Raw genomic sequence first — 61,398 nt, 5'->3', positions numbered from 1 at the left:
TGACAATGTTTAAATCCAGGCTCAAAACGGTTCTGTTTATCTGTGCATATGACTGAAAGGTATTTATTCTGCACTCTTCTCTTTTAATGGTAATTTTATGATGATTATTTGTGATTATTTATGTTTTGATTTGTGTGATTTTAATGTCTTTCTTGTTCTGTAAAGCACTTTGAATTACCTTGTGTACGAATTGTAATATACAAATAAACTTGCCTTCCCTTGCCTTGCCTAGAGCTTCATTATGGGGAATGCAACCACAATTTTTCAACATCAAGGGAGACAAGTCATGTATTTCTATCAGTGTTACAATGACTTAAATCATTGAGTACATGTTTGGTGCCTCCTAAATAGGATGGGGGCATTTGACAGATTTACTTTCAAAAAGAGGTCAACATATTTGGGTAAAGGTTGTGTTATAGAGCCTCTCCCTGATACTAAAGGTCTAAGTGGAGGCTCAGATGCTTGTGAATATAAATGATAGGGGTAATTGGGGCAGGTGCCCATTAACTATCCAAGAGAGAGCAACGCCAAACCGTCCCATTGAGATCAATCTAGAACTGTTCTACTGTTCATTCTCAGCCACAAATATGTGAAATATAAGAACAACTGGTGTGTCCAAGAACCCGCCATTAGGAACAGCAGCAGCACCATCTGTGGGTGGACTAGGAAAATAGAGGAGGCAATCAAACATGACTCACACAGGAATTTACAAAAGATACACTGATTACATTTTATTTTGAAAAGGAAGAGAAAATTAATTGAAGGATTTTGTTACACACGTAAACAAAGGCTCTGATAACACACACACACACACACACACACAAAATCATGAATACAATGCACATCAAATCAGCTATTTGGATTTGAAAATACACAAAGAAGAACATGGAAATGTTAAAGCATCCATCTACAGAAAATAAATAAAACGTAGCTCTACTACATGCAACCAGTAACCAACCAAAGTATGTCAAGGGCAATATTCTAACAGGACAGTTTTTGAAACTCAAATGCACATGCTCTGATCGTGACAAGTTTGAGAAGCAAAGAAGAATTAAAGCCGCAAGCGGCATCGAACGGTCCTCGCGGGCAGTGCTTTGCACTTGGCTGACCCAGCACTCCCTAAGGGTGGCGCTAATGCGCCACTTGCCCCTGTTTCATTGCAGCGTTGGGCTGCACTTGTCATCAAACAAAGTTAAAAGACTTTGGAAGTGCTCATGCACAAAATGCAAAAACATGGATTTTTCCAGGCATCGCCATGGCAACACCGTACAAAATACAACATTGGCCCCTTGGACTTTTGTGACGGGAACGACCTGAAGAGTTACTGTGCCAAATTTCACAAAAATTTGGAAATTTTCCCATTAGGATAACATGGGCTCTTTCACACATTGCCATGGCAACCCATTGAAAGGTATGACATGGGTCTGATTGCATGGCCATAATAATGTTTTTTGTTTGGCATCACTTGAAGAATGTGTGTACCGAAGTTGACGTCGAAACGTCTCCCATTGATGCAATGTATTTTGACTTTTGCAGGGGGCGCTATCACAACATTTAATTTTTTTTTTTTTTTTTTTCGGAAGACCTGAACTCTGGGCAAAATTTGGTGAGTTTTTGAATATGTTCAGGGGGTAAAATTCCTGCTCAAAGAGCAGAAGAAGAAATAAAAATAATAATATTTTAGCAAAAACAATATATCCGATAACATTACAATGACATATTATACATTTTTTGAAAGCTCTTGACTTTCCCCACTTCACGTGAAGCGTGCAACTTTGTGAAAACTGACTGCAACAATGAATGCATCTGCCCATGCACTCATCGTTGTGGGAACAATAGGACCTATGCCCTGTAGGGGCTTGGGCCTAACAATTCCAAAATCCATAATGCAAATGTATGCATTTAGAAGTTGTAATTAGTAATAAACATACATAACATACATAATAATAAGAAATAAACATACATAAACCTACAAAAAAAAACAAAAAAAAACATTAAAGAGGGGGGATTTTACTTCTATGGGATCACCATGTTACTTTTTATTCTTTTGAAAATGGTATATTTGAGAATTGTCATGTGGGAACACAGATGATGTCGGCTTGTGGGCTGAGCATTGCACAGAATCTTACATCTAACCATAAGGAGGGTTTGAATAGGACACATTGACTCTTTTGACACTCACTAATAAAGTACCAAAGGTTGTGAGGTCATCTGTATAAACTCTCTAGTTGAAACAGAGCTGGAGGACATGTCAGAATTCTGTGGAACAATTTGGTATTTATCTGTTAGTTGGCAGATTTATTGACCTGGTTTATGGTTAATCTTTTATCACTGGGATTGTCCACATGAAATTGGTAGAAAGTTTAATGTCTAAACAATATAAATAAACAAAAGTGAAATTATAGCTCCAGAAACTTGTGCTATTCTCCAGCTCTGAAAGATGTGATTGTTGTCAGTTAAAAAGACTTCAAGGTTTGTGGAGCCAATCCCTAACACATAATTATAACGTTTAAAGTTTGTAGATTTCTATGTTGGATATTTATTTAAAAAAACACTGAATCTCCCTTAGAGCTCTATAGGCCCCTGTCCTCTATCTGAAATTAGGACATCATCAGCATATTTCACTTCCAATAAGCCAATCCAGAAAAGCTGATTATTTGTTTTTAGGTTCCACTAACTTGCCGATAACTTGCTTATTTGATGGCCTTTAAAAAATCTTACACTACATGAGTAGTGTGTTGTTTTATTGTGAGTTAAAACATGACACAGGAGGGTCCATCACTAATCACACCATCTTTTGTTAACACCATGTATTTGGTTCTTTTTGAGTTATTAATAATTTACTCAATTTGACATACTATAGTTATTTTTACTTTGCCTTCATAAACTAACAAGTCTATTTCCCATAATACATAATGTATATTTGTCACGATTTGAAATAGGACCCAAAAGCACCAAAATCACCCAAAAGACCCAACAAACTGGCGAGGAGTGTCTGTGGAGCTGCTCTTCCTATTGAACTTTTTATTTCCAATTGTTTTAGTCATAGTAACTGGCGACCACAATGAGAGGCTCGTGTGAGGCTTATTCTGCTTTCTGATTGGATAACTGTCTTGTTTTTGTAATTATGTATAAATCAGCGTAACAATATATATTATAAAAGCCATAATTAATTTGAACATGTTTACCTTGTATCTGGAGACACAAGTCATGTGTCAGTCTGACATACTGACCTTTAAAACTTGGCTATAAACAAATTATACATAGAGTTTTACCTGTGGGTTTATCCACTGACTTACAATTCTTTCTTTCACTTTCACATGGGGGACCCGACTCCTTGTGGTGGTCAATTAACAACAGAGCAAAGCCATTGTGGTGGACATTACAGTACCAAGTGATATGAAAAATAAACTAGAGAGAAAAGAGCTGGTGAAAGCATGAGTGGTGCTAGTGGTCTACAGAGTGCTCGGGGCAGTGACCCTCAAACTACAAGACTGGCTACAGCAGATGCCAGTACTAGGAACAGCAAAGATACTACACAGAACCCTCAAGCTCCCAGGCCACTCACAGAGGGTATATATTAATGTATAAATATATAAAACTACACTAAGTCTGATCTGTGCCTGAGGCATGTGATTATCCAAAATGGGCCTTCAGTAGATCTAAGAAAGACAAAAAAGAGGACAACAGAGAATCCGAACCTAGAAGAAAAGGTGTAACTATTCAGTGTAGGTCAGACCTAGTCAACAAACAAACACTATAAACAATAGGTGTCTTAGTTTCAGTGTAGTTTGCTCCTCCCTTCAGATAGCAACTATGTAAGGCAGTGTCTTCCAGTAATTCATCCTCCCCCTTCACTTCATCCTCCAGCATCCGGACTCCCCAGGAACCTACGCCAGGATCCTGTTTGTGGACTTCAGCTCTGCATTCAACACCATCCTCCCTGCTCTGCTCCAGGACAAGCTCGCTCAGCTCAACGTGCCTGACTCCACCTGCAGGTGGATCACTGACTTCCTAACAGACAGGAGACAGCGCGTGCCGCTGGGGAAGAATGTCTCGGACACTCGGACTGTCAGCACAGGATCTCCACAGGGCTGTGTACTTTCTCCCCTGCTCTTCTCCCTGTACACCAACTGCTGCACCTCCAGCCACGACTCTGTCAAACTGGTTAAGTTTGCGGATGACACCACCCTCATCGGACTCATCTCGGGCGACGATGAGTCTGCCTACAGGAGGGAGGTGGACCGGCTGGTGTCCTGGTGCAGCAGCAACAACCTGGAGCTCAATGCCCAGAAGACAGTGGAGATGACTGTGGACTTCAGGAAAGTCACAGCCCCCCTGCCTCCCCTCACCCTGACGGACTCCCCCATCACCACTGTGGACTCTTTCCGCTTCCTGGGCACCTGCATCACCCAGGATCTCAAGTGGGAGCCGACCATCAGCTCCCTCATCAAGAAAGCCCAGCAGAGGATGTTCCACCTGCGGCAGCTGAGGAAACTCAAGCTGCCAGTCCAGATGATGGTGCAGTTTTACACTTCCATCATTGAGTCCATCCTCACCTCCTCCATCACTGTGTGGTTCGCTGGGGCCACTGCCAGGGACAGACAGAGACTGCAGCGCATTGTGCGCTCTGCTGAGAAGGTGATTGGCTGCAGCCTTCCATCTATACAGGACCTGTACGTCTCCAGGACTCGGGGGCGAGCAGGCCGTATAGCAGCTGACATATGCTGACATATACAGCTGTTGTGTACAGTTTTGTATCATGTTTTTGAATATTTATGGAGAATTCATGTGTGGGAGCATAGATGATGTAGGCATGTGGGCTGAGCCTTGCACAGAGTCTTACAGCTAATCATAAGGAGGGTTCAAATGGGGCCCAGGAGAGATCGCTGAAATACTCAAACATGCATGAATGACATCTAAAAGGTCTTCAGGCTTATGTTTGATGAGGGAACAATGTTATGGTAGCATGGTAGAAAGTTTGAAAAAAATTATTTTGCATAATACTCCCTCTTTAAAATAATTACAACATGTTACAAAGTTAAATATATTTGGAGGAATGTGATGGAAGAAAGTGAATTTTAGATGTTCACTTATATATAATATTTTAACTTTCAGTGTTACTGAGTGCAGTGAGTGCAATAAGTGCAACAGTTCACCTACCACTAATACATTAACATGAGATATAGTCCATCTGTCCATTTTGTTTTTTCAGAATCATGGCTGGCAAACAACAGGACACAATTGATGCAGCAACATGAGTATTGGGATTTGTTCATTTATAACCTAATGGAGTCACATGACATCAGATATTTTCTTCAAAAAATGCCTCTCAACATAATGCAAGACAAGGCAAGTTTTTTTGTATAACAATTTGTACTCAAAGCAATTAAAAGTGCTATACAGATTAGCAAAGGCATTGAAATCACAGTACAAACAAATGAAAAGAGTGGCAATGGAGCTGCTCTTGTCGTGGGTGACACTGCTTTTCAGGTTGTATTATTTTGCATGGGGCTGCTTATCTTGACAAGAAATAAGTTCTATAGGGACTACACAGCTGTTTTAAAGCCTCCCAGAGTATTGGTAAATAGTTGACTTGTTGTTGCAAATAAACATTGAACATTTAACACAAATCAAACTACTTTATATCATATTTTAGCGGGGAAAAAAAAGTTTCCTAAATTCTCTATTGAAATTAATGTGATTCTCATTCATAGCCATGCAGCAAACAATATCTTAAAAAATCCTGATACTATTTACCACAGCTATCTTTGTTTTATTACTATACACACCACTGTGATAGAAATTTAAGTATAGTCATGTTGTGTATTTAAAAAGCATTTGATCTGTGTCAGTCTGCCAGACCCAGACCAGACATTAACATGTGTGAAGCTCTGTCTCCCTCCCACAAGAAACTCGCTGTTGTTCTACCTGTCTAAGTGTAAAAGTTCATTATCATATCGGTGTGAAACAAAGTCACTCTGCTTTGAAATGTATGTAGCATTGTCATTCTGGTATAAAATAGTCAGAGCTCAGATGCTCGGGGAGGTGGGTGGTTGGGTGGTTGAGACTTGAACTTAGAGGGAGAGGGGAACTGGGGGAGAGGCCGGGAGGCTACCGGTCTGTGTCCAGGGCAGGCCTGGGCCCTGTCCTGTCTGTATCTGCTGCAACAAACAATAAACCTTTTTTCCTGTATTGCAAAACTCACCGAGCTTCGTAAATGGATTACTTTTCATCTACAACTGTAATTTTTCCACAACACCACTGTGACCTGTACAGCAGAGCTGGACCTCACTGCAGACCTGCAAACTTATACACGCCCACATCTTCATATACAAAGCTGTACTGCCAAAACTTCCATAATATCTCACCTCCCTGATTCAGTCAAATTCTCATCATTACCATACCAGGTCTGAGAAGAGACTGACCTCAGCTGTGCCACAAATCTACACAGAGCAAGAGAAAGATGGTTTTAAATTCTATGCTGCTCATTTATGGAACACACTAATAAACCAACTCAAATGAAACAGTGCAATTCCTTTAACTTCACTTAAACACGCTATATCTGTCATCTTTTCAGACTGTTGTAATTGTTTTAACTGAAGCCTGTGGACCACAGGTTCAGTAAATATGTAAATGTACATTTTATTATCCATTTTATTATTGTAAATGTTTATGTTTTATCCGTGTACTCAGGACTCTCTTATAAATGACACGCAATGTCAATGAGAAATCCTTATAAGATAAAATAAATAAATAATTTGAAGTTTATTTACCTTTCTGGTGCCTCCAGCTCCTCAGAGCTGTGTTTAATATCATATAATGTACAGCATGTAATAGTATACAGTATACTGTGTGTGGCTGTATTTTATTTTATTATTTAATTTTTGAATTTGGGCCAAAATTGCTCCAAAAATGGTACATTGTAAAGCGCAGCTTTGAAGCCACTATTTGTACTAAGGTGGCCCTACCAGACTGTTGTGTGTTCACATTATATTGGTAGATGGTGCCTATGTTACTGCTGTCTGGCACAGCGCCAGTTTCCCACAGATGAATAACAGCAAACCATGTCTCTGCTTCTCATGATAATCAGTACTTTGGAATTTTTCACCCACTAGGCAAACTACAGTTACGCATTTCCTGTAACAAAAAAACCAACAAACAAAAAAAAAAAAAAACATTAACGAAGAAGTTGGGTTCCAGTTGGGTTCCAGAGCCCAAGCTGTGCGTGGAGGTGAGGCCGACTATATCTAGCCGGTAACGCTCAACCTCCCGCACAAGCTCAGGCTCCTTCCCCCCCAGCGAGGTGACATTCCATGTCCCCAGAGCTAGTCTCCATGTCCGGAGATCCGGTCGTCGAGGTCCCCGCCTTCGACTGCTGCCCGGATCTCTCCGCACCCGCCCCTCATGGCTCCTCCCGCAGGTGGTGGGTCCACGGGAGGACGGCTCCTCCTGAATCCGAACCTCGGATTCAGGAGGAGCAGTGTGGTTTTCGTCCTGGTCGTGGAACACTGGACCAGCTCTATACTCTCCATCGGGTCCTCGAGGGCTCATGGGAGTATGCCCAACCAGTCCACATGTGTTTTGTGGATCTGGAGAAGGCATTCGACCGTGTCCCTCGTGGTGTCCTTTGGGGGGTGCTCTGGGAGTATGGGGTCCGGGGCTCTTTGCAAAGGGCTGTCCGGTCCCTGTATGACCGGAGCAGGAGCTGTGTTCACATTGCCGGCAGTAAGTCAGACCTGTTCCCAGTGCATGTTGGACTCCGCCAGGGCTGCCCTTTGTCACCGGTTCTGTTCATTATATTTATGGACAGAATTTCTAGGCGCAGCCAGGGGCCGGAGGGGGCCTGGTTTGGGAACCACAGGATTTCATCTCTGCTGTTTGCAGATGATGTTGTCCTGATGGCTTCTTCGAGCCAGGACCTGCAGCAGGCACTGGGGCGGTTTGCAGCCGAGTGTGAAGCGGCTGGGATGAGAATCAGCTCCTCCAAATCCGAGGCCATGGTTCTCGACCGGAAAAAGGTGGTTTGCTCTCTCCGGGTGGGTGGTGAGTCTCTGCCCCAAGTGGAGGAGTTCAAGTATCTCGGGGTCTTGTTCACGAGTGAGGGAAGGATGGAGCGTGAGATTGACAGGCGGATCGGTGCAGCGTCTGCAGTGATGCGGTCGCTGTATCGGTCCGTTGTGGTAAAGAAGGAGCTGAGCCGGAAGGCGAAGCTCTCGATTTACCGGTCAATCTACGTTCCTACCCTCACCTATGGTCATGAGCTTTGGGTAATGACCGAAAGGACAAGATCGCGGATACAAGCGGCTGAAATGGGTTTCCTCCGCAGAGTGGCCGGGCGCACCCTTAGGGATAGGGTGAGGAGCTCGGTCACACGGGAGGAGCTCGGAGTAGAGCCGCTGCTCCTACACGTTGAGAGGAACCAGCTGAGGTGGCTCGGGCATCTGCTCAGGATGCCTCCTGGACGCCTCCCTAGGGAGGTGTTCTGGGCATGTCCCACCGGGAGGAGGCCCCGGGGAAGACCCAGGACACGCTGGAGGGACTATGTCTCTCGGCTGGCCTGGGAACGCCTTGGGGTCCCACCGGAGGAGCTGGAGGACGTGTCCGGGGTGAGGGAAGTCTGGGAGTCCCTGCTTAGACTGCTGCCCCCGCGACCCGGCCCCGGATAAGCGGAAGAAAATGGATGGATGGATGGACATTAACGAAATCGCAGGCGCTTAGTCGTCAAGGTTAACGAAATCACAGGCGCTTAGTCGTCAAGGATGGTCAAGTCAGTCAAGTCAGTTTGGATTTGTGATCACTACCTGCTTTGATTAGGCCTTCATTTTGGTTTTAAGAGAGCTCTTTAACATTTTGAGGAATTCGTGGAAGAATTCGGTTTCTTCTTTCTAATTACAATTGAGGAGGGTTTTTTGGTATCAGCTGGACTTTTCTTAGGACATGCATGTCATTAAACTCACTGCAATGATGAGGCAAAAAACACAAAATAAATACAAAATTTTTCAAAAAGGAAATATAAAGAAACAAAGAAATGTAGAAAACGAGTGGATCAGTTGAAACTGCATCCTGTCATTTTCTTGCTGACACGGTTTACAATGGTTTAGCTGTTACACACATATTTTCTTATGTCACATAATTCACACCACACAGTATGGTTGATCAGGTCTAAGGAGGCACAAATGCACAGTTCACTTCTTGTGTCACGCTCTGTACTTAACCATTTTCTTTCTTTTCTTTCAGATTTTTTTTTTCATTTTTTGTTTTGTTTTTCTTTTTCATTTTTTCTCTTTTTTCTTTACTGTTTCTTTTTCTTTTTTTTCACACTTAACATTGTGAGTGAATTAGAGCATACTGTTGACATTACGTAAATTTACATTTGTCTGCATTTTGCTGTCACATAATATCTTCATTCTTCTGAATTTACTCTCCCTCATGAAAAAAGTTCATCTGTCCTTACACTCAACTACACAGGGATTCTCACCCTTTTGCCTTTTACCAGTTAGTAACCCTAGATAGGAGTTTCACCTAGTGACTGTTCGCTAAATAGCAGGTACTTTCACCCATTTGACTGTTTACTAGCTAGTTACAACTAGGGGGGAATTTCACCCATGACTGTTTGATAGTTAACTGTAATGACTCCTAAACCTCACTCTGGAGAATACATTCAAGTATGTCCCAATACTAGATATTATACAAAGCAAAAAGTAGCACAACTAAACCCGTGCACCTTTAAAATGCAGAGAGCTTATGGTGTAGAGGGCACTCCCGTCTCCAATGTCCAGCTTGACAACAGATGAAACAAGGTTCATTGGAAAATCTTCTCTTGTTCTTTCGATGGGGTCTCCTCCCATATTTGCTCTGCTTATGTGTTGGCTGATGAGTTTGTAGTTGTCTATGTAACTGTGAATTCACTCTGTGATTTTCATGTTTTTGGGTCTTATTGTACATAGTCACTGCTGCCATATGCAGTTCTTTCTGAATTCTTTCTTGCTTCATTATTTTCTTTCTGTTTCAGTATTCAGTATTCAGTTTATTGTAGTCATTGTCACAAAAGAACAACAAAATTGTGTTTGGAGCATCCCATAAAGTGCAAATGAACAGTGTTTAGCTGTTTATATGCATGTGTGGCATGTCTTTTTAGTTCAGTTAGGCGAGCAGCATTCCAGCCAATGCAGGTTTTCTTCACAGCTGATGAAATGTCTGTTTTTAGTCCATTAATGAAATAATTACACAAATATGTTTCCCAAACATCACGAGTCACACCTATGTGATCAGGTCTTGTAAATCCACTGTGGGTGTTATATACTTCTGTTAAACGTGTGAGAAACTCTTCAGGGTCCTCAGTGTCTCTTTGTTTGCAGGATTGGATTTTGTCAGTATCGATAGAGGCAGGAATGGCTTTTGTGATAGCTGTGCAGATGTTATTCACAGCTTCTCTATACAAAGCATTGGAGTCATGTTTCCAATCAACATGACAGTTCAGTGTTTTTAAGTTGATAAGCTTTTTTGTGCCATTCAGTAGGTTTCATTTTCAGGATCAATACTCTCCTAGTTCACTCATAGTAGGTTTGAAATCTTGACAAAAAGTGATAAGTTCTTTAGCAAAAGTCTGACCTGATGCTGTAGGATTGGGCAGATGTTGGGATGCTGCAGATATTTCAGAAGAAATCCAAGGGCGGAAAAACTAATGTTGAACCTTGTGGACCAGAGACTTCAACCATTGGCAATGTGTACATTGTGTCTTCTTCAGCTCGGCTCACTTTGCTTGTTTCCATCTGTATTTTCACGTGTCCATTACTGTCCTGCGTTGTAGAGTTATTTGGTGAAGGATCAGACTGACAGGTTGGATGGGGGTTGTTCAGATCTGGATCAAACTTCAGTACAGTCAACTGTTGAGACAAAGAGTTCTGCGAGTGGGGCAGTTTCAGCTCACACATTTCAGTTGCATCTTCAAAGAGAAGAGACTTGTGCATAGTTTTTCTGATTTTGACTTCAGCTTCTACATTTTTAAACATTCCTTGTAATTTTCAATGTTTTCTCATTTTTTTAATCAAAAATGTTATTTTTTCTCTCATTTCGACTTCAATTTCACGTAATTTGTTTTCCAATGCGTGAACATTTTTTAAAATGATGCACCAAATTCTGAAGACTTCTTATCTCCATGTTTTCTTCTAATAAATTCAACGATGGGGCGTCCTGGAGGGGAATACTCCCTTGAAGTTTTGCTCCCCATTTTAGATGTTTTAGCACTCGTAACTTCCAGTAGTCCCAAAAGTGAGGAAATCAGGAGTGGTGGAGAGCCATTGTTGCTTGGATTGTATTAGCAGCATGTTGTTAGGGCATGGTACACACATGAGATTTTGGAGCCAAAAAGACTGAAAAGTTGTGAGATTAATCAAAAATGGTATAGGATCAGAACTATGGCTGCTGGGTATGTTTAGTTAAGCATTTTGCATTTCCAAAATACGTTCTCCTTTGATTTACCACTCTTTGTAGATGAAGATTTCCTTTTCAAATGGAAAGAAGTCTGTATTGGGAAAGCTCACCAAGTAGACCTTGTTCGAATCCAGCGGTGGTGATCCAATGTCCATCCATGTTCTTCTTTGAAAGATGTGTGCATCAGGACAAAAACCAAAAGGAAGACAAAATTCCATCTTCACTGTGTTCAGGACGACCACTCGTGGATCCCACTTCTGCCACCATTATTCTTGTGGAAAAAATTACAGTTGTAGATGAAAAGTAATCCATTTACGAAGCTCGGTGAGTTTTGCAATGTCACGTCATGTCATGTCTCAATTCACCAAAATGGCCTTAGAATCACCATTGGAAGTGTGTGTCGAAGGGCAGAATGTAATTTTCGGCGCGACAAGGCCTGTCCCATTTCAATGCACCCGACGAACGAGCAAAACAAAGGCCGTGTCCCAATTCGCCAAATGCACCCTTTGAAGGGTCGTCGTCGTCACAGCTGTTTCTTTCTGTTTAGATTGAATATCAATAAGCAAATATAACGTTTGAGGTGATTTTTTTACTCAATTGTAGCTACTTCATAACTTAAACAAAATATACCTTGTGAAAACGTAATAACAGAGACAGAGGTAACAATATCATTTTTACATTCATAGTCTATAAACCAGAGAACACTGATTAGTGGTACACTAATCCTACTAACCTACTAACATGAAAGTAAATGACACGTGCCCACGAGGGGCGCAGACCTATGGAATGTATGGAACTCATGAAGATTTTGTGCATGTCTCAGGACTCTCTTCTGTCCTTTCTGGAGAGTCTGTTGCTTCATTGTTCACATTACCTGTGTGCAACTCATTAAACTCTTCTGACTTTACGTTTCAGTCTCTTGGTCTTTGACACAATAGAAACAAACATTCTTACATTATTCTTATTGCAGTAATATTTTCTAATGATAATAATGTCTCTTATTGTCTAGCAATAACTGCACATTCCTTTATTCCATGTAACTCCCCTCCTTTTTAATCATCAAACACACTGTACAGATCTTTATTCAGATTTAACAGTTTCATGTCACACTGTTGTAGATGAGTGTGAGGAAGCTGGCCCGAGTGATCAAAATAGGAGGCAGACTCAAAAGAAGTCCCATTAAACACATTTATTACCCGTGCAGTGGTACACCGTGGACAAACAAAAATAATACATATGAACAAAAATTAACGGTGCTCAACAAAAAAACTAAGCAACCAAACTTAAGCAACTGAAACAAAAGCCATGTGTACTCTGGCTACACAGGTGTTCCCTATCTGGCTAATTGGCCAGACTAATATACTTCCCTGTACTGGCAGCCCCTCCCCCGGTCTACTCCATTTCTTGTCCAGGGGCGGTGGGAGTATCATAAACACTATATTGCATAAAAACAGCTCTCAGGCCCGAGTCCTTTATCAAAAGTGTTTAACTAAACAAAATATAAAAATCATAATACTATTAAAAAGGGACAAAGGCCCACTTTGTCACAATGAGGTAAACCAATATGAACATTTGAACGTGTATTGCGCAACGGACTCCATTTTCTTCTCTTTTTTGCGTAGCCGCGGTGCATGATGGGATATAGAAGTGCGTGAAGTGTGCACGGATGCACGCTTCGGTTACGTCCGATCAGCGCGTGCGGCTGGGGAAGAATGTCTCTGACACTCGGACTATCAGCACAGGATCTCCACAGGGCTGTGTACTTTCTCCCCTGCTCTTCTCCCTGTACACCAACTGCTGCACCTCCAGCCACGACTCCGTCAAACTGGTTAAGTTTGCGGATGACACCACCCTCATCGGACTCATCTCAGACAGCGATGAGTCTGCCTACAGGAGGGAGGTGGACCGGCTGGTGTCCTGGTGCAGCAGCAACAACCTGGAGCTCAACGCCCAGAAGACAGTGGAGATGATCGTGGACTTCAGGAAAGTCACAGCCCCCCTGCCTCCCCTCACCCTGACGGACTCCCCCATCACCACTGTGGACTCTTTCCGCTTCCTGGGCACCTGCATCACCCAGGATCTCAAGTGGGAGCCGACCATCAGCTCCCTCATCAAGAAAGCCCAGCAGAGGATGTTCCACCTGCGGCAGCTGAGGAAACGCAAGCTGCCAGTCCAGATGATGGTGCAGTTTTACACGGCCATCATTGAGTCCATCCTCACCTCCTCCATCACTGTGTGGTTCGCTGGGGCCACTGCCAGGGACAGACAGAGACTGCAGCGCATTGTGCGCTCTGCTGAGAAGGTGATTGGCTGCAGCCTTCCATCTATACAGGACCTGTACGTCTCCAGGACTCGGGGGCGAGCAGGCTGTATAGCAGCTGACACCTCTCACCCTGGACATGGACTATTTGAGCCACTTCCCTCTGGCAGGGGGCTACGGTCCATTGGGACCAGAACCTCTCGCCATAAGAACAGTTTCTTCCCCTCTACTGTTTGTCTCATGAACACTCTATAATATCTGCACTAAACTGGACACTTTATAACACCGGTCACTTTAATAAGCCACTTTGCACTGTTGTTCTGATGCTGCTATTGTACATATTTTTTCCCTTTAAGTATTTCATTTGATTTTTTTAAGCATATCTTTTTAACTTTGTGCATGCCCTTATTTGTATTTGTATTTGTATTTATTCAGTGTGTTTATGTTGCACTTTTTCACCGTATCAAGTTCCTAGTTTGTGAACTGTGTTCACAGACTATGGCAATAAAAGTCTTCTGATTCTGATTCTGATCTTCATGGAAACGGTGCAAAGGGAAGGGCAGGTTTGTCGGCCGCATTCAGTAGGGTGCGTTGAAATGGGACAGCCCTTGTCGCGCCGGAAATCACGTAACTGCCCTTCGATGCACACTTTGAATGATGATTCTAAGGCCAGTTTGGCGAATTGGGACATGGCCCCATTCTCGCCCGGAACTTCTGGGCCGGAAGTTTCAAACTACACTTTGGCCGTGTCCCAATTCGCCAAATGCACCTTTTGAAGGGTCCCTTCGAAGTACTCTTCAAAGTGTAGTTTGAAGGTTTCGGTCGAGAATCTGCCCTCCTCAGTGTAGCCGCCATCTTGCTGAAGTGGGACAGGCCCACACCACGGACCGCACTTCCACCGCTGTCTTTGAGCGTACGATACGTACATTACGTACGTTATTTTTAATTATTTATTATTTAATAGAAGAAAAGTCAAGATGTCGTCGTCACAGCCGTTTCTTTCTGTTTAGATTGAATATCAATAGGCAAATATAACGTTTGAGGTGATTTTTTTACTCAATTGTAGCTACTTCATAACTTAAACAAAATATACCTTGTGAAAATGTAATGACAGACACAGAGGTAACAATATCATTTCTACATTCATAGTCTATAAACCAGAGAACACTGATTAGTTGTACATATAGTGGGATATTGCAGTTTAATGGTTCGGTATTTTGGCCAGTGGCTACACCACTTTAATAACAGTAGAGGGCACTGTTTCCCTTCTATGCCGTGCCAGTTCTTTCCATCTGATTATTATAAGGTATTTTCTAGCAGTGCAGCGCTGCATCAAGCTAGTATCTTGATTTACTAACACGAAGGTAAATGACACGTGCCCACGAGGGGCGCAGACCTATGGAATGTACCGGAACACATGAAGATTTTGTGCACGTCTCAGGACTCTCTTCTGTCCTTTCCTCAGAGTCCGTTGCTTCATTGTTCACATTACCTGTGTGGATCATTAAACCCTTCTGACTTTACGTTTCAGTCTCTTGGTCTTCGACACTTACAATAGAAACGAGCATTCTTACATTATTCTTATTGCAATAATTTCTCATGATAATAATGTCTCTTATTGTCTAGCAATAACTCCACATTCCTTTATTCCATGTAACTCCCCTCCTTTTTAATCATCAAAAACACACGGCCTGTACTTATCTTTATGCAGATTTAAAAGTTTCATGTCACACTGTTGTAGATGAGGTAAACCAGTACGAACATTTGAACGTATATTGCGCAGTGGACTCCATTTTCTTCTCTTTTTTGCGCAGCTGCAGTGCATGATGGGATATAGAAGTGCGTGAAGTGTGCACGGATGCACGCTTCGGTTACGTCCGATCTCCATGGAAACGGTGCAAAGGGAAGGGCAGGTTTTCGGCCGCATTCAGTAGGGTGCGTTGAAATGGGACAGCCCTTGTCGCACCGGAAATTATATAACTGCCCTTCGAATCGCCCTTCCAATGGTGATTCTAAGGCCAGGTGGGCGAATTGGGACACGGCCCCTGAGGAGTACTTCGAAGGGTCCCTTCAAAAGGTGCATTTGGCGAATTGAGACACGGCCGTTGAGTGAAGACTCGCTAATGATTCTAAGTGTTTAACCCATTAACGTTCGGATGGCCCACCGATGGGCAAAGATCCGCGCGTAAATTACGCACGCGTAATTGCATAATTTAACGCACTGTTTTGCAGCAGTTTTGCGTTTTAAACATGACGAAACGGACAAAAGAAAGGAAGTAGTGCCCGAGGACACTGTGGATGTTTGTACAAGTTAAACTAGAGGCATCTCGGACCCGGAGCGGTTCGTGGAACCGAGTGAAGATCTCACGGTGGACTCAGGAGCAGAGGGACCTTATGATTTGATGGACTGGATGCTGTTCCTGATCGGTAAGCGTGGTTTATTCTGCTATTAACTTAATTGTGGGTCAAATGTGTATTATGTGTAATCATTAGTATTAGCTAATGCCAATCTGCGCCCCCGACCACCATGCATGACGCACACACCACTTGGTGAAGTGTCTTGCCTAAGGACACAATGATAGAACTAAGGATACAATGACAGAAGTTGGTCCGAGCGGGACTCAATCCTCCAACCTCTGTCACAGAATGACACACTGTCACATGTACAGTGTATTATTAGTTTTCAGTGTGTGTTTGTTTACATTTTGAAGTGTGTGTGTTTGTTTACTGTTTGTAGTGTGTGGTTTGTAAATATATATTTATTTTGACCCATACCACTTGTTCTGAATATATTTTATATACAAATATACATTTTATATTGGGTTTTGATATGATATATAAATGTACAGTAATAGAGCAGCTGGGTGTGCAGATACAGATTCCTCTCAGTGTGTATTGGTCATTGAATACTGTCACTAGTTTATGAGTTGTAAAAATCAAATGATCATGTCATATACTGAAAAAGAGTTAACGGACTGTCCCCCAGACCACAGTAGGACAATCTCAGTGCACAGCAAACGCTTCTCACAATGGCTTATACTCATAATACAAGTTTATAATAAAAATGTGAAGTGTGTTCTCAACATTGGAGTTTACAGTTGGCTTGGTTTGGTTGGAAGCTCATGTTTTGCCATAGTTAAAATTAAATATTTATACTCCCTATAACTCCCATTAACACACTACACAGGTCATGAGCAAGATTTTTGTCATTTTCATTGTATAAGTGGCTAAAGCACTTAATTAAAAGTCTTATAACAGAAATGTAAATGCGGCAATTTGATTCTTTTAATAAACCATTTAACTTGGATGGATGCGATGCAGCATGACCACAGTGCGCACGTCTGATGTCGCTCACAGTGGTCCATGGGTCCTCTCAGGGAGTTTGTGTGTTTGCTCAGACTCGTGAAAAATTAGAGGGAACATTGATCATGCCCAGAGTCAACAGAAAAGTGGCACTTGATTTTGTGTCGTCCAACAGAGAACAGGAATTGGACAGCAAGAAAGCAATACCCTGCTTCACCTCCATGTTGACCAAAGACTTCTACTTACCAGAATAGGTTTTAAAGGTGCACTATGTAACTTTACTGGTGGAGGTGTTATGGAGATGTTATTGCTGGAAAATATTTCACAGTGTGGCATTAAACTTATTCTTCTTCATGGAGACAGGTGATACCCAAAGGCAAAGCTACAGATCATATCTGTGGAGAGGAGTGAATGTACTTCCTCACATTATAGTGGAATTACTGCATCAATGCAATCATATAAAAGTATGTGTTTATTTTGATTTTCAAGGTGATCTAAAATACTGCAACACTACTGCTAAACAGCTAATTCTGTTTAATGAATGTGTGTTGTTTTTGTGTCTGGGGCTTTGTATTGTACCGAAAGCGAAACAGGGTGTCTTACTGCTGGGCTATAGACAGGATCATGGGTAGGTTTTGACTTTTGACTTGACTTTTCACTCACTTTTAAGAACAGGTTTTGATTAAATAATATCCTGAAGAAATTCTTTCCAGTATTTTATTTATTTAGTGCAAGACAGACAAACATGAGTAAAAAATCATACACAATAATAACAAGACATAGCAAAACATGACTTAACATCACATGGTTTGTAGACAAAACAGACGAGGATAACTGAACTAAATGCTATTTACAATTGAACATGACAAGTAACAAGTGTTGTCACAATACTAAAGTACTTCATTACAAAGGACAACACTCAATACTCAATGCTGATCCCAATAACACAATAATAATAAAAAACACTCTTTATTTAGATAATAGAATGTGATTATCAACATTAAACCGCAGTACTTTCTTTTATATTACCATGTGTTGTTGTATTGATGTAATACCTTAGTCGTCCAGGTAGGTTCCATAGTGGTCCATATACATTTACTAACCTATGTGGTCTTATATTGCTCCTGATACAGCTCAAGATCATTTCTGTCCTGTGAATGTGACTTCTTTTAGTATAGATACTTAGTATCTGATTTTCAGTACTTTAATAGAAAATATAGAGATTTGAAAAGGAAAAACATTGATGAAAGTAGTCCATGTTTTTTTCTTTATGTTTACTACTTTCTCCATTTTATATACATACAGAAGACATAAAAAATATGCAAGTCATCAAGATGACATGAGGCAAGGAAAGTTTTCTTGTACAGCACAATTCATACACGCATGAATTCAAAGAACTTTACAGAGTAAAAAATATTAAAATCACAATACAACAAATCAAAACATACTCAGAAATAATCATCATAATGATGATAAATAATGATAATGATAAATTAACCTTAAAGGAGAAGAATAAAGAATAATAATAAAAAAAAATAAAAGAGGAAAAATAAAAGAACAAATAGTGAGTCACTCAATAAAAGAAACAGCCATTATATCTACAAAGTAGTAGTGTGCGGTGACTTTTATGGGTAGCCATCAATATTCAATAACAATTTAATAATACAATAATGTACAAATTACATAACAAATGTGTATATTTACTTTCACTCACATATTACATGCATATATATTGAGCCATTATGGAGTCAAATTATAGAAGCAGAGACCTAAGGCTTATAAGTATTTGTACATATTGTGGAAGTCCCACTGGAGCCAAGATCCTGTGGGACTTCCAGATACAGACTGACAGAATGGTGATGGCGAACCAACCGGACACTGGGACATTGTGGTGGTGGATAAACAACAGAGCAAAGGTGTTGTGGTGGACATCGCAGTACCAAGTGATGGTAACATCAGGAAGAAAGAACATGAGAAACTAGAGAAATACCAGGGGCTCAGAGAAGAGCTGCAGAAGGCCTGGAAGGTGAAGGTATCAGTGGTGCCCGTGGTCATCGGAGAACTCAGGGCAGTGACCCCCAAACTGGAGGAGTGGCTACAGCAGATCCTAGGAAAAATATCAGACATCTCAGTCCAGAAAAGCACAGTACTAGGAACAGCAAAGATACTGCACAACCCTCAAGCTCCCACGCCTCTGGTAGAGGTCCCAAGCGTGGAAAAGAGCGGAGGAGATTTTATATATATATATATATATATATATATATATATATATATATATATATATATATATATATATATATATATATATATATATATATATATATATATATATATACCACGATACTAATACTAGGGCTTGTGTTAAATTCTGTAATATTTTGTCATGTATAATGTTTTCTTTAATTCATATTTTGGATCTAATTCATATCATTCATAAATCACGTTCTTCTGTTTAACCAACATATATATAGATAATGTCTTTTGCATAAAATTGTAATAACTTGTATGAACAAGTCATTGATTGCACTACATTTTTAAAACGCTAGAGGGAGTTCTATACCTGCTTTTTAATATGAATGAATCGTTTTTTTAAGAGGACACTTGTAAGGGAGTCTTCTTAAAAACCTTTTCTGCTAACAACAACAACAACAACAAAAAACTTTATTTATAAAGCGCTTTCATACAAGAAAAATGTAACACAAAGTGCTTTACAGTGCATTAAAATCAGTCCCACCCACCAAACCCACCCAACCACCCCACAGCTCAACAACCCAACCCCAACACATCAATAAACACAACCAGACAACCCCCCACCCCAACGCACACTCCCACCCCCCACCCCAACACATGTTAAAATACCTTTGGTTTCATTAAAATATGTTTAAGTGCCATAGGCTGGATAAAGATGAACCAGATGAGAGAGCGCCACCAGAGGAACCATCTGCACCAGGAGCAGGGTCACCCGCAGGCACAGGACACCAGCCCAGGGCCCAGAGAAGAGATGAGGTCAAGACCAAACCTCCAGGGCCCACAAGCCGGGGTCCAGGAGCCACAGCCAACCACAGCTCCCGGTGCAGAGGGCTCCTCAGAGGAAACACTGGCAAATCTAAAATTATTAAAAATAATAAAATAAGTCAAAGCTAAACAAGTAAATAAAACATAAGTAAAACATGGATATCAACATAAACACACTAGCCAGCCTAAATAAGCCTAAATAAATAGAGAAGTAAACTAAAGTGATAAATACTAATCAAAAGCTATGCTAAAAAGATGGGTCTTGAGCCTGCTTTTAAAAACCTGAATGTTCTCTGCGGCCCTGAGGTCCTCCGGCAGACTGTTCCATAGACGGGGGCCATAAAACTGGAAAGAGGCCTCTCCATGAGTGTGTGTCCTGACTTTGGGGATGACTAGGCACCTGCTGCCGGAGGAGCGCAGGGGCCGCGAGGGTTCATAGGCTAAAAGCAGTTCTGTAAGATAAGAAGGCCCAAGACCATTAAGACATTTAAAAACCAGTAAAAGAACTTTAAAATCGATCCTGAAACACACAGGGAGCCAATGCAGGGATTCTAAAACCGGTGTAATGTGGTCCCGCCCCCTGGTCTTAGTCAGGACACGTGCTGCTGAATTTTGTAATAATTGTAGACCTGAAATAGCCTTTTTGGGAAGACCAGAGAGCAGGGCATTACAGTAGTCTATACGACTGGTGACAAAAGCATGCATCAGTGTCTCTGTGTTGGCCCAAGAGAGAATGGGACGGACTCTGGCTATGTTCTTCAAATGGTAAAAAACAATTTTTGTGATGTTTTTAATGTGTGGAATAAAAGTCATCTCAGAGTCAAAAATAACGCCCAGGTTTCTTACTTGTGATGATGGATTAAAAGACTGTGACTGTAATTTGGGTAAAAGTTTCTCTCTCTGGGCCTCAGGACCGATGATTAAAACCTCAGTTTTGTCATGGTTAAACTGGAGGAAGTTTTCTGCCATCCAGGATGTCATGTCTAAAATACAGTTAAAAAGAGCATCCATTGGGCTGGTGTCATCAGGAGACATGGAGATGTAAAGCTGTGTATCAAGTGCTAAGTGCCTCTCCTTCAATACACCTGTCGCTCAGTCAGGTGTGAAGAGTCTACACAGAAACGAGTTACATGAATGAATCAGAATGGGTCATTTCTAAAGTAATATGCAAGAATAAATTACTGGTAGGCCTATGCCTTTCTGAAATAAGTTATATCACATTCAAATATGTAGAAAATGCAAATGTTCTTTATTTCTTTGCTTAGTTGTGTAATAGAAATCCACTGTTTTCCATGACAGGCGGATGTGCGCGCACACACACACACGCACCCCCCCCCCACACACACACACACCACTTAAAAATATAGGCTACTCTATACTACTAATAATTTTCACTTACAGTCAAATGTGTATTACTGGTTGAATTAGTTGCAGTGTCTGTATTGCATTTGTATATAGAGTCTGACATGCAGTGGTGGAAAGTAACAAAGTAAAATAAGTAAAGTACTGTACTTAAGTAAAACTTTAGCTCTCTGTACTTTACTTAAGTAAGTGGATACTTTTTACTTACTACATTGGTGAGCAGGTATCTGTACTTTCTACTCCACTACATTTTTGACAAGGACTGAAAAGTAAAAGTACTTTCCTTTATGATTTGAGAACTGCTGAAGTGGCTTATTAGTTTATTAGCATATTTAATTTGAGTTAATGCCCCAACTTTGAGCAAACCAAATACACAATAAAGCTAGAAAAATTAAGCAATCAATTGAATCACTTAAAACCAGCTAAATTATTTATCAAGATCAACATTTGATGCTTTAATAGATTTCAAAAGCTGCGCACGGGTACTTAAACATTTTTACTAGATTTTTTCATGTGACACTTTTACTTGAGTATTTTTTGCTCCTGTATCTGTACTTTTACTTAAGTAACAAAACTGAGTACTAGTCATGTTAAAAATGACCTAAAAACATTTTTTCATGTTGATTTGAGGGCATGTCATTTGACAAGTAAAATTATGTACCAATGGAACAAGCCTCTTCGTATTTAAAACAGGAAAATACATCTCATTGCATTTAATATACGACCCCCCCCCCCAAAAAAAAAAAACAAAACAAAAAAACAACAACAATAAAAAAACAAAAAACCCCAAAACAACTCCCAATAAGAAACTAAAGCTTATATTGCTTGAATGAAGATTTTTTTTTTCCTCATTGGTAGATTTGACCTGTCAAATCAAATCTATTTAAATCAAGTCACATGCAGGCTACTTAAATTGACCTAAACAGATAATACTTTTTGCAGATTATCAGCACAAGTGGATAGTACTAAGTATGCATTTATTCACTTACATTTAGTAACATTTTAAAGAAATTGTTCCTTTTCAAAGTACTTTATTGGCAGCATGCTTTTACTCTTACTTGAGTAATATTATTATTGAAGTAATAGTACTCTTACTTGAGTACATGTTTTGGTGACTCTTCTGACAGTGAGTCTACAAGTGACAAAAACTTTATATAGACAATATGAAATTATTTGAACGTTTGTTATTTGCACAGCTCCTTTTGATATTTTTTCTATTTTTGGAGTCTATTCTTTGAAACTAGCAGATTTTGTGCATTAATATTTTGTCGTTCCAATTTAATTAACTAATTACAAATCAGATGTTACACTTACTCGAGTTGCACTTTCCCAGGTTCCTTTTTACTCTTACTGGAGTAGGCCTCATTTCTTGGACTACTTTGTGCTTCTATTTCAGTAATGTTATTGTGTGTGTAACGTTACTCTTACTTGAGTACAATTGCTGACTACTCTACCCAGCTTTGTGTATCAGCTGCACGTGTTGGCGCCAGATATTTGCCAGATCTGCCCTTTGACCTTACGTGACCTGACGCTGCGTATTAATTTAACTCCACCAAGTTTTCTTCAAGATTTCTGTTATAATGCGTGGTTCGTTCCGCACTTTGATGTTGTATTTAAATGGTTCAGTTATGGATGCAGCCGTTGTATGGTTTTGACTTGCAAAGGTTGGTTTCTAGTTTCGTTTTAGGTCGGAGAAAAGCAGAAACAGCAGTGGACAGAAAAGCGAGGAGGGGGGAGACAGAGGAAGCGAAACTGAAATGTGCGCAAAGATCATCTATGGAGGACAGAGCACCAAGCAAAACAAACGCTCATACCAGGGCTGGAGAGTATATGGTGGAAAGTAACACTCAAGATACTGTAATAAAGAAGATGTTTTGGGGTAATTTGTTGCTTTTTCGAGTAGATTTTTAAACCTGTACTTGTAATCGAGTATAATAATTCCATGTTATTGTAAATTATAAGAGTACAAACAGCACAAGCCCCAAGATCCATATCCCAGTCTGATCTAACTGCTGTATCTGCTCCTCTCTGTACTCTCTACAAACACACAGAACAGACATACAACACTACTCTGATTGACTAGAGGTCAAAGAATATGCAGATTTCTTCGTAAAACTTACTTTCTTTTATTCAATTCAATTCATCTTTATTTCGGACTCATGGTCCATTCAAAATTTACTTTGATTGAATAAAAACATTTAATAAAAATGTATTAAGAATACACACACACGCACAAAATCAAAAAACTAAAAAGCTAGGTAGTGATTGCAATCTACTGAATATAACTTTTTTTCTGGTGGTCTGGCATGCTTGTCTTTATGAGCCTGTAGCATAAAAAACCCAAAAAACAAACAACATATATTCTATGAGGGCAAAAAGGTAATGTCACCAGTCCCAAGTTACAACCATGTGACATCTGTGGAGAGGCGAGCCCACAGTAAGGCTTTTCCTTGCAACAACTTCATTTTGTTTTATTTTCAACAAGCACCAAGTCAGCCCTCTTCTCTTCTGTTTACTCATCACTTCGCCGATCACACTTCGGCACTTTCCGGCTACTCTTCGGCTGTGTTCGGTTTTGTCCGTCAGAACTTCGGCTCTTTCCGGACCGCAGACAGTCGGGAGGGGGATTTCCATCGTGGGGCCTCACACACTTCCCTGATCCGTGCCGCTACTGCTGTTTTGCTTTCGCTCTGGACTTAGAAACAGAAAAAAACCGCCCATACACTTTCATTTTTACATTTAAAAACTACAAATAACCAAAGTTTGTCCAGTTTAGCGCGTAATCGGCGGAGTGGCAGCGGGATTTAGCCTCTCCGAAGCTAACAGGTAACAATTTCCGCGTTATTTTCGTCATAGATCTACTATTACAACACGACATAACGACCACAAGGCAAGCTTTATAAGTGAAAGTAAGGCTGTTACTGTCCTCGGCTCTTTTAGACATTTATTTTCACTTTTGAATTCGTTGTTTTGGTGTCGGGAGGCGGTGGCAATAACTTTGACCACTAGCATTGCCAAAAGAGTACTATAGTTCTGCTTTAGACCGAGCATTGGACGTGCACTTGACAGCTAACATACAGTACGTGACTAGCTTTACTGCTTGCAAGAAATATTTTGAATAGCTAGCTAAGCAAATTGTGCAAGAAATGGACTCTAAGGTAAGATCCCAAAATGTACTATCAAGTCAAGTCAAATCCATGTTTTAGCCCAGAAACTCATGCAATATAAACTGTATGACGGCTTATGTTATGCCCAGTGTGATTGCTTGCACATCTTTTTTCCTTTTATTACAAGATTTCAAGTTTATTTGCAAACTCTACTACACATTTTGAGCTAAAACCTGTTTATTAAACTCAAATGTAGAATTTCCTGGTTTTGTTGAAAAGGGGAATTTGAAATATAGTGGAGGAAGCTCTTGTTTGGCTTTGTTCAGGGAAGTGTTCAGATAAACATTGACAGATTAAGAGTAACTGCCAACAGTAACCTGGCCTGGACAATTACGTAACATACCTGTAGTTTGTTATAATTTATAGGGTTGTCAAAACAAGTATTGAAATTAGATACTCGTTTGAGCTAGTATAGATACTAAAAAAGCCAAATTCACAGGACATTACCTTTCCTGAATCGCTTTAGAATGATCTTGAGCTGCATCAGAACAAGTTTAAGACCACATAGTTTAGTATACACCCATAGACCACTATGCAACCTACCTGGACGACTGAGGGATTACACAGATACAAGACTGCACGGTAATATAAAAGAAAGTATGATTTAATGTTGAAAATCACATATTGTCTAAATGAAAAGTGTGGTGTTGTTTTTTTAAATTGTCATCGGTGTATCAGAATCAGTATTGAGTTTTCAGTCTATTACTTAGTATCAAAATTGAGTTTGAAATTTTAGTATTGTGCCAACACTATTAACTTATCCTGGCTTTAATACAGGAGGTTTTAAATATGCCTTTAAGCGAGAGGTGCAAACTCAACTGGAATGTTTTTGGTAGTAATTTATACATTATAATTTTCAAGTATGTAGTTTTATCTAGTGCTTTAAACTATAAGGGGAAAGTAAATATGTGTAAGATGTTTGCTTACTAATATGAATATGATTCTCATGTATGTATTTTTAGATAGTTTTTAGAGAATTCTGCAGGACAGTATTAAAGTTCATGGTTGCTAATGCAATTGAATAATTTCTAAGTATTATTTAAGTAAATCTAGCAAGGTAAAGTTAAAGTTCTGCTCTAACAGAGAGTAAGCCATTATGAGTCTGGCTCTATGTGGTAGCATAGGGATAGCTCATAGTAATCCACAGGTAGTAAAATCACTTGCAGTACTTAGTAATAGTAGCTGCAGTTGCATATTTTTTTTACATTTTATACTCATGATTTTTAACGGAGTTATGAATTATGTTTTGATGATAATAGCAAGGCAAGGCAAATTTATTTGTATAGCACAGTTAGTACACAAAGTAATTCAAAGTGCTTTACAGAATAAGAAAGACCTCAAAATCACAATACAAACAAATCAAAACATAAATAATCATCATATAATTAGCATTAAAATAGAAGAGTGCATAATGAAAGCCTCTCAGTCATATGCACAGCTAAACAGAACAGTAGCCATCTTGGTTTTAGACTAGACAATATTTAGTAGGCTAATTCTTTGGTAAAACTGTTGTCTCGCTTCTGCTATAACTCTTGGTTTCCTATTTAAATGAGGAAGTTAATTGTTTTCGATTTATGTTATGAGTTATGTTTTGTAAAATTTGTATCTGATCTATTTGAGCATCCAGTTTAGGAAACTAAACAGGAGAACATCAGCTACCATTTGTGTGAGTGCTATTGGGTCAGATCATTAAGTAAGATCACAAGTTGATAAATATATTTGCAAAAATTGACAAGCAAGCAGATTTTCAACCCTGTGAACATGAATGCAAGAAATGTTTTCACAAATGCTTATTTGTCAAATAATAATTTCTGTTCCTTGGTAACAGTTATGGAATTTACTAGTGTGATGTCACTATGTACAAGGAGGAAGTACAAATACAAATGTGAAAAAAATGCTAAACTTGGATAAAATGTGTATTTTTTTTTCATAATCTTTAACATTACTAACCTTATTTTTGTCTAACCAGTCATAGGCACTTTAATTTGTGCAAATGTTGTCGGCTTAATGTGTAACTAGTGAATGTCCTAAACTCAACTGTATTGGATTTATTTCATGTTCTTGTTGAGATGAGCCTGTTATCACCAAACAAAGGTCGGCCATGCTTTACAACTTAACCACATGTTTATCTTTACAACCACAGGCAGAATTAATCTGTTTTTCAAATGAGATGGTTTGTAAGATCTGTGCAGATGTTCAATTAATGTTTTTCTGTATTTATTTGATATGGACATATCAGTTACATTGGATGAACCACATACATTGTTTCTAATTGTCAACACCTGTTTATAGAACGCTTTTAAAAAAACAGTTTAAATGAGATAAAGGTGCATATCATTAAAGGGACTTTACTTCATTCCATTTACTTTCAAACCACAAGTCAAGAAGATGTTTTACTTTGAACTTTTAAACCCACCCACTTGGTCATTTCTGCCGCTGTGATATTCCACCATGACACAGAAACAACTCTCTGAGATAGTGTCATGCAGTTGGTTTCCCATGATTGTTAGCAACAATGTGCTTGATTAGATGAAAAAAGGTGACCCTGTCAGTTGTTTCTGTACTAGTTATACGTGAAAATGCTCTGTAAAATGAAGAGATGATATTTTGCGGTCTAAATTTCTTTATTTATTTAGCAGCTTTTACCACACTTTAATAACATGTAAACAATTCAATCCAAAAATCTAGACATGCTTTCATGCACCATTTTATTGATGATTTACATCAGATTTGGAGTTAGTTTCCAACTGTAGTCCAATCAGCAAGCAGGTGAATAAATATATTAAGAATATGTCAAATAATCCATCTATTTATATTCAAAAAACACAGTCTAATACAATTCTTGGCAAGCGGTCATGAGATAGGGCTGAACGATTTGTGAAAAAATATCTAATTTCAATTTTTCTAACAAGCATTGCCCTTGGTTTGCAGATTTAATAATAAGATTCTCTTTAAACTTCACAGTTATGTGTCCAGAAGAATTGAATACAAGAATCACATTTGAAGTGAATACAAGAATCACATTTCAGAACATGTTTGTACAGATCTAAACTACAGGGTTGCAATATTTATCAAAATGAGACAGAATATTTGGTTGTTGTTGAGGAAATTGTGGTACTTTAAAAATGCTATTTGTTAAGTGTATCTATTCAAATTGTGATTTTGATCAGATTAATTGTAGCGTCCTCTCCTCAGCTGTATTCATTTTTCTTTTGTCTCTGTCTAGAACACGATGCCAGTTGAACGGATGAGGATGAGGCCATGGCTGGAAGAGCAGATCGACTCCTGTCAGATTCCTGGACTCAAATGGGTTAATAAAGTCAGTATTAGTCTGTCATTAAAGGTCCTGTATTACACAAAATTGACTCCTGTGAGCTGTTAGCCATGTTACAATGCTGTTACCTCATCAAAAACGTACCTGGAGTTGTGTTTTATTTTATTCACACGTTTGATTAATCCTGCATTATTTGTCTTTCTACATCTCCAAAGCTCAAAATTCTCTGTTCCATCTCGTGATGTCATGAAGCACTGGTTTTTAAGTCAGCAACTACATTTTACCTTTTGCTCAGTAGGTATTGACTTACCAGGGCTTTAATCATCCATATGATTCTAATGAAGGTATATGCAGTTTTAAAACAAAGTGGAGCACTTCCCAAAACATCAGCTGAGGTTGAAGTGTTTGAGTAAATCCTTTATTATTGATCTATCTACGTCTCCAAAGCTCAAAATGCTCTGTTCCATCTTGTGATGGCATTAAGCTATTTGTATCCTAAATTGAACTGCTATATACTGCAATACATTAGCATAATCATAAATTGTTGCTGTTTCTAAAAATGTTTTTGTTTTACCTTTTCTTTAGTTGTGATTTTCACAATATCTTTTGGTGGACAGAGAAGTGAAGACAGTTCAAAGAGGCTAAAACAATAGCTCTATCTTCAAAGTTTGTCAATTCCAAGAATGGAAATTATCCAAATGATTCTAGTGAAGGTGTATGGAGTTTAAAAACATAGTGGAGTGCTTCCTGTGTTGCCACTTAATGATCACAAGATGCAACAGTGTTTTCAGTTTGAAAACACTGTCGCAAACATTAAATGTGCAGCATTTGTGTGTTAAGCATGTGTGAATAAAAAAAAAAACACAACTCCAGTTGTGTTTTTGATGAGATAACAACATTATAACATAGATATAAAATTAGCATAATGTAGGCCTTTTAATAGGGGTGGGACGTGACACAATTTTCACGTTTTGATGACAAGATGATACACAAGAGATTTTGACTAGGTACTCTCGGCTGATATTTGATACCGTTATTCCAGACCAGTATTTTTTGGCACTGTCCCATTCATGTGTGCCCTTTTATGAACAGACTGACACAAAATGGAAATAGAAGAGCATTATATGGCTTTGTGTTTACACAACACAACAAATTATTTATTTAATATCCCAGATAAATACATTTAGTTTTTTACAAAAATGCAAAAAATGTGTCATCTTTACTTCAACATGAGATACATTTATAGTCCTTGCTATGGATTTTAAAAGCTTTTATCGGCCACAGCAGCAGGCCAAGCATCAGATATTGGTATCGGCTCAAAAAAATCAGCATTTACCCATTACACATGACATATTACATATACAAATTTTAACATTAGTTATAGTAATTAGTTCACATCACAATTTTGGCCTCACCATTTTTTTGATTTACCTTATTTTGCTGTAATTGTAGGATTTCTTTTTGGATCTAAAGCTTCTCAAGAAATGTAACTGGCCACAGATGAAGAAAAATCTCACAAATCATTTTCATCATGTGTGCACAGTCTTGTGGTAGTTTTGTGGCATCAAATCTTGTCCCATCCCTGATAATTATTCATCTCTACTACTTGTGTTTTGCATGCATGACTGATCTAATTACGTATCTATTAGGGCTGAATTGCATAGTATTCTAGTTACCTAGCATTTTATTTTTTTCCTCAAATGTTGATGCTCCTGTGCCTGTGTGCCCTAATGCACCATAATGGGGCTTACATTGCATTATTAATACACTTGACGTCTGATGATGGATGATGTAGCCATAGCTCCAGTGTAGGGCTGAGTGATACGCCGTTTAGGGTTGTATTGTAAATCAGAAGACACTGAACATTATGTGCATACGGATACAGGACCAATAATTACAGAGATATTAACCTGAAAGCAGGTCAACAAATCTGCAATTTGACTATTAAACAGAAATTCCCCCATAGAATTACTACAATGGATGTTGTGATGTCCTGTGAACCCATCCTATTGGTCATGCTCTCAGTGAGTGACAACTGGATTTAGCCAATCCCATTGAAGTGTAAACATTCAGAACAAGAGGTTGACTTTATTAAACACACAATAATAAATCCAAAATTGTAATCTGGCTCCAAGAAAGTCTTGAATAACTTGTGATACGTTTTGGCATATCGTTTTTCTCTACTCCAGAGTGTAAACCATGTGCCTAAGCCAATATTGAATGCGCTTAAACATTTTCCTTGTCGTAACCATGGAACTTTAGTCTTCAAGTTGACAGCTGCAGTAAAAAAAAAATCACCTGCCTTCTTCTCACCTCTACACAATGCAGAGGACAAATAACTGTACAGGGTCGAAGAAATAACCTTTAATGTTCTACATTTTTCAGGAGAAGCGAATATTCCAGATCCCCTGGATGCATGCGGCTCGACATGGCTGGGATTTGGAAAAAGACGCTCCTCTGTTCATGAGATGGGCCATTCACACAGGTACCGTTATGCATACAGCCTATATGACCGTGCCAATCCAGGCTTGAAACAACTGGATTTCGCCTTTGAGACTGACAACCCAAATAACAGTCTCATGTGAGGCTCATTCTGCTTCTGCCTGGATAATTGTCTTGAGATCCAAAACACCAAATTATTACAAAAAAACTTAGCCATCATGTTCAATATTTTAAATCAACATTAAAATCAGTAAAAGCTTTATGAGTTGAACATGTCTACCTCGTATCTGGGGACACAGATAGGTGATACGTTCATGAAATACATTATCAAAATCTTACATGCAGTTTGAGGAGGAAATGCTATGGTAAAAATCAGTCTTCATTTCAGTGCACATTGTGCTGGAACATTTGACTGAAGACTGAAATATGAGCTGCTAAACTGTTATTACACATTTCAGAATGCCACAGAGTTAGCAGGTTATAAGACCTTCTGGAGACAAGATATTACATTATCTAGAGCAGTTGTTCCCAAACCCCCCCCCCCCTACATGAACCAGAGACCTGCCGGACCACCTCTATCTAAAACTGCACCCCCCACAAATACATCACATGATAAAAAATAATAGCTAAAAAGCATTTAATTAATACAGATATTAATTTCAGGTGTTTATGCTCCCATATAATTTTGGGGGTATTTTCACAATACAGATAATGGCTTTGATGGCAAAGCCTTCCCCAATTTTGCAGAACAGTTTCACTTTCACTCCTCTTCGGTTTCTTTCTCTTCTGTTTTATTTCTTCAAAAACACAACACTCTCACATCACCTTAGAAACAAAACTCTAACTGAATACACAACCACTCTGCTCAAATGGAATTATTGCACTTACTCGGAAAATGAAAGCTGGGGGGCAGGCTCATTTCAGGCACCTGTTTTTCTACTTCAGTAGATTAGAGCTGTTGTCATGGCATTGATTATCTCCTGTTTATCTCCATGGAGACAAGCAGGAGATGCCGTCAGACAAAGTTACAGGTCAGATCTGTGGAGAGGCGATCCCACTCACAGCATAAATGCATTTTTTTTTCAAAGTATTAACATTTTTGCAATAAAAATCAGCTGCAAAATAAAGTGCAGTGTAATGTCATATTATATAACATTCCAGGTAATGCAATAACCGCTCCATGGAGATAAACCCATCACCAGCAAAGTTACATAGTGCACCTTTAACTTTGCCCATAGGGTTAAATAGGGCATTATCCTCCATCGAACAATGGAATAACACACACAAAAATATATATAACTATTAAAGGGCTTGTACCTGACTTATTTCCCATGTATCTGAGCAAAATCTGTCTTGCCCCGGTACAGATATATTGTATAAGCAGCTCTTGAGGTCAAAATGAATCTGCTGTGTCCTGTCTCCACATAACTATAAAGTGTTTTATTGTCCAATAATCAGGAAGTGTATAGTTAGCATGCTACTTGTTGTTAGCTTTCTCGTGACTATACTCGTGACTATGCTCTGGTCTACGAAAAGTAAATAATTTGGGTGATCAAAATGTATAAGATAAGTGAGGAATAACTTTGGACCACTGCAAAGCGTTTTATCACATTTTTAAGGACATAAAAATCAGGTAGCGTTAGGCTGGGGGATATGACAATAAAAATTGTGAGTGCATCCATGCGATGATATATATTTTTAGCGATATTGTCAGATCATGATTTACAAGTTTTCAGTTTAATTTAGCTATATGATCTAACCAAGACACTTCCTCTCCCCCACTTCTTCTGTGGCCAGACAGAAGGACTTAGTATTTTTATATTATTTAAGAAGTAAACTAAGTTCAAATGAATTGTGGTGAAATGGAAACTGATCTGGCTCCAAGAAGCATATCATCCACCCCTAACTACAACCCCTTAAGTTCATACAAAAACTGCACTATAAATTAAAATACAAGCCTTTTGAGTGCTTGCATCTCTTGTTGTTTTTTCCAGGTAAATATCGCCCCGGAATGGACCGTCCCGACCCAAAAACGTGGAAAGCAAATTTCCGCTGTGCCATGAACAGTTTACCAGACATTGAGGAGGTGAAGGACAAGAGCATCAAGAAGGGAACCAATGCTTTTAGAGTTTACAAAATGTTAACGTCTTCAGAACGAAACATGAGAAAAGGTGAGGGAACCAACATTTATGTTAAGTGTAAAAATTATGAAAGCAAGAAATGATGTATTTTGTCTTGACACTTTGATTTAATGCTACTGTCCATGTTATTAAAATATATTTTTGTATGTCTTTTAGAGTTCTTATAATACAGATTATAATTATCATAACTTTTTTTTTGACTAGTCAGGATTATTTGATTAATTGTTGCAGCCCTAAATGTGTCACAACATTTAAATGAATTAGTTGAGGTTTACGTGTTAGACAAAAGTCAAATTACTTTAAAATTGCCCTCAACAAAAATAAATTTGTATCCCCTTATTTGGAAGGTAACAACACATTTTCATTTTTATTTGGTCTCTTTTTGCAAAATTTGTATAATTATAAACAATATACTCATTACTTAAATTTTAATTATTCACAATTTTCACAATATTTTGATCATTTGTCCACCACTAGTTCAATTGTAATCTGTCAATGTGGAGAGATGGTTCTATTCTGTTATTTTCAGTATTATCTCATCCTTTCCTCCTGTTGTGATTATCTCACCCTTTTGTCCTGTTGGTCAACCAATCACAATGAAGTACCATCATATAGAAATATGCATGAATCGAGATTAAATTTAATATGATATTTATGTTATAGCTCTCCCTAGTTTAGTTTTAAGACATGCACTTATGATTTTATATTTTTACCACAGGGTTATGTGTTGTGTGTTTCAGGAAAGAAGAGAATCGACAAAGAGATGAGGGTAAAAGGAAATAGAGTAAGTATTTTTGCCATGTTTAGTGTTCACTTACATGTGCACTTCATAACTTTTCTGGTAGAGGGTCCACTACCTGCTTTTGTCCATGGAGATGTTACTGCTCAGCCTGGAATATTCCACAGTATGGCATTAAAAATATATATGTAGTTGTTCCATTGTAGGTGTTTTTTATTGTTTTGTCTCTTGTTTATCTCCATGGCAGTGGTTACATTTAGTGTCATACTGTGGAACAAGAACATCTCCATTAGCGCTACAAGATTAATCACAATCAAATTGGAATTGCAGTTTGAATAGACACAATTGGCAAATCACAAAGACTGCAATGTTTGAAGTACCATAATTTCCTACACAAACTAAAAAATATTCTGCATAAAAACAACACTGTACTTTAAATGTGTACAAACATGCTGATAGGTTCACAACCTATATTACCTATATTAGAGTTCAAAGGAGAAGAGAAGACAAGAGAGATTATTTTGTCTCAATATTGAGGAGAAAGAGCGGAGAGGCAAAAAAACCCCAGTTACAAACCACCACCCTCTCTGGGGCCCAGACCGCCTTTCACCTCTTTTATTAAAGTTAGGAAACCCTAGTTACATACACATCTGAAGGGGGGGGGAGCATATACTTTGCAAGCAGTGTATAAACATTTGAGGAAATTCACAGAGAAATATATTCTGTTTTTGATTTCCACAAGGTCACTCTTTCCCTTCGCACAAAACACTGTTTCTGTTTCAGTTTCACAGTGACCTTCTTCCCGTGGGATCCTGCACTCTCACAAGACATTTTCTGCAAGACTCAAGAACAAACATTAGTGCAGATTACATAGTTTACATAGTTGAATATAATGATTATAATAAAGAGTGAACATTACCTTTAAATGAACAGTGAGATAACATAATATACTTGAATATATATTTTGAATCCATCACATGCTCTGAAATGTGATTCTTGTACTAGTAGTCAGTTCATATTTCTGTCTTTTTTATCAATTCAGAATGTTTATAGGACATAAACATGAACTGCTAATCTAATGGCAATGCTAGTCAGAAATATTGCAATTACATATTTTTTCCAAATCGTTCAGCCCTAATCTCCACACTAGTAAATTAAACATTCATCTGATTATAACATTTTAAATCAGGTTTAATTTGATTTGCAGGTGTCTAGTTCAGATCAGTATCTTCCTGAGGATGGTCCCATAGACTACACCAAACCAGACTTGTCCAGAGTCAAACAGGAGTCTCCAGATGTGACTGACAGCGCTGCAGGTAGGGCATTTAAACTGAGTAGTCTAATCTATGGTCTCAAGAGTCATTAGTGTATTGTGCCATTGCAAGAAAGTAAATATAACACAAATGGTAAGGTTGTCCTATTGACAGAGAAGGCATTATTAAAGAGAGGGAGCTTTTTAGAGCTTTCCTCCATGTAATAACGTCATCAAAAACATGCCTGAAGAAATTTTATATGTCACATCCATGTATTTTTGAGTAATCTAGCGATCTCTTCTGGGCACTGTTTGAATCCTCCTCACAGGTAGCAGTATGATCCTGTCTAAGACTCACCTCGCAAGCCTACATCATCCATGCTCCCATGCGACAAGTCTCCATAAATATACAAAAACAGGATAAAAAAATCATACACAACAACTTCACAGACCTGATGCATGTATCAAAATCAAATTTAAAATTTTTATATTATGACATCACTAGTTGGAAAATAAAAATGCGTACTCTCTGGTTGATTGAATGAATGTTATTGTTTTAATTGGGTTTTGTGTGTCCAGATCTGCAGAGCTCAGAGGAGGGGCACATGGTTTTGTCAGAGCAGTTGCCGTTTGTGTGTCAAACAGTGGAAGTGACAACAGAAGACTCAGAGGAGCAGACTGTTTCCTCGTCTCACTCCTATCCCCTCCAGATCTCCCCTGTCTCCTCATACGGTCAGTACAGACACTATAGTACAGTCAAAGCTTCACAGTGCTGAGCTGACAGTCATGCTACCACTACTATTACTAACACTACTGCTAGTATTATTTTACCGCTGCAATTATTTTACAACTATTATACTTGTACCATCACTGGACCGTTTTCTTGTCTCATTCCTACCCCCTCCAGATCTCCCATGTCTCCTCGTACAGTAAGTACTCGAGGCTGGGTCATTTTAAAGGAGCTGTGTCTGATTTATCTTTTATGGCTTGAAAACTGTAGAAGAGTTAGTTAAAGGTACAGTATGTCATTTTCTGGAGGTAGCTCACCACTTGCACAATTGTATGGAAACAGAAAGGTAAAACCATACTTTGAAATATGGAGAAAAGTTTCATGCCATACTGTGGAATATTATGGCCAAAGGAACAACATTTCCATGAAAAAAGCTGGAGTAGGCCCTCCTCCAGGTCAAATAAGTCAAATAAGAGTTTAATTTGTAGAGATGTAAGAACACTCACAGTAAGGATGCATGCTTTTCTACATCTTTTAGTGTAATAAATACAACCAGTGAAAGTGGAAAAAAACATTCCTATATTTTAGTGTATTTTTAGGCTAAAAAGTGACATAACATTTCGTTCATTTCAAACTTTTAGTAGCATTACAAATCCGCAGTATTAAAATTTACTTTTTTAGGTGTATATCAAGCTATCAGCTATTGTTTTCAGCCTCATTTGAACTCCTCCACTTTGTCTTTATTATTTGACTGTAACATTTTCAACCTGTTAATCAAACTTCAGTCCAAACTCGCTCTTCAGGCAGAACCAGTTTTACGGCTCCACTCCTTATTTATCTCTATTGTCTCATGACACTGAACTTTACCTCTGCTTTTACTGCCAAGATAATAACACAAAGACTAAAACAAAAAAGAGATCGAATAACTTAATATTACTACTACTGCTACTACTACTACTACTACTACTAACACTGTACTTAACCATAGCTTTTACCGCAAAGATTCTAACACAAAGACTAATAACAAAAAAGGGATCAAAGAACTTACTGCTGCCACCACTACTGCTGCTACTACTTCTACTTCAGCTGTCACTACTACTACTCCCAATACTACTACTACCACTGTATTTTACCTCAGCTTTTGCTGCCAACAGAATGTCACAAAGACTGTAACAAGGAAGAGCTCCATACTAACTAGGGCTAATATTAAAAGCGTTCAACTGCTACAGCTACTAAATCAAGTTTATCACAAAGCACATTTTAAACTTCAAAGTACTGAACAGACTGCACTACTGCTACTACTGCCACTGATCTGATTGCTCTGACTTACCTCTTATGTGTTGTTGTTCTACCACATTCCTCACAGACAATTGCAATACCGATGATGAAGGAAATCTTTTCAATTACACAACACTAACACCCGTACTAGAAGTCTAATGTTTTAGCACTAGCAACAAACAGCTATAGTTATGCTGTGAAGGTAAAACTAGTAACTAGCATGCTGAAGAGCGTTTCCTTATTACCGAACAATAAAATTAAAACTTTAAAGCCAAAGTGAAGTACACAACATCAGAAAAGACAGTGACAACCTACAAAAAGTAGACAACTATGTAGACCAAACCAGATCTAAAATTCGTCTGCAAAAGCTGGGGTCAAACCAAGACCAAAATAAGAGATGTGTGATGTAGACCTGTGCCTAGTCCTGGTTTAGTTTTCTGTTTAGTCCCAGTTTTGATGCGGTGTGGCTGTGAACTCCTGCGTACGAACTTGTAAACCGATGCTACTCATCCTAACTAACTTCTCATTATTTTCATTGCAGGCAGTGACACAGAAAGCGACACAGAGGAGACGAATAAAGTAAGTCACATTTATCCAAAGGCGTTTACTTGGATATTGTGGACATGTTTGAGCCTGTTTTGAAATTGTTTAGGCAAAAGAAGGGAGTGTTGTCTTAGATTTTTTGCATGTTTTTCTTGCTTCCTGTAGGGCAGTGAGGCTCAGACTAAAGGGGGAGGGGCTTACCAGGAACTAGAGTCAAACATTAACTAAAACATTCACCGTCATTTAGAAAAGCATTGTTCAGATCGAAAAGAAAAACTTGAAAGGTCGTGGGAGAGCTATGAGTAAGCCCGTGCTTCTGTCAGTATAATGACTTTGGTACTATGAAGGTGCTCTATAATTCCCACTTAAAACACTAGAATGTTACAATAATGTCCTCTTCAAAGTTGCTGTACCTGATTTTTTTAAAAGGTGAAAAACAGAACTAGTTTCCACATATTCCACACTATGGCATCTATCTTCATGCAGATAAGCAGATAACACAGCTAGGTTAAGGTTTAATGCCATAGTAGGGAACATTCCAGGCAAAGCAATAAAATCTTCTAAGAAGGTGGCTGACTCTCCCACCAGAAAATTACACAGTGTACCTTTTATTAGCTGTACTGTATTTTGCTCAAATTGAGTCCTTGAACAAAAATATCTTGAAAAAACTCTTATTATTCACTGACTTGTAACTTAGTTTGGTGAGTCACCGTCTTGGAGACAAGCAATAAAAACAAATTAAAAAAAATCACAAATTTAATAAATTAAACTTAACAGTTAAATGCCATGGTGTGGAACATTCCTGCCAAAGCAATAACATCCATGGAGACAAGTAGGCAGCAGATGCTTGAGGAGGATGTATTCAGTTTTGCTGAAAATCGCAAGTGGTACAAAAAAAGGACTGAATGATTTAGGAAAAATATTAAGATTTTTCTGGCAAGTATTGTGATTAGGTTTGCGATTTGTGTTTTAATAATAGGATTCTGTTCAAAGTTCACATTTTAAATGCATCCAGGAGAATTTAGAAAAATACTCAATTGACAAACTAATACATGAATAATGTGTACCTCAGAACATTTTTGTACAGATCTAAACTACAGGGTTAGCAGTTTTTATGCAGAATAGGACAGGATATTTTTCTTTTTGTGGAGGAAATTACTCCAAAATATCTTTACGATTAGCAAATTATACCTATTCTAATTCTGTTTTTAATGCGATCATGACTAAACTTGCAGCTGCAGTTGGCACTCACTGACTTAGAGGAAGACCAATAAGGAAATGTCTGGATGTAGTGAGAGAGGGAAAAACAGGATATTTACACTAAAACTACGACACTTTGATTTCAAATATTTATCTAGTCTGAGTCCGCCTGTTGGGTTTACGTCTAAATTGTGTCATCATGAACTAGGTCAAATATCACTGTGTCAGAGGCCCACCAGCTCCCACTATTTATAATGATCATATTAGATTCAGGTTTAGAAACAGTGTTGTTATATTGATTATGTTCTTTGGCATTAGTTACTTCTTTCCCCACTATATATTAAAGTAATTCTGATTCTACTAAAAACAAAAAGGTTTGGGTTTAGACTTGATTTTATGCTGCCAAAATGAGTAAATAACCATAGGTTTAGTCAATTTCAATATTTATTTGTTATAAAACAGTATCCGTAGCACTGAAGTAGGAATGCACCACTCCAGCTTTTTCAGTTTCAGTGCAGGGACTAAAAATAGACTTTATTTTTCTTAAATAAAATAAATAACGTATGACAAAATATGTTGTGTAGCTGTTATTTATCCCTCAAGTAAGTACAGAACAACTTTGTATATAAAAAAGCTTTACAAACTTTATGAGCTTATCTGGAACAACTGCGGCCTGTAAATACATCAATTTATAGGCAGAACCAATTTTCATCGATACTAAGAATATCGGCAGAACCAATTTTTTCATGGATCAGCACTGATGGTGCACACAAAATGAGGAAATATGTCCATTTCCATCTACATTTGGCAACAATATACAGTTCTGTGTATTTTTTAATTTTTTTTTATTTTTAGAAAAAGTATGATTTTTACTATACTGTTGTCCTCCCCTCAAAGATGATGAGAAGATAATTTGGTATTTGGCTATCAGGTTTTGGTTCCGAGCTTTCACATGAGGCATGACCTATCCATATACTGAGAATGAGAAAAACTTGTGTGTGTCCTCTGTATGCACAATGCAAGTTTTAGGGTTTGTTCACACTTGTCATGATTTGGTTCTGGTTTGAGCACAGTTTAGGGCTGAAGTAGTGGCTGATGTTAGTCCCAGTTTTCATGTAGTCTGTGTGCAAGTGTGAAGGTACCCTCAGGCACTGGCATAGCAGATTCACTTGTAGCTTTTGAAAAACTGTAAGACCATAGGTTACATACAGTTCCTTTAGGCACTTTATCCATGATTAATTCACTTCCTCTCTCTGCAGTGTGTTGGCGCCCCCTGGAGGCCAAACTACTCCTCTCCATTTCTCAGGGTCCCCTGCTCTTTGCCGAGTATGTCCACGTTTGTCAGCGCCAACAAGCCCAACTTCAGAGTGACCAGCACCCGAGACCCCGCCCCCCTCATCAGCTACAACACCGATACATGGACTTCCCCCTTCCATGCCCGCCCTCTAGCAATGCCCTCCGCTTCAGGCCACGAAAACAGGGCCAGCGTCATTAGGAAAACGTCTGATGTCACTTCCTCCTGACCAAAAACACGATACACTGCAAAAATAACATATCTGCATTAGTTTGATAATATCACATGAATTCAGAAAAAAAATCTCTTTGAGTAGTTTTGACTAAGGTTTACTCAGGATGTCGGTATAGATTTTTTGACATGTGTCAAGGACTTACTGATAGAGGTAGAGACTGAGATTTTTCATTTAATTATCTTGGTCAATTTCTTTGATACATAGCACCAAGATTCCTCTGTGCTTATGTGTCAGTTTGTTCTTTCTTTAAAGATACACTGCGTAACATTTCTGGTGGAGAGTCTGCCAACAGCCTCATCTCCATGCAGTTGCTTTACCAATAATATTCCACATTTATTCAATAATGGGTGTTTCATTTCTCAAATATAAATCAATAGCCATAGCAGTGAAGGTTGTGCCATACTGTGGAACATACAAGGAAGGTGGTGGACCTTTAACGATAATAGCTCTACTTTGAAAATAAGAATAAATATCTAGGCCTACTGACTTAATTGATCTGTCAGTTAAAACCGCTCAAAACAAGATTTATATTCTGAAATCAAGTTATTTAAATGCATGTGTCATTTTTGCAGTGTACAAACAACACTGCTGCTACTGCTGCTGCATAGGAATCAAACTAATATGAGGAAACAAGCAAATTATACTTTATTTTAATCATTGACTGTGATGACCATAGACGACTCTCATCTATGGATCTGGTGATTTGAGATAACTTGTCTCTTGTTCTTTACGTGCTTGTAGCTGGAGAAATGTGGCTGATATTGTAGCCGCCATATTGGTAAGGTCAAAGTATCGGTCAGCACTCAGGAATTTAAAACAGTACTTGTATGATGTAGGATGAAGTTTTGTGCTGTGCTTACATCAAAAAGGCATGCTCATAAATTAGAAGCAAATAATCTTTGTATTATTTAATTAGTGCAAATTTATAATTGTGGTTTGAATATACAAATAGTGATATATTTGAAAAATGTAATGATGTATTTGAATTGTTAAAAATATACATGAAACTTAACTTCATATTTGAATAGTCACACTTAAAATGTCCTGTGTCTCCATGAGGTACATAACCTGCTAATCATGTAGTTAATGCTGCATTCATATTGTCCTTGGGAACTTGGGAAAATGTTTTTCCAAGTTGAAAAATGCACATGAACATAGCACAAGTTGGAAAAAACAGCTCAATCTCAGCAGCTGACCTCACCTACTGTGTGAGGATGGACCAAAATTGGATGAGTTTTCAATTTATCTTATACATTTGAGTTCTTTGACCACATTATTATGTTAAGGGGTTAACTGTCACTTGTTAATATCATAAGAGCAACAGATTTGTGCAAGAAAGTCCTGGCACTACTGTTTAAATGATGGCAGATGTAACATAAAATAAAAACATTAACATTAAGCTTTTGAGAAGGCTTATAACAACAAATCGCACCGATTAGTTCTATTAAATGCTGTTGAATGCTCACTGATTTAAAAAATCATTGGAAAATCCTGAGTTCCCGAGGACCACATGAACGCAGCATTAGACCTCTACATATTTTTAAATGCATATGATTCTTGTAATGACTTGATCCAGACTTGTTTAAAATGTGCACTGTGGTCTGAAAACCTACTTGAAAAATCAATCACTAATCCAATAGGTGTTAGCCTTAGTTTAAACATAAAACTACAAATGTTCTGTGTAGTTTTGAGTTGACCTTCCCAATATGGCCACTTAAACATCATTTTTACTAGTCTGTCCACAATGAGCTGCTTTTTTTTCTATTCTGGTGCATGGAAACTCCTACAGTCTTTAACACACTGACAATGGCATATACATTTTGGACAAAACTTCAATCTTGCAATATTTTTATGCATTTTTTAGCAAGCAATATAACACAGGACTCCCCAAGGAATATTAGAATGTAATTAATTTAATTTAACAAGACATTTGAGGAAATATTTTTCAAATGAGCAAAATAACATAACATAATAGTATTAAAAACATTTTTTCTTGAATGGAACAAAACAAAACAAACAAAAATTTTAAAGTAAAATTTTAACCAAAAAAAATCCTTGGGTGTTACCTGCCTTTTGTTTAGCTTTAATTGATTTTGTAACAAGGGGGTATTCTGTAATTCCTTTAAAAAAACCCAAAACATTTCTACTATGTTATGATCAAAAACATGCCTGAAGAGGTTTTAGATTTCGTCCATGCATGTTTGAATATTTTAGTGATCTCTCCCGGGCCCTTTTTGAACCCTCCTTACAACTAACCCTCCTTAGTTGTAAGATTCTGTGCAAGGTTCAGCCCATGAGCCTATGTCATCCATGCGCCCTTACAACAATTTTCCATAAATATACAAGAACATGATACAAAACTGTACACTACAGCTCGACAAACCTGATGTGATGTGCAGTAGTTTCATTTGCAGAATGCACGCTGATTATATTGTGATGGCACTCTGAAGGGGGAGTGACTTAGCACGAAGAGCAAAGGAAGGGGAGACTCAGAGCATCAAAACAAAAGTGAGACTTATAAGCTTATAGGCAAATATTTTCAAAATAATAAAAGGTAATATGGTCATCTAAATATGTTATGTGTTAACAGTTAATACCACATCAAAGTAAAATACCCCCTTTTAAAGTCAAAACATCACTTTTTTATTTTCTTCAAACTAATCATGCAAAGTTCAAACTTCATATTTCTCCAACTTAAAAAATATGACTGCACGTATCTGACAAAAACTTTGCGTGCATTTAAAATGAGTGAATTTTATTATGTTATTATTGTACATAGATGATTTTATGTATTTGACGCTTTTGCACCTTAAAAACCGCACTGCTGTTTAAAAGGAAACTGAATGATTGTGTGAAAAGAAAAGATGGATTTGTGCCTTGGAAACAGAGAGGCTGGAGGTAGTTTTATATAGTCAGTTGCTGAACACCAAAAAGTACACAAGGACTAAAAACAAGGACTGTCTAAACTAGTAATAAAGAAGGATTTGCCCTGGACTGAACTAGAACTAATCTGGGACTAAACCAAGACTAAACAAGGACTAAGCCAGGACTAAAGAAGGACTTAACCAGAATTAAACAAGGACTAAGCTGAGACTAAACAAGGACAAAACTCAACCAGGACTCAACCAGGACTTAACCAGCACTCCAACAGGACTCAAACAGGACTCAGCAAGCAGACGACTACAACACAACCTCTACATCCAGCCCCTCTCTGCTCTTTGCTTGACTTGTCTCTAAACTGAAAATCCCTTAACGAAACTCCTTTAACTTAATAGATTTAACATTGGAATTAAAGTGTGGGCCATATGAAGAAAAGTATAATGAATTTTTAATAACCGTAATACATATGCAGCGTGTGATGATGTCTTACTCCCATTTGGGGGATAAGAGACAGTTGTTTTTTTTCCTCCTATTGATTGATTGTGATGATGTCTGAAACCCTGGTTGAAGTAATTGCATCCATGTACTTCTTTTGAGGGTTCACACTACATTCTGATTGGTCACATCCACCTGTCACTCACTTGGAGCTTTAGAAGCTGATCAATAAGGAGGAGAGGGTGGGGAAAGTGTCTGTGTTAAAGCATAGAGCTGTAACAGCACTAAATCACCATGGAAACCATCTTTTGATTGATTTGAATGTCACAAAATCTGATCATTGTTCAATTTTATATCATCATATCGCCCACCCTTCTGGAAATCTATAAGCAGAACTATGTAACGTTCTTGTTTTTTATGTCTTATGCTTTATTTGCCTTTGTACAGCGCCCCCTATGTTTGTAAGTAAATAACTGTTGTAAATATTTGCAATATTTAATGTGCAAATTAATTACTCCCTACCCTATATTTGACCTTTTTTTTAGGTGAAAACGTCAGAGTTCTGCTTTTTAAATGGGAGTTTAGGGATTTTTAAAGGTGTACCAAGTAACTTCCGATGGAGCGTTGGCCACCTGCTTGTGTCTATGGAGGTGTTATTGCTTTGCCTCAAATGTTCCACATGTGAAACTTGGTAACCGTATAAATCCAAGATATACATCGTTTTTACTGTTCAAAAATACTATAAATACACATGTTACTGTGAGTGGAATCACCTCTCTCTTTATGTTTTTTTATAATAGGATTCTGTTCACATTTTAAAAGTGTCCAGAAGAATTGACAAAAGACAAAAATATGAACTGATTCCAGGCAAAGCAATAAGATCACTGTTGTGACAAGCAAGTGGCAAATCCTTCACCAGAAAAGTTCCACAGTGCAGCTTTATCTTTCAAAAGAGATGTGAGTTGTTTTACCAAATACAATGATCTTTGTGCCTTTGAAACTTTGTTGTGAACATTTGTGACTGTCAGTGCACTAGCCCTCCCTGGGTTACCGTGGGCACTCTGCTCTTCCTCCCACCAATCAAAATGTATGTAGCCAGCCGTCTAACTGATCTAAATAACCACTATTGAAAGAATGAATGCTCATATGAATGGCACAATTTTATTTTATTATTTATTTTCTGCTTTCCAAAATCGATCTTTAAAAAAACCCACTGAAGCCTCTCAAATGCATAACATGATCTGAGTGAATGTGAGTGAATGCGTTGGCTTAGAGGCCCATAGTTACAGGGAGAGGCTCCATATTTTGTCTATTTGTTCACAGTCCATTTTCTTTCTTTTTTTTTTAATTCTACTGGCTTCTCGAAGATGTTTGTGGGTTGTTATCATTTGTTTGGGTCTCTGCCAATCATTATTACTTGTATGTTTATAATTTGATATAAAAGAAGAAAAATAACATAAAAACATATTCTAATTATGTACACAGTTGAACTTTTGGAAAGTGTCTGCCCTAATTTGTTCACACTTGCATAAAAGTTTGAAAACCATTGCCTTAAATTTCCTGATTTTTATTTTTTTATTTTTTTATCTTAAAAATGTGAAAAACAACTAGTTCATTTTAAACTAGTGCAGTTTGTTATTCCTCACATACCATATGGAGCTCAACAGTGATCGCCCACTCCCACGCTTCTGAAACTCCCATAAATTTTTCCCATAGACTTTACAGAAAACACACACGCACAAAAAAACTACTGAAATCTTGCACAGGGCTAATCTGCTTTGTGGTGACTCATGTCCACAAGATCTATAATAGTATTTAAATGTGCTTTTTGGACTTAAAACATCCAAACATCTATTGGGAAAATGACTGGAAAATGTATTCCTGGAACCAGAGTTTTGTTTTTTTGTCACTAAATTGAATTGTAGACAATGATTTATATGAAAACTAGTCAGATTAAACATTAGTGACCCATACCTGGCATGGCTGTGATCGCCTAGATTTAGTTTTACCTCTGCAATATCTGGACATCTTGTTTACCTTTCACCTTCTTATATAAAAAAGCATCTCTAGAGATGTTTGGGAAAACATGATGTGCTCTTACTCATGTGCAGATGTTGTAGCCTTTTAGCAGCTAATTCACTCATGTCAATGCAATAAATTCACACTTACTACAAAATAAACTCACACTTATTTTCTACAGGTGACATTTAAACAATTTAAAGTGTTAAGCAAAAAACATTTGGGGTCGTTTCTCTAATCATCCATCCATCCATTTTCTTCCGCTTATCCGGGGCCGGGTCGCGGGGGCAGCAGTCTAAGCAGGGACTCCCAGACTTCCCTCACCCCGGACACGTCCTCCAGCTCCTCCGGTGGGACCCCAAGGCGTTCCCAGGCCAGCCGAGAGACATAGTCCCTCCAGCGTGTCCTGGGTCTTCCCCGGGGCCTCCTCCCGGTGGGACATGCCCAGAACACCTCCCTAGGGAGGCGTCCAGGAGGCATCCTGAGCAGATGCCCGAGCCACCTCAGCTGGTTCCTCTCAACGTGTAGGAGCAGCGGCTCTACTCCGAGCTCCTCCCGTGTGACCGAGCTCCTCACCCTATCCCTAAGGGTGCGCCCGGCCACTCTGCGGAGGAAGCCCATTTCAGCCGCTTGTATCCGCGATCTTGTCCTTTCGGTCATTACCCAGAGCTCATGACCATAGGTGAGGGTAGGAACGTAGATTGACCGGTAAATCGAGAGCTTCGCCTTCCGGCTCAGCTCCTTCTTTACCACAACGGACCGATACAGCGACCGCATCACTGCAGACGCTGCACCGATCCGCCTGTCAATCTCACGCTCCATCCTTCCCTCACTCGTGAACAAGACCCCGAGATACTTGAACTCCTCCACTTGGGGCAGAGACTCACCACCCACCCGGAGAGAGCAAACCACCTTTTTCCGGTCGAGAACCATGGCCTCGGATTTGGAGGAGCTGATTCTCATCCCAGCCGCTTCACACTCGGCTGCAAACCGCCCCAGTGCCTGCTGCAGGTCCTGGCTCGAAGAAGCCATCAGGACAACATCATCCGCAAACAGCAGAGATGAAATCCTGTGGTTCCCAAACCAGGCCCCCTCCGGCCCCTGGCTGCGCCTAGAAATTCTGTCCATAAATATAATGAACAGAACCGGTGACAAAGGGCAGCCCTGGCGGAGTCCAACATGCACTGGGAACAGGTCTGACTTACTGCCGGCAATGCAAACACAGCTCCTGCTCCGGTCATACAGGGACCGGACAGCCCTTAGCAAAGAGCCCCGGACCCCATACTCCCAGAGCACCCCCCAAAGGACACCACGAGGGACACGGTCGAATGCCTTCTCCAGATCCACAAAACACATGTGGACTGGTTGGGCATGCTCCCATGAGGACCCGATGGAGAGTATAGAGCTGGTCCAGTGTTCCACGACCAGGACGAAAACCACACTGCTCCTCCTGAATCCGAGGTTCGACTATCGGTCGGATTCTCCTCTCCAGCACCCTGGAATAGACCTTACCGGGAAGGCTGAGGAGTGTGATTCCCCTGTAATTGGAACACACCCTCCGGTCCCCCTTCTTATACAGAGGGACCACCACCCCGGTCTGCCATTCCACAGGTACTGTCCCCAACCGCCACGCGATGTTGCAGAGACGTGTCAGCCAAGACAGTCCCACAACATCCAGAGACTTGAGGTACTCAGGGCGGATCTCGTCCACCCCCGGAGCCTTGCCACCGAGGAGCTTGCCAACCACCTCAGTGACTTCAGCCAGGGTGATGGACGAGTCCGCCTCTGGGTCCCCAGTTTCTGCTTCCTCCTCGGAAGACGTGACAGTGGGATTGAGGAGATCCTCAAAGTATTCCTTCCACCGCCCGACAACATCCCCAGTCGAGGTCAGCAGCTCTCCACCCGCACTGTAAACAGTGTTGGTGAAGCACTGCTTTCCCCTCCTGAGGCGTCGGACAGTTTGCCAGAATCTCTTTGAGGCCGTCCGATAGTCCTCCTCCATGGCCTCCCCGAACTCCTCCCAACCCCGAGTTTTTGCCTCTGTGACTGCCCGAGCCGCGGCACGCTTGGCCCGCCGGTACTCATCAGCTGCCTCAGGAGTCCCACGAGCCAACAAGGCTCGATAGGACTCCTTCTTCAGCTTGACGGCATCCCTTACTTCCGGTGTCCACCACCGGGTTCGGGGATTGCCGCCGCGACAAGCACCACCGTTTCTCTAATCAATACTATAATAATTGATTGATAATGCACAAACTTTTTACACAAAGTTTTTAGATCATTATGGGCCTATAACTGAATCATTAAAAAAAAAAAAAAAAAAAAAGTAAAAGTACATTCAGAAATTAATTAATGTATGGCTTAATTAGCTCCTAGCCCCTTTAGCTGCAGAAATCCACTTCTACTGTCAATCTAGATTTAGGTAAATCCGGGGTTTGGAGGTGCATGCCGGGATGGCGTCACAAAAAACTGCAGGAGCTCTAGATAAAAAAAACAAAAAACGAAGAGACGGTGACTGTTTGCTGTGGCTAGCTCTGTCTGCGCGTGTGACAAACAGGAAATGAAATAGGAACTGAAAAAGAAGCAAAACTGAAATGTAGCCTGGTTAAAAAAAAAAAAAATACGGCACCCTTTTTACAAGTAGTTCTTCCATTGCTACCAATATGAACCATGTGGCCCGCTAGAAGACCTAAAACTGGCTGTAATTGTAGTAGCTGTTCTGTTTTTGTAGTAGTAGCAGTAGTAATAGTTGTAGTAGTAGTAGTAGTAGTAGTAGTAGCTGTTGTAGTAGTAGTAGCAGTAGTAGTAGTTGTAGTGGTAGAAGCAGTAGTTGTTGTAGCAATAGTAGTAGTAGTAGTAGTTGTAGTAATAGTAGTAGTAGTGGTGGTGGTGGTAGTTGTAGCAGTATTAGTAGCAATAGTAATAGTCTTAATTGTAATAGCTGTAACAGTTTTAGTAGTGCTAGTAGCAGTAGCAGTAGTGGTGGTAATAGTAGTAGGAGTAGTAGTTATTGTAGTCATGGCAGTTGTTCTAGTTGTTGTAGCAGAATTATTATTATTATTATTATTATTATTATTATTATTAGTAGTAGTAGTAGTAGTAGTAGTAGTAGTAGTAGTAGTAGTAGTAGTAGTAGTAGTAGTAGTAGTAGTAGTAGTAGTAGTAGTATGCTGCATAAAATATTACTTTTGAATGAGCTTCATTGAGTGAAAATAATTTTAGGTCTGATTAGTATGTGGCCCTTTTGTGCCATCTGCTGGTGAGAGGTGAAACTGCATGTATTTGAATTGAAGAAAATGTATTCAAGCTACAAACTAATATTCCTGCAAAATATTCCAAAATGAAGTACACATAAATTAGAGTCTATAAAATAAGAAAGTTACACAGCACAACTCTACACGCAATACTGTTACAACTACTTCAAAAACTTCTATTTCTAGTGCTAGAGTCAGAGGGAATATCGAGAGTGCAGCCTGATGTGTTTTACGGAGACATGGCTGCATGAAGACGTCCCAGATGACAACGTGACCATCGCGGGCTTCTCTACAGTCAGGGCAGACAGAGACCGCGCCAGCACCGGTAAGAGCCGCGGGGGAGGCCTCGCTCTGCTCGTCAACCACCGCTGGTGCAGTCCTAATCACATCACCGTAAAGGAACGGATCTGCAGCCCTGATGTGGAACTATGCACTGTTGGACTACGTCCCTATTATTTGCCGAGAGAGTTCTCTCATGTTGTTTTTGTTGGAGTCTACACACCCCCCTCAGCCAACCCTCGCAGCGCCTGTGACGCCATTCACGCAGTTGTGGCCCGGATACAGACGGTTCACCCTACTGCTCTCATTGTGATTTCTGGGGACTTCAACCATGTTAGTTTGGACAAGACTCTCTCCCATTTTCACCAGTTTGTGAACTGTCCCACCAGGGAGGAAAGGACATTAGACCTTTGTTATGCTAATGTCAGGAATGCATACCTGGCCACACCACTGCCCCCATTGGGTGGGTCTGATCACATTCTGGTTCACCTCAAAGCAGCTTACCTCCCTCTTGTGAAGCGCCTCCCCCCAACAACAAGGACTGTGAGGAGATGGACGGATGAGGGCATGGAGATGCTACAGTGCTGTTTTGAGGAGACTGATTGGGCTGTACTAACAGAACCACATGGAGAAGACCTGGACGGGCTGAACGACTGCATCACCAGCTACATCAACTTCTGTGAGGACTCAATAGTCCCAGCAAGAACTGTGAAATGTTATCCAAACAACAACCGTGGATAACCAAGGACATTAAAACCATACTAATCAGGAAGAGGAGGGCCTACAGAGCTGGCAACAAGGAGGAGGCCCGGTCTGCTCAGAAGGAACTGAAGGTGAAGCTGAGGAAGGCCAAACAGAGACATGGGAGGAAGCTGGAGGGGAGACTCCGACAGAATAACATCAGGGAAGTCTGGAGCGGCATGAGAGCCATCACAGGACACAAGCCATCTTCTTTAATCGCTTTGAACTGGCAGGCAACTACCATCTCCAGCCAGTAGCCTCCCCCACCCCCCTCCCCCGCCCATCTCCAGGGGAAGACTCTGCTCACACCTCCGACAGCTCCACCCCTCCCCCTCCTGACACCTCCACACTGACTGTCACTGAAGAGCAGGTGAAGAGACAGCTGCTGAGACTCAGGGCTGGCAAAGCTCCAGGGCCTGATGGAGTGAGTCCCAGGGTCTTAAAGAACTGTGCCCCTCAGCTAAGTGGTGTCCTGCACCTGATCTTCAACCTGAGCCTGAGTCTTCAGAGAGTCCCCCTGCTGTGGAAGACATCGTGCCTCGTCCCTGTCCCGAAGACGCCGCACCCCAGCGACCCCAAGGACTATAGGCCTGTGGCACTGACCTCCCACATCATGAAGACTCTGGAACGACTCGTCTTGGAGCAGCTGCGGCCCAGGGTCCAACATCTGCAGGACCCCCTCCAGTTCGCCTACCAGCCCCATCTCGGAGTAGATGACGCCATCTTGACCCTACTCCACAGGGTCTACCCCCACCTGGACACACCGGCTGCCACTGTGAGGGTCATGTTTTTTGACTTCTCCAGTGCCTTTGACACCATCAGGCCGGCTCTGCTGGCTGAGAAGCTGGCGGTGATGCAGGTGGAGGACTCCCTGGTGTCCTGGATTGTGGACTATCTCACTGGAAGACCACAGTATGTACGCTTACAGGGCTGTGTGTCAGACAGAGTGGTCAGCAACACCGGGACTCCACAAGGGACAGTCCTCTCTCCCTTCCTCTTCACTCTCTACACCACGGACTTCAGCTACTGCAGTGAGACTTGCCACCTTCAGAAGTTTTCTGATGACTCTGCAGTGGTGGGATGCATCAGCGGTGGTGACGAGAGGGAGTATAGGACTGTTGTGGACAACTTTGTCACGTGGAGTGAGAAGAACTACCTTCAACTCAACGTGACCAAGACAAAAGAACTGGTGGTGGACCTGAGGAGGACCAAAGCGGCTGTGACTCCCATCTCCATCCATGGGGTCAGTGTGGACGTGGTGGAGGAGTACAAGTACTTGGGAGTGTACTTGGACAATAAACTGGACTGGAGCAGAAACGTGGACGCAGTCTATAAGAAGGGCCAGAGCCGCCTCTATTTCCTGAGGAGGCTGAGGTCCTTTGACATCTGCAGGACGATGCTCAGGATGTTCTATGAGTCTATGGTGGCCAGTGCCATCATGTACGCTGTGGTCTGCTGGGGCAGCAGTCTGCGCATGAGGGACACGAATAGACTCAATAAGATCATCAGGAAGGCTGGTCATGTTGTGGGGGAGGAGCTGGACTCTCTGACTGTCGTGTCGGACAGGAGGATGTTGACCAAAGTCAGGACTATTCTGGACTCTCCCCTCCACCCCCTCCACGAGGTGCTGGCCAATCTGAAGAGCTCGTTCAGCCACAGACTGTTACTGCCACGCTGCTCCACTGAGAGACACAGGAAATCTTTCCTGCCTGTCGCCATCAAACTGTTAAACTCCGTTCTGTAACCAAACACTTCAATACTCCAATATTCCACTTTGTACATAGATGTAAATAGTGTGTGATTTTGTGAGATGATCTATTTATTTATTTTGTTTAACACTGACACTTTATTCTTATTGCATGACACTTTATTCTTATTGCACAATTTTATTCTTATTTAAATGACTTTTTATTCTTATTTTTAAATTCTATCCTGTGGTTGTGGCATCTGTTAACTAAGAGAATTTCCCTTCGGGGATCAATAAAAGTGATTCTGATTCTGATTCTGATTCTATTGCCACTGTAGGGCACTACATTCATCCCATCATGAATACAGAACACGATGTTAACCAGTATTTTGGTGCTGGGTTATTGGGCTATCCAGATCTATAAAATAAATGTCATTCTGCAGCTGCCCTTGCTCATACCTGTTAAAAGCTCTACTAACAGTGAGAGCTGATGAATTACATATTAGTTCAGGTATTTTCCCTCTAATAAACTGTGTATATGGTATTTTGTGCATTATCTACTGGCCCTAGGATTTTAAATTTTTATTTTTTCAACAACTTCAGAGCAGAACTAGGTAAATTTGCAGCAGATTAGCTCTCAAACATTTTACCTGGTTAAATAAATAAATAAATAAATAAATAAATACATGAGAACAGACTGTAATAAAATATTGGCTGTAAAAAGTAGCCCGGAGAAAAACTAATAATAGGAAAATAAAGATTACTACGTCATCTTGCTGGTTACTTCCATATGACAAATATAAGGGACAAATATTTCAATTGTTTCTGTAAAATGCCCAAACAGTAGTGAATACAGAGCCACTCAGGAAACACAAACCAAAGCTTTGAAAATATCTCAACTATGCTTTGAAAGCCCAATAGTAGTCACCTTTGGTCATTTGTATAATAGATAATAAACTGATCAGTGAAATGAGCAAATAGAAATACAAATAAAAATACTGCTAAAAATAAAATAGTATTAACTAAACTTGTGTAATTGCATAGTACTATTCTCTATTTGACCACCAGATGGAGCCATAGCCTTATTTATGACTGAAGGGTACCTTGAAATCCTGTCTCACAGAAAATACCAAGATTACCAAATTCAATTATATAAAGAATAAAAGGATATAAAAATAAAATACAAAGTCCCATATATATGATTTTATTTACTTTACAACATTGACATTTGAAAATTTTACTTTAGAATGAGCAGGATTATGCTGAAAGAAAATGCCTATGTACAAATCTTTGTTAATACAGTATCAGAGAGGGCTTTTTCAGACAGAGAGGTACAAGAACTATTAAAATATATATACATCTAACTTCAGGAAGTGTGTGGTTAGCATGTGAGTTATTGTTAGTATTACAGCTGCAGCAAAACTCTGCTTCGGCCTCTGAAAAATGTGAAAAGCGCTTATAAACTCATCACTGTGAATAATTAAAGTAAGTGTGGAATAACTTTGGATCATTGCAAATCATTTAAAATAAACTAGTTACTATTTTTCACCTTTTTAAAACAGTAAAAATCCGATACAGCCCCTTTGAACTACCATAGCAACCCATATTCAGGACAAATGGCTTCCCAGTAATAATAAATTACACCATGACATTTTTACAAAGGACTTGACCAATTAAACTCTTTAAGGAGCTCTGTCAGCAAACCTGTTCTTGTTAGCTAACTGGTCCAGCTGAATACACACAGCTCTATTGTCCATTGTTGATCCAATTACCTCAGTGTTTGGGATGTGTACCTTTGATAGATGGTTGTATATGGCAGTCCTGTTGTCTTCACATAATAGGAACCTGTATTTCCACAACAACGTAGCAGAGAGGTGGACAAATAACATATGTGGGAACTACAGGGCCCAGAACACATTTGTCAACTATAGCTAACTGCCTGTAAAATTGCACAAAAGCTTTCAAATGTAAAGTGCATATTCAGAGCATTTTGTGCAGTACTGTACACTACTGTGCATGTTTTAAGGTGCGCTGTGTAACTTTTCTGGATGGGATCTATAACCTGCGTGTCTCCATGTAGCTGTTTTTGTTATGCCTGCATTTTTTTTCCACACTTTGGCATTAATCTATCTATCTCCATGCCTCCAGGCCAAGTTACAGGTCAGATCTGTGGAGAGGCGACCACACTCAAAGTCAGAATGTGTGTGTTTCAAGCCATATCGACAGTAATTGAATAAATGTAAGATAGACAGATAAGTTTAATGTCACAATGTGGACAATTACAGGAAAACTATAACATCTCCATGGAGACAAGCAGATAAGTAACATAGCTCTTTAAAGGTGCACTGCGTAACTTTTCTGGTGAGGGATCCATCACCAGCTGATATTCCTAGAGATGTTTTTGCTTTGTCAACATTGTTCCACATTATGAGATTAAATTGATTTCCATGCAATCCAAGTTACAGGTCAGGTCTGTGGAATGGCAACACTGTGGCAACTGATAACGTAATAATGTAGTAATTTGGCTAAACTAAATGTAATAAGCCCGTAATAATGTGATACTTGTGTTTGGTCAAATGGTTTGCGTGATTGACTGGGTTGCCGGTGCAATTTTTGAGCATGAGTTGATAATCCATGTACGCAAAACATAGCAATAGTGATATTAAAATAAAGAAAATCAGTGTAGAATTATAATTCGTGTATCATTGAATCAAACCAAACTTTCACCTAACTCTTTTACTGTCAGCCCTTTTTATGTAATAGCAACCTCTAGCCTACCAGAGGTTTTGCTTATTTTCAACAACTTCACAATCCATGCAAAATGTATTTTCCGAAGCTGGACTGCTGGACTGCTTTAATATTCATAGGACATTTTACATTTTTTGATATAGAAAATGTATTTATGCAAGACACCCCCCATTTAGTTTGTGTCCCTTATTAACTCCAACCTCTTCCCCCTCACAAAACTTTACAAGCAAAGAGTTAAAATGCGATAATTTTGAAGTACTTAATTATTGGCTGCAGCTATCACATTATGATCTTTTTTCCCCTTTGTCGAGTCAATATTGTAATATGCAGCCAATAATGTAATAAAGTATAACATTATTGGCAAGGCATTATTACCTGATTGGCCTGTTATTACATTATAGGATTATTACATTTAAACTTGGCCAGTATTATTACATTATTGGCCGTTATTATGTTATCATTTACTGCAGACCCTGTTCACTTTGAGGATTTATGTTTTCAAAGGTATTTTGAAGAATAAAAACATGTCTTGTATTCTCTATTGACGGTGAACCATTGTCACCTCCCAGCCGCCTCTGTGCATCTCATTCATATGTTTACACCAATATCTATAACCACATGCAGTCACGGTTGGTATACAAAATGCAAATTACAACTTAATGTCTGTAAGGTACGGCAGAAACTCAAAATGAAAAAAAACCAAAAAAAAAAAAACCTAAGCTAAAAAAAACAACAATTGTCTTTCCAGTTTCCAGTATTATAAACAGGGACTACACTACATTAATTTCACACACGCATGAATGTGCCCTCTGGGGTTTCCTGTATCAGTGAAAGCCAGAACATTACAATAGGAGACTGATAATTACTCCCTTCATTAGTTTGTAGTTAAACACCTCCTGGACACTTTCACGCATTATGTCTCAGGCCAAGAAGAAATTCTTAGTCGACTAAAGACATGTCCTGCTGATCGGTTAATGGACTAAAAATGGGGTGCAGCAAAAGCTCTTTAAACTTTTACATATCTCTGTGTATTAGAAACTGCACTCACAAGACTGTACCTGCACGGGAGTTCATGCAAAAACTACTATTTATGCCGAAAAAGCACTAGGGAACAAAGTATTTATATAATGACTGATTAAACTTGTGAATTATGAGTTTAATCTGCATTTTTACATATAAATACCCTAATCTTCACCTAATTCACTCACTGACTGCTCCTTTTTGCTGCTGTCCCACATAAATCCTTAAAGGTCCTATATGACGCAAAATCGACTCTTGTCACCTTTATAGAATGTTACAATCTCATCAAAAACATACCCCGAGTTGTGTTTTGTTTCAGTCACGCATGTTTGAGTAATTCTGTGTTATTAGTCTGTTTACATCCTCAGAGCTCAAAATGCTCTGTTCCACTTTGTGATGTCATGATACGGTAGTTTAACAGCTACTGAACAGAACTCAGCCTAAATATGCAGGATTTGGGTGTTAAACATGTGTGAATGAAACAAAATACAACACGCCCTTTGGTCTAAATACAATGATTCACTGACAAATATGTTTCAAATAACTAAAACTCCACGACCAATTAATCGACTAAAGGTCTACAACCCTATTATATTTTTGCTTATGGTGCAATTTTAGAGTAGAAAACATCTTTAGAATAGTGAGGTAATGTTACAACATGAGCCCATTCACGTTGACAAAGTGTGTGTACTCCCAACCTCAGTCAAAAGGACAAACAAGTGCACCTTTATTAGCGGCACAGTGGCCAAGTGGCTAATCCTCCTGCCCCACAGAAAGAAGGTTCCAGGTTTAACTCCCAAGTCTGTCTCTGTGGAGTTTGCATGGTTCTCCCTCTCTCTGGGTGTGGTACCATCCTCCAGCTAAAGGTAGTCCTGACCAAGACTAGCTCAATGGAGATGAGTCCCCATTGAAGGGTTGGGTCAAATGCACACTCAAGGTCGCAACAAATGCAAAACTCTTAATATAAAACCAGGTTAAACTTACAGTTACAAAGCAACAGTGCAGCTCGTTTAAACAGGTGCGTTTTGAGTTTGGATTTGAAGAGCGACTAAAGGGTCCGCTCCCCTTGGTGATGAGGCAGGAGGAGGGAAAAGAGAGCTGGAGGGAGGAGGACGAGCGGAGGGAGTGGGTGGGGATGGCGATGTGGAAGAGCTCACAGACATATGGAGGTGTGAGGTTGTGGAGGACTTTGAATGTGAAGAGTAGGATTTTAGATTGAATGCGGTGTGTGATAGGGAGTCATTGGAGCTGTCGTAGGGTGAGAGTGATGTGGGTGATCGAGGGATGATGCGGGGAGCTGAGGATTGAACCAGTCGAAGTTCATGTGAATATGAGTTTTTTGTGGTAATATGTGTACTTCACCTTACCTTACAGAAGTCGCTTAGAACCACAGAGTATATGGGCAGTGCTGATATAAAGTGAACCTAAATGTGAAGTGCTTTTTCATCTGTCTGTTTATTTCACCTTAAAGACCCTGCACTTGATTTTTATTGTCTTTAAAATGTGAAATGTTCATCCCAAAAAGTTTGCAATGGTCCAAAGTTATTCCTCACTTACCTTATACATTCTGAACATACTAATTATTCACCACAATGACTTTAAGCGCTTTTCACAACTCTCAGAGACCAGAGGTGAGTTTTGCCTTGATAAGGCTAACAACAACTAGCATGCTGACACTCAATTCCTGATCATCGTGCATTAAAATGCTTTATAATTAGATGCAGATAACACACAATGGTCATATTTTGATATCAAGAGCTGCTTGTACAATATATCTGTACTGGAGCAAGACATTTTGCTAAAAAAATCTGGTACAAGGCCTTTAACCGTTACTTATTTTCATATACAAGAGGAATACAGATAGAATTAAGGATTTTCAAATTTTCTGTTGATAACTGTGAATAATAATCTCTCACACACATATTAGGTCCAACAGTTTTGATATCCAGACACTCTAGTCTACGCAGACACTGGACTCCATCTTCTGCCGATCCCTATGTCCACACCACATTAATTCATCTTGCGTTCCCACGTCTGTCTCTTTTCCCTCAAAAATAGACAGCTTCTTTAATTATCCCAAGACGCAGGTGGTGAGGTGGGCCCCAGCACGCAGCTCGCTCAGGGGGCTCGGTCCTCATGGCGCAGCTCGTTTCACTCTGGACCGCTCTAATCCACCCATAATTGAGTCCAGTGTCAGACTCACCTTCAGAGGGATTTCCTTCGACAAAAGTTATGAGAAATGTGGAAATTCAAATTATGTCATTCAAATAAAGGGTTTGGTAAAAAATAACCAAATAAGTAGTGTTTGACAGTTTGTGACACTACAGGTTTATCTAAAAATACAAGAGTCCACAAGCTCATGTGAGTTTACCCAAAACAACAATTTTTTACAGAAATATTATATTTTTTCAGCTAAATGACCAAAGGCACACAGCTCTGAAATAACGTTTACACAATTATCTTACATTTATTCAATTAATTCCTCAAATGTTCCTTGAAAAACATGTATTCTGATCGAGAGGGGACTCACGGGTCCTCCACCAGAAAAATTACATAATGAACCTTAAACATGAAGTCTACTTATATTTAAAGAGGGGGTATTATGTAAAAATCAGCCATGTCATAACACTGTTCCCTCATCAAAAGCATGCCTGAAGAGGTTTTAGACGTCACCCATGCATGTATTTTAGTGATCTCTTCCAGGCCCTATTCGAGTCCTCCTTACCCACAAGTCTATGTCACTCATGCTCCCACACAACAACTGCTGAAATAAAAAAACAAACAAAAAACCTAAATATACAAAACAGTGATACAAAACTGTCCACAACAACTTGACAAACCTGATACGATGTGCAATAGTTTTATTAGCAAGATGTATGCTGATTGCGTTGTGATAGCGCTCTGAAGTGGGAGTGACTTAACACGGAGAGCAAAGGGAAGAGAAACTTGGAACATCAAAAACAAAAGTGAAACTTGTAAAACATGTAAATACGTACTTTCTGTGAATATAGCATTTCAAAACAATAAAAGATAACACAGTGAGCAAAATGTGTTATGTGTTAGAAGTGACGTAAAATACCCGCTCTTTAAGCAGCGAATTACTTTTCATATACAAAGCGAGGGCTGCCATACTCTTACTTATTATTCGCTGCTTGTCGTATGGATTAACTTGGACTCGCATCTTTTTATATTCCTACCCTTAAGTTTAATTGCGCTGCATTTTGGTTTTAATCCTTTTCGTAACATCTCCAAAACTTCTAAACTTGACCACTTTTGCGTCAAAACTCCCAGATTTAAATAGCCTGTTTCAGCGCTAATCTGAATAAGCGCTAATCCATTGTGATGTCAAATTTTAAGACTCTGAGATGCTAAAGAGGAAGCTAATGCAAACAGTTCATTTTGATCAGAAGCAGCAGATTCAAGCCACAAAACAAGTTATAGCATAATTCTGACAAATGGATGAAGGGACTTAATGAAATGTCTGCAGAAATAAGACAAGAGGAGGACTTTAAATCCAGCAGACTTCATAGTAAGTTGGGTTGTTTGCAAGTTTTGAGCAGTTTTAAACATGAAATGGTGATAATTTTACATTTGAACTCTTTGACACTGATGTTCAGTATCAAAACAAACATGGAGACTAAAATAATGATAGTTCTTGTGATATTTTCCATTAAGTTGCTTCCTCCTGTCCTCCCGCTGTCTGTAAACCTGCTCCTGCATAGCTGCTGAGCCTCTGCAGTTATAAATAATGAATAAACAGCGCTAATGTCAACAAAAGCAAAAAATAAATCACTCTCAAATGTTGATTTATAACCTAGAATTGTAATAACAGTGTCAGAGTTACTAATTTTACACAGTATGGGCCTTTTTAGCCAAACAATCTACTAAAATAAAAGCACATTTGACCATTTATATTTATTGTATTGAAAAACATGTGTTCTTACGCTGAGTGGGCTTGCATTTCCATAAACCTGACCCCTCATTTGCCCTTAAATCCATGGATAGTGATTGAGAATATGGTGTTAACTTTCTATTTCCAAGGAATCATGCAAGTGACCAGTCATCTTCAAAAAGTTATATACTATGCCGTTAATTGCACAGATAGATTTGAGGACTTTCTTTAATTACTTGTATGAGCGCTTACTGTACGTACACTGTAATATAATGCTCCATAGTTTTTTGCGGCTTGACCATCGGAGCACCGAAACGTCACTCTAAAGACAACTGGAGCTAAGCATCATTCTCAGCATACAGAATCACAATACTATTTTTGTTGATGACGTCACTTTCAGGAGCGCACCAGCATGAATTCCAGCTCTAAAGTTACTGCCTCTGTCTCTTCCTCCGTCTCAGAGCTGCTCAGTCACCGCGGGGCCCAGATACAGCGCTCTACACACATTTAATTCTGTTGTAAGGAGATTTAGGGCAGAGAGCTGCTGTCACACGGCTCTGATAAGACGGCGCTATACAGAGGACAAAAGCTCCAAGGACAAAAGACAGGTGACAGGAATTTAAATGGCATTTACCACTTCAGCTTACTGTCAAATGTGTGGGTTAGACTCATACTGTATATAGAAGTGGACTGAGGTAATGTAATGTCACTCACAGCGTTTGACTCCAACCAAATGAAGCCTGTCCAGGTTAGTCTACCACTTATCGCAGCTAATTTGAAGTGGAGTTGAATACTGTGTGTTACAAAAATTGAGGTAAACTTGTTTCTCAGTAAGAATGCGACATATACTTATACTGCCTGACCCAAAAAAAAGTCGCCACCTGGATTTAACTAAGCAAATAGGTACGAGCCTCCTGCCTCCTACCATCAATGGATTTTTTCTTCCCTGATGGCACAGGCATATTCCAAGATGACAATGCCAGGATTCATCAGGCTCAAATTGTGAAAGAGTGGTTCAGGGAGCGTGAGACATCCTTTTCACACATGGATTGGCCACCACAGAGTCCAGACCTTAACCCCATTGAGAATCTTTGGGATGTGCTGGAGAAGGCTTTGTGCAGCAGTCGGACTCTACCATCATCAATGCAAGATCTTGGTGAAAAATTAATGCAACACTAGATGGAAATAAATCTTGTGACATTGCAGAAGCTTATTGAAACAATGCAACAGCGAATGCATGCCATAATCAAAGCAAAAGGCGGTCCAACAAAATATAAGAGTGTGTGACTTTTTTTTTGACCAGGCAGTGTATTTTAAGACGTCTACACTGGAACCTGCTACTTTAGTTACATGGCACAGCTCTTCATCTTCAGGTTGAGGCCTTGTAATACATCTTTTCAGTGACTGCAAGCATCTTTTAGTGACATATTCTACCTTACTGAAAACAGCTAATGGTATATCCATTTATGACCTTGTACGGACAATATGATAAAATGAGTTAATTTCCTACAGGACCAGCCTTCTATAGATAGTAATTTTTCTGGAGCTATAAGTACTGGAAAAACTCAGTTGAAATGAAATTCATTCATCTGATCAGATAAACTTCTTTCAACTCTCTACCTGGTCTGCAATCTCTTCCTTCACAATTACATTTGAGATTCCAAGTGCGTAACCACTTGAGAGCCAATCAGAAATGAGGTTGTTGAAGGGTATTCGTTGGTTTTGCAGGGCAAAATAGCTGTCAATCAAACCTGTTCCTAATGCTAGCAGGAGCCCAGCTCAGAGGAAGAAGGCACCTGATCTGATTGATTGAAATTTTTTAACTTTAAGTAAAGGAGTGCCCCAAGGCTCAATTTTGGGCCCCCTACTTTTTACTATATTTTATTAATTCTATTGGTCACAATTTAAAAGAAAGCCACATACATTTATATGCTGATGATGCTGTTTTGTATGCAACTGCTCCTTCTGCTGATCAGGCACTTTTAAAACTGCAGCAAGATTTTAATAAAATCCAAAACTCCCTCATAAATCTTAAGCTGTTTTTGAATGCAAGTAAAACTAAGTATATGATTTTTTCTAAAAAACATTTCAGTAACATGCAAACTACAAACCTTTACACACTAAATGGTACATCCATTGAAAGAGTCGACACTTATAAATATCTTGGGTTTTGGCTTGATGAAGACTTGTCCTTTAAAAAACATATCTCAGAATTATGTAACAGTTTAAAATCTAAATTATCATTTTATTACAGAAACAAATATTGTATCCCAATGATTTACAGAAAAGAAATAGTGCAAGCAACCTTCCTATCTGTACTGGATTATGGGGATGTGGTGTATGTGCAGACTTCAGCCTCTGCTTTGAAACCACTGGATCCACTATTTCACTCCGCCCTTCGCTTTGTTACAGGTGATGGATTTGAAACTCATCACTGTACGCTCTATGAAAAAGTAGGTTGGCCATCACTGTCTGTTAGAAGAGAACAGCATTGCATTAAGTTTATCTATAAGGGATTACTTCAAAAACTGCCAGAATACCTCACCTGCTTGTTAATTATTGATACCGGAACATTTAACACCAGATCACATGACTGCATAAGGCTAAGGACGAGCCACACCAGAACTGAGATGGGAAAGAGGGCTTTTGGCTGTTTTGCGTCACAGAAATGGAATATGCTCCAAGGAAAAGCAAAACTGGACACGTTGGTGACACAATTGCAATTTAATGAGCTGATAACAAACTTTTATACACACACCTGCACTTGTTATTGAT

General features: G+C 39.4%; 1 protein-coding gene across 2 annotated transcripts; it reads left to right on the top strand.

Annotated features, from left to right (window-relative positions):
- The first annotated feature begins 23,988 nt into the window (after nt 1-23,988).
- Nucleotides 23,989-44,153, top strand: irf2b (interferon regulatory factor 2b). 2 transcript variants are annotated; one of them, XM_033973989.2, is made up of 9 exons: nt 23,989-24,202; nt 27,770-27,862; nt 30,203-30,302; nt 32,254-32,430; nt 33,141-33,184; nt 34,347-34,455; nt 34,971-35,123; nt 36,941-36,978; nt 39,402-44,153. In XM_033973989.2, the coding sequence occupies exons 2-9, from the start codon at nt 27,776-27,778 to the stop codon at nt 39,663-39,665; spliced, it is 972 nt and encodes a 323-aa protein (XP_033829880.1). In that variant the 5' UTR covers nt 23,989-24,202; nt 27,770-27,775; the 3' UTR covers nt 39,666-44,153. The 2 variants fall into 2 exon arrangements, with proteins under 2 accessions (XP_033829880.1, XP_033829879.1); XM_033973988.2 differs by lacking the exon at nt 23,989-24,202 and adding an exon at nt 24,438-24,534.
- Nucleotides 44,154-61,398: the final 17,245 nt, after the last annotated feature.

Source organism: Periophthalmus magnuspinnatus, chromosome 10 (genome assembly GCF_009829125.3).
Source record: "Periophthalmus magnuspinnatus isolate fPerMag1 chromosome 10, fPerMag1.2.pri, whole genome shotgun sequence".
NCBI lineage: Eukaryota > Metazoa > Chordata > Actinopteri > Gobiiformes > Gobiidae > Periophthalmus > Periophthalmus magnuspinnatus.
This window is presented reverse-complemented; position numbering and strand designations above follow the sequence as displayed.

Bases quoted from the DNA above. Each gene is read 5' to 3' on its own strand.
- irf2b (XM_033973988.2), top strand. The intron at 27,863-30,202 runs GTCAGTATTAGT...TACATTTTTCAG, and splicing joins GACTCAAATGGGTTAATAAA to GAGAAGCGAATATTCCAGAT. The intron at 35,124-36,940 runs GTCAGTACAGAC...TTTTCATTGCAG, and splicing joins CTCCCCTGTCTCCTCATACG to GCAGTGACACAGAAAGCGAC.